This window comes from Salminus brasiliensis, chromosome 22 (assembly GCF_030463535.1).
Source record: "Salminus brasiliensis chromosome 22, fSalBra1.hap2, whole genome shotgun sequence".
Classification (NCBI taxonomy): domain Eukaryota; kingdom Metazoa; phylum Chordata; class Actinopteri; order Characiformes; family Bryconidae; genus Salminus; species Salminus brasiliensis.
In genome coordinates this window covers 1,050,611-1,115,000 of record NC_132899.1, presented here as the reverse complement: position 1 = coordinate 1,115,000, position 64,390 = coordinate 1,050,611, and the positions used below count along the sequence as shown (strand labels likewise).

At 43.4% G+C, this 64,390-nt stretch overlaps 3 protein-coding genes across 6 annotated transcripts; 1 reads left to right on the top strand and 2 right to left on the bottom strand.

The window, feature by feature from the left end:
• Positions 1–4,024: 4,024 nt before the first annotated feature.
• acadsb (acyl-CoA dehydrogenase short/branched chain) lies at positions 4,025–16,905 on the bottom strand. Of its 2 annotated transcripts, XM_072667789.1 has the most exons (11): positions 16,822–16,905; positions 15,912–16,068; positions 14,356–14,456; positions 13,653–13,859; positions 10,067–10,237; positions 9,729–9,854; positions 8,232–8,324; positions 7,412–7,501; positions 7,171–7,308; positions 5,659–5,758; positions 4,025–5,212 (listed from the first exon to the last, which is right to left on the bottom strand). In XM_072667789.1, the coding sequence occupies exons 1-11, from the start codon at positions 16,852–16,854 to the stop codon at positions 5,136–5,138; spliced, it is 1,293 nt and encodes a 430-aa protein (XP_072523890.1). In that variant the 5' UTR covers positions 16,855–16,905; the 3' UTR covers positions 4,025–5,135. The 2 variants fall into 2 exon arrangements, with proteins under 2 accessions (XP_072523890.1, XP_072523891.1); XM_072667790.1 differs by lacking the exons at positions 15,912–16,068; positions 16,822–16,905 and having other exon boundaries at positions 13,653–14,102; positions 14,356–14,419.
• Positions 16,906–17,079: 174 nt separating this feature from the next.
• Positions 17,080–24,953, top strand: LOC140543853 (zinc finger protein Pegasus-like). 3 transcript variants are annotated; one of them, XM_072667123.1, is made up of 4 exons: positions 17,080–17,304; positions 17,778–17,959; positions 18,588–18,764; positions 19,793–24,953. In XM_072667123.1, exons 2-4 carry the CDS (start codon positions 17,788–17,790, stop codon positions 20,659–20,661), a joined length of 1,218 nt encoding a protein of 405 aa, XP_072523224.1. In that variant the 5' UTR covers positions 17,080–17,304; positions 17,778–17,787; the 3' UTR covers positions 20,662–24,953. The 3 variants fall into 3 exon arrangements, with proteins under 3 accessions (XP_072523224.1, XP_072523222.1, XP_072523223.1); XM_072667121.1 differs by having other exon boundaries at positions 18,558–18,764; XM_072667122.1 differs by having other exon boundaries at positions 17,285–17,304; positions 17,677–17,959; positions 18,558–18,764.
• Positions 24,954–25,152: 199 nt separating this feature from the next.
• On the bottom strand, positions 25,153–30,163 carry LOC140543855 (L-seryl-tRNA(Sec) kinase). Its single transcript, XM_072667124.1, has 6 exons — positions 28,797–30,163; positions 28,050–28,302; positions 27,574–27,772; positions 26,840–26,915; positions 25,916–26,009; positions 25,153–25,774 (listed from the first exon to the last, which is right to left on the bottom strand). Exons 1-6 carry the CDS (start codon positions 28,989–28,991, stop codon positions 25,545–25,547), a joined length of 1,047 nt encoding a protein of 348 aa, XP_072523225.1. The 5' UTR covers positions 28,992–30,163; the 3' UTR covers positions 25,153–25,544.
• Positions 30,164–64,390: the final 34,227 nt, after the last annotated feature.

Here is a 64,390-nt window from a genome sequence, read left to right as displayed (position 1 = left end):
CCACATCATCCCCAAAGACCAAACACTCCCCACCAAACACCGAAACTCTTCAACAACCACTAACTCACTTTTCCCAAACACCAGAATCCTCCACCGGACACCTCAGTGTTCATCAGTAAACAGGAGACGCCAGTCAAAGCAGGTGGGTGTGACCTTCTTTAAGAGACCCGGGTTCAAATGAACAGGTAAAGGAGCTGAAACCTGTGACAGGCAACAGAGGCCAGTGAGAGAGAACGTCCTAGAGATTCCCAACAGCTACACACAGGGAGTGTGTGTGTGTGTGTGTGTGTGTGTGTGTGTATGGCCTCAGTGTTTCTGAGTGTAATGGATGGAGGTGTAGTGCTGCACCAGTCCCTGCTCCGCCTCTAATCAATAGTGAATGGCTGCATAGCTCTGCTGACCGGCTCCAGTGGCCACAGTGCATACACGCTCACCCGTGGAGACAGGATGGATCACAGGTCGGAGGTCAGGAGTCAGCAGCTATAACTCACTGCAGTAATGCGTGGAGGAGCGGAGATGAGGCCGGTCACTGTTCAGGGTTTTTAACGGCCTGTTTAATTAAATAATAACTAACAGCCACTCATTTTAACCACCAAAAGTATTGGGACACCTGCTCATTCACTGCTTCTTCTGAAATCAAGGGTATTAGAAGAGCTGATCCTGCTTCTGTTGGAGTAACTGTCTCTACTAGACTTTGGAGGAGCTCTTCTCTCTGTATTTTATTTTCATTTTTACATATATTTATATATTTATGTATATTTTATTTATTTAAGTACTGCTGTCTGGGTAAAACTGGGTCCTTGGGTACCACAATTTCGTTCCACCCCATGTACCACATGTGATGCGAATGACAATAAAGTCTCCTTGAATCCTTGAATCCTTGAGCATTGCTGTGAGAATTTGATTGCATGTAGCATTCAGATGTTGGATAATCACCAGTCCTTTTTATCCCAAAAGTACTGGATGGAGCTCCACCACCATCATTCCAGGGAACACAGTTCTTCCACTGCTCCACAGCTCCTCAATGCTGGGGGGCTTTATACCCCTCTAGCCCACGCCTGGCATTATTAGGCAGCATGGAGCCAATAGGGTCATGATGTTGATCTGCTCCAGAGAGTCCTATTCTATTGGCAGTACTTCTTCTCTACAGGGACTAGACAAGCTGTGTGACACATCTGTTAGCTGAATGCATCCATTGGAAGAGGTGTCCACAAACATTTGGACATACAGTGTATGTGTGTCTGTCCATACCTCTTACAAGGCCAGTGCTCTCCATGATGAACAGACACTTACTCCCTGCATAATCACAGGCCTCATAGACGTGCTGAGGACGGGTGTAGTAGGACGGGGGGCGGAGGCTGAGGGGCGGAGGCTGAGGGGGGGTGTTTGTCTGCTTAAAGTGTGATCTGGATAATAACGTTTTCATCAAAGGCAGCAATTACGCTCATTAAGCCTGGCTGTAGCGTGCTAGTTTAGGGAATCGAGTGGCAGGGGCCACTGAGAGGCCCTAATCCATGCTGTCCTTTATTCTCTCTCTCTCTCTCTCTCCTCAGTGGCTCGTGCAGGGGTGGAGACCAGGCCTCAGAATTAATGATGCTTCTCTACTGAAACCATGCAGCAGCTCCAGAAGAGCGTTACTATAGCTACACTTTCCAAGGAGTGATATCTCTCTGAAGCGGAGGCAGCGCCCCATGCTGTGTGAACCAAGAGCTCTCCACACACACACACACACACACACACACACACACACACACACACACACACACACACACACTCAGGGGCACAGACTGCGGTGGCCTCTAATAGGCGAGCGGACGGACTCTAAATTAATTCCTCGTTGCTTTTCAGATGCTAATGGTTTGTTTTGTGTGCTGCAGAAGTGCAAACAGGCCTCTGAATGAGGCGGTTTAGCGCAGACACGCTTCCCAGCCCCGCGTGTTTAAATGAGAATCAGATTAAGTGAATAAGCTCAGTGGCTCCTGCAGCAACAGGTGCATTCAGAGAACAAATAGGAAACTGGAGAACCGGACAGAGACAAAGAGAACCAGATTGCTAAAAGGAAACAGTTGGCTAGCTATGAACACATATGGCTTAGTGTTCAGCAGCTCACACTGCCCTGACTTCTAATGGCACATGACAATAATTCTAATTTATTTGTATAGCATTTATTTACTGGGAGAAGGTAAAGAGATAGAGTTAGATCTGAGAGGATTTTATAGAGATCAGAGAATGTTGAGCAGTATCAGAGTGTGTCTGACGACTCCGGCAGGTCTGACTGTAACAGTCTAATTAAAAGGAGAGAGCCAGAAGGTAACACAGACACGGGAGCTCCCTGAAACACTAGCGTCTATCTGCTCCACCGTCCACAAAGCTAAACTAAACATATAAGTTTTCAGTTTAGATTTAAAGATTGAGACTGTGTCTGAGTCCCGAACATTATCTGGAAGGTTATTCCAGAGCTGGGGGGCTTTATAGGAAAAGGCTCTTCCCCCTGCTGAGGTTTTCTGAATTTTGGGAACGAGTAAGAGGCCAGCACCCTGAGATCTAAGTAGTCTTGATGGTTCATAATCAGTAATAAGATCCCGCAGGTACTCAGGAGCGAGGCCATGTAGGGCTTTATATGTTAATATAAGAATTTTATAATCAGTGCTGAACTGAACTGGGAGCAGTGCAGTGCTGATAGAACTGGACTGATATGGTCAAATTTTCTAGTTTTAGTAAGAACCCTGGCTGCAGTGTTCTGAACCAGCTGAAGTTTATTGAGGTTCCTGCTGGAACAGCCTGACAGTAATGCATTACAGTAATCTAGCCTTGAGGTAATAAAAGCATGTACTAGCTTTTCTGCGTCCTGTAGAGATAAGGAGTTTCTTAGTTTGGAGATGTTCCTAAGCTGCATAAAGGCTGTTCTACTAATATTAGCTATATGTTGCTCAAATGATAAATCTGAGTCGAATGTGACGCCAAGATTTTTAGCTGCTAAACCAGGAATGATGGAAGAATCTGCCAAGTCTAACATTAAGTCTGATAGTTTATTTCTAGAGTCTTTTGGACCTAAAAGGAGAAGCTGGGTTTTGTCACTGTTGAGGAGAAGGAAGTCATGTGACATCCAGAGTTTTATATCCTTTACACAGTCCTCCATTTTCTGTAGTCTAAATTTATCGTCAGGTTTGGCTGATATATAGAGCTGAGTCCAGTGGGAACATGTAGAATATAAACTGTGCAACAGTTTTAATCTGTGTTCTCCAGAATGATGGTGGTGCTCCACCCAATACTTCTGGATGGGATGAGGCGGGTGGTGTAGAACTCTGGTAGAACCGTGTCTCAGACATCAGGCAGCGTCTTCATCACCATTAGGTGAAGAACTTTCTGTGAGGAGCTTTTATTAGAGCTTCAGACGTCTGCTTCCCTTCACCCCCACTGTAGAACTCCAGCTCTGACCGACATCACGATCCTAACTGCAGATTGCAGGGTTTCTCCACTACCCTGCTGCCCGCCTCTCTGCAGAGCTGTGCAGGTGACCCCTCACCTGCCTGGACTTTCACCGGTCACTCACATCCTCGCTTTTATCACAGCTCTTAATTCACTCTTGTGTTTTTGTCCATTTCTTTATTCTCGCTGTTTGGCTCTTCATCTAGCTCTCAGGAGGAGATCAGAGGAGGACGGGTTCCTCCTCTCTGTCTGAGGGAGCTTCTCCTGCCACTGGCACCACTGGCTTACTCAAAAGACGACCCTGTTGGCCCCGGATCTCTGTAAATAACCATGAATGAATCTGAATTCCTGTAGAATTGCTGTGTGTGAGCGAGTGTAAGGGAACAGGCACAGACTGCCCAGCCGACCTTTCGGCTTCAGCGGCAGAAGATCAGTTAAAACCTGAGCGCAGTGACCCAGACAGGCCATCACAAGCTGCAGTAACGGACTGCTCCTCCAGAGGCACTAGCCCAAGTACTGACCTATGGTCTGCTTCTGCCACCTAGTGGTCAGAGCTTGCTAACACAACCTGACCAAGAAAATAAAAAAGAGGGAATGTGTTGAAGAACCTTATTTATTCATTTATTTATTTATTGTCACACAGAACAGAGAACCTTCAGAGCCAATCACAGATCTGACAGGTTATTAGTGACTCTACAAATCCTGTTAAAAGGCACCAGCTTTTCATTTACTCTAGACTTACTCATCTTCACTGTAGATCAGCTTCCATCACCTCGTTAGTAATGAATTATGCTAATGTGGAACTCGTTATCAGTTTGACTACTGAAACACACACAGACTGTAGAAGACTCTCACACAGTGGACAACAGCCTCTACTCTACACACCCCAAACACAGCTCCCAGAACCAGGGCAGCGGGAAGCCCAGTCTGGAGAAACTTGCTGATCTAGGGTCAGATTTCTCTCTGACCCATCATAACTACACAGACAGGAACTGATCCTAGATCAGCCCTCCTACTCTAAGTTGCTTTGAGCAGGAAGGTCACCCATCTGCGCTAGACGATGCCCTTCAGGACCACCTCCATCGTATCCATGAAAAGTTCCATGAATTAGGACAGACCCATCTTCTCCGGGCTACATGAGGGGGCCGAGTGAGGGGGTGTGAGTGCAAGAACACACTCTTACGTTCGCTGAGGCTTCAGAAGAACACTGGGCATGGAGACTGAGAAATCACCTTCAATTTACTCCAATATTCAGATCTCTAATATTTCTCATTGTGAAGATTTTAAGATTATTTAATTTATTTCTAGATTTTAATAAAAAGTTGTAAGTAATTTAATTCAGATGAATTCAAACTTGTTGTTTTACTGGTTAAAAATCTAAATGATCTCCCAAAAGAAAACAGTATAATAAAGTGCAAAAGTGAAAAATGTCTAAAATAAGTTAAATAATCCCATAATTTTCAAAATAGGAAACATGACCTACTTCACCTGGATTTAAGATGAATTTACTTCCCAAAACATCGTCTCTGCAGCTCACTAACGCTGATCTGATCGTGACTGTCTAAGTGTGGACTGTAGTAATGAGGGGGTCAGTGTGGACACTCCAGGCTCTGACCCGGGAGAAGGCCTGAAGAGGGCAGCTATTGACCATCGTACAGAAGAGAGACCGGAGACGGATGGCAGCACGAGGAGACGGACTGACGGGTTTATGAATCGTACTCCTGGTCGATGAACTTGGCGATGGTGCTCAGCTGAATGTTGGTCGTTCCCTCGTAGATGGTGCCTGCAGGAGAACACAGCGTTCAACCCCCATTAGCACACAGTGACGCATGTACGGTCTCCGTCAGTCAGGAAGAGAGCTGCTCTAAACTCAGCAGTTGCTAAGGTATCCCAGGTGGTTGCAAGGTTGTTGCCAAATGGTTGCTATGGTACCACATGTGGTTGGTTGGGTGTTACTGCTGTATATGCATCATCATAATGCAGCCCATTCATGCCTATGGGGGAAATATTCCATCATACCTCACAGAGTCAGACCTGTCTGAGTTGGAAAGGTATCAATATCTCAAAAACCGCAGGATAAAACCAGATAAGAATAAAGCTGTGCAGAATTACCCGAGTTCATCTAACAAGCCGATCCTCACCCTGAGCTTAAACTCCAGGAGCTGGAGTCTGAACCTGCCCCGATTCAGCAACACACCCCGCCTGCACAGGTACTGCTCACACACTCACCTATCTTGCAGTCTCTGTAGTATTTCTCGATGGGGTAGTCCTTAGTGAAGCCCACTCCTCCCATCCATTCGATGCATTTAGACGTGGTTAAAGTAGCAACCTGAGGACAGCAGATTAACACATTAACACACGCTGCAGAGCAGGAGGAGCTCGACCTGTTATTAGGTCCTGGTTTTTTATTGGTTTGTCATGCAGAGATTTCTAGATTGTTAAGGAAAGCATTCTTAATCCTGCCTGTAATGAACTCACTCAGAGGTTACTGCGAGCACAGTTATCACTGATTCAACAGCTTAGAGGCTTTGTTTTACTCTGAAGGACAAACCAGAGATTAAGGGAATGTTGTTTATCCTTAGTTCAAGATTCAGGAGTGGATTGCCGTGTGCACAGCAGAAACCAGCAGTTCCACTATACAATGAAATTCTTACTGTGCAGTTCCTCCATTTACCCACATAATCTTTAAAAAAAAAATAATAAAAAAAATATATGTATATATATATATATTTAAAAAAATATTTATTTATTTGAGCAGTTTAAATTCTATTATATTGTCATATATTTTTTTATCTATATCTCTCTCTATATATATATCTATATCTATATATATATATATATAAAATACAAATATATATTTTATATTTTTTTTTCTTCTTTTTTTATTTACACACAAATTAAGTAAAGTAACGCTGAGTAAAAGAAAAACCCTGAGTAAAGAAAGTTAAAGAGTAACTTTAAGTGACTTCCATGAAACTCTATCACTGTTATCCCCAAAAGTTCTCAATTTCCAAGAGGTTCCCTGGTGTAAACTCCAATTCTTACAATGTTTCTTTGATTGATGCCATAGAAGAACCACTTCTGGTTCCATAAAGCAGCATGTTTGTGAAAGAGACGGCAGTGTGGAGAATCTTTCAAACATCTAAAAATAAGCATTCACTCTCAAAGATCTCCAAACACTTGTCACCTCTCCTAGAAGTTAAGATGATAATACTGTTTGCCCACTCACACCTGACCTTCGTCCCACTGACTGAAAACCCTGGACTCTAAATTCACCTTCAGTGATCTGCTGATCCTAAAGGTTCACACGTTTGTCGCTCACAGATCGTTTTCCTCAATAAATAAACGAACAGGTCTGATATTCGTGTCTCATTTGTTTGATCTGATTCTCCTGATCTAGTTTTAGGATTTTAGGAAACATTTTTGGTCAAATTTATGCAGAAATATAGAATATTTTCATCAAACTTTCAAGCACTCGTGTATCTGCCGGAACCCTGTAAATGCAGAGGCTTAGTTACGCTGTACAATAGCTAGAAAACTATGATCTGCTTCTAGGCCAACCAATCAACTCTGAACTCTAATAAATAAATAAATAAATAAACTTGTTTTAAAAAACATTCTGAAGCTTTTGTGAAGCTCAGCCCTGAACTGTCCCGCTTTTACAGGTCAGGTGTGTCACAGTGTAATGTGCAGTGTCCCTCTATGGACTGGTGTGGAAAGCCACATGGCATAGTCACTGACCTCTGCTGCAAAGTACTTGGCCATGCAGGCCTCTTTAATAAACGGCCGTCCCGCCTCCTTCAGCCGAGCTGCGTTATAGGTCAGGAGTCTGGCAGCCTCCAGCTGGGTGCCAACGGTGGCGATCTGATGCTGCATTCCCTGCCAGCCAATCAGCAAACAGTGACAGTGTCATTGGTCTATTATTACAGTACAGCACGCTTTCCAACTCTGCAAGAGCTTGTTCTTCTAAATCAGGAGTTACCTGAAAGTCAAAGATGCGTTTACCGAACTGGACCCTCTGTCTGGTGTAGGGGACTGCATGATCAAAGCAACCCTGAGCCAAGCCCAGCATCTAAAACACACAGGAAAAACACACAGGAAAAACACACAGGAAAAACACACTGCAGTGCCTGGCAGAGGTGGCAGTCTGGAAAAAGTCCATTAGTGCCTAGATAGATAGTCCAGTGTTCCACACATTTAAACATCTGGACATTTGATCTTCATGTGATCAGCACTGAGAGATGAAGGTGATCTAACTAAACTCACACACCTGAAGAAACGTCTATAATCATCATTAAGAAAATGGAATTAATAGAAATGCAGGACACCCTATGCCCCAACATAATCATCTATCAGCTGACATCGACTAGAAGAATGATTTTCCCACTCCTCTAAGCAGAAATCTCTCAGAATTGCTGGCCTCAGAGAGCTCTCTGGATCTGGCCATGATGATCTTCTTCACTCCTCACTTCAACCATCAATCAAGATCAGAACAGACTAAACGTCTGAGGTTTAAATCAGACTCCAGACTCCTCCAGAATAATCCTCTCCAACCATGATCTGATCATCTGCAGCTGATCTTCTGCTCCTGACTCTGATTCTACACATCTGAAGTGTGGGGAAATTACATTTCTATTAAATCCATTTTATAAATGATGATATAAAATTTATAACGTTTCTTCTGTTTTGTGTGTTTATCTTTGAATATGTACAAAAAGACAGAAGGTTTTAGGGTGTAATAATTCATTAAGTTCCTTATGCAGGACTTTTTTCGCTGGGCAGAAAACCTGGTAGCACCGTACCTGTGCTGCAATGCCGATCCTGCCCTCGTTCAGCATCCCAATGGCGTATTTGTAGCCCTGCCCCATTTTGCCCAAGATGTTCTTCTCGTGGACCTGTTTCAGATGAAAGAATTGACGTGAAGTCGCTCTGTGCATGACAAAGTCTCCACCTTAGCTCATACCGGCACCTTCACTCCCTGCCTTTTTAGTTTTTAGTGGCTATTTTAACGAGGTCTGCGAGGTCAGCTAGAACTGAACATGAGCATGTTTTTCCCAGAGGCGTGAAGGAGGAGCTTCAGAGCCCGGTTCACGATAGAACTCAGTAGTGAGTTTTCATTCTGTCCCTACATATGTGCTACACTGTTTGAAGGTTCTTAAGTTTAAAACTGTGGAGGAACCTCTTTAGGTGCTTTGAGGAACCTTCAAGAAAAGGTTTTAGAAGAAAAATGTTCCTCCACCGTTTCATACACCAGGACAACTTTTCTAAACCAGGACGCGACTCTTTGATGGAGAAAGTCAAATTCAGCGGTGAGGTGAAACAGATGCTTTGCTGCAATACAACAGGACAACACCTCAGCTCTGGGGTGCGGCTCCAGTCCTGGAGGGTTGGAGTCATGCACGGTTTCCCAAATTTACCAGTTGTGTTAACAGAAAAATCACCAAACAGTGTTTTCTAAACAAAAAACTAATGATGAGTATCTTCAGAAAGTCCTCAGAAGATAATTAAGAGAACATCTGAAGCGCTTTAGGAGAACTGCATTTCAGACCATTCTTCAGAATCAGAAACACTTTATTGATCCCAGGAGTAAAAACTGCAGAAAGCCTCTTAGTCTTCATCTTAAGATCATTCTTACGTTTTTTCTTAGGAAAGCTTTTGCGAATTCGGCCCCTGATTGGATGGACACGGCAGCAGGACCAGAGTTGGGGACGCTTCTCTAACTCACTTGTTGCAGTGCTGGATTAGATTATGACCCAGATCAAACAGCTCCCTACTCCCTAAGTAGTGCCCTAAACCAGGGTTTATACAATTTACCAATTTCAAATTTCCATTGGTAAATTGGAAGACTTTCCATGACTTTTCAGGACAAAAAATGTTCCCGTTACTTGTTTAGTCCACGCCAGCAGCTGAGAGACTGTCCAGGCTCACTAGTTAACAACATAATACATGGCCAAAACTGTGCATGGTCATATAAAATACAGGCAGCGACTGGACATGTGAAAATGATGCTGAAATAAAAGTTGTGTTTTATTGTATTATATAAAATGACGGCACCATATTTTCCTTTTTTCAATGTACTAATCAGTACTGGATTATAGCTTGTTTATTTTCCATGACTTTTAAGGTTTTCAAATTCTGAATGTAATGTAATGTAATGTCTTGCGAACACTGTGTGTAAAACGTCCTCTCTCAGCTAAGCGGAAATGAGAATGCCGGTAAAGGCGAGTGAGGCAGCGCTGCATGTGAATTATTTTAATTTTACCATCATATTCCAAGAGAAATATTTGGGATATTTGTACCTTCACATTGTCAAAGGAGAGTGTGCAGGTGGAGGAAGCTCTCAGGCCCAGCTTGTTCTCCTTCTTTCCGATCTGCAGCCCCTCCGTGTCCCGGTCCACAATAAAACAGGTGATGCCCCTGTAGCCCTGTCAATCAAACACAACACAACAGTCACATGTGTGACCCTCGACCCTCACTCTCACCCTCACAGCCGGATCTGTCTTTTACTACTCTGGACCTTCAGGACAGGACAGGTCACTTACAGACCAGGATTACAGTAGAACAGCTCCTGCTCAGGAGATTTTCACCGGTTCTCCTACGCTGTGTGTGCCGTGCTGTGTGTGTGTGTGTGACTCACTGCTGAGGTGTCAGCGTTGGCCATGACCAGGAAGACTCCTGCATGTTCTGCATTGCTGATCCACATCTTGGAGCCGTTGATGGTGTAATAGTCATTGTGCTTCTCTGCTTTGGTCTTCAGAGAGAAGGCGTCGCTGCCTGACCCCGCCTCCGACAGGCAAAAGCTTCCAATCTGCAGAAAAAACAAACAGATATTTTCAGATAAATATACATAATACTAGACTCCATGAGGAGAACTTTGGAGATGTTCTAATGATGAACACAGTGATGGAGAACCTCCACCACTTTCTGTAGGAGTAATATTATTAGTGATTATTCTGATATCAATGATTTACTGAGCAGATAAACACTAACTGATCTGATCAGCAGCTCTACTCTCTGATTTACACTCGGTGCTGAAACTTGTGCACAGTGTGTATTATATATATATATATATATATATATATACACACATACACACACACATACATACATACAGTGAGTCCAAGAAGTATTTGATCCCTTGCTGATTTTCTTCGTTGGCCCACTAATAAAGACATGATCATTCTATACTTTTAATGGTAGATGTATTCTTACATGGAGAGACAGAATATTAAAAAGAAAATCCAGAAAATAAATCTAAGGAATATATATTAATTGATTTGTATTTCATGGAGTGAAATAAGTATTTGATCCCTTAGTATTCATTAGCAGTTCTGGCTTTTACAGACCAGTTAGACACTCCCAATCAACTTGTTACCTGACCTGAAGCCACCTGTTCTCACTAATCACTTGTGTGAAAAACACCTGTCCACAGAATCAGACAGATCACACAGATTTCAAGTCTCCAACATGGGTAAAACCAAAGAGCTGTCACAGGACCTCAGAGTCAGAATTGTTGACCTTCACAAAGCTGGAATGGGCTACAAAAAGATTAGTAAGGTGTTGGATGTGAAAGTAACAACTATTGGTGCAATTATCAGAAAGTTTAAAGAGTATAACATGACAATCAACAGACCTCGGCCCGGTGCTCCAAAGAAGATTTCGCCTCGTGGGGTGGCAATGATGCTGAGAACAGTCAGAAATCGTCCTGCAACCACTCGGCAGGAGTTAGCAAATGACCTGAAGGCAGCTGGGACCACAGTTTGCAAGGAAACAATTGGCAACACTTTGCGCAACAATGGATTCACATCCTGCAGTGCCCGAAAGGTACCCCTGCTGAAGAGAGCACATGTGGAGGCGCGCCTCAAGTATGCCAATGATCATTTGAAAGATGAACCAAGTTATTGGGAGAAGGTTTTGTGGTCAGACGAGACCAAAATTGAACTTTTTGGCCTCAACTCCACCCGCCATGTGTGGAGGAAGAAAAATGCTGCCTATGACCCCAAGAACACTGTGCCCACCGTCAAGCATGGAGGTGGAAGCATAATGTTTTGGGGGTGTTTCTCTGCCAAGGGTACAGGGCTACTTCACCGCATCACTGGGAAGATGGATGGAGCCATGTACCGCACAATCCTGAGGGACAACCTCCTCCCCTCTGCCAGGGATCTGAAAATGGGCCGTGGTTGGGTCTTCCAACATGATAACGACCCTAAACATACAGCAAAGGCAACAATGGATTGGCTCAAGAAAAATCACATTAAGGTCATGGAGTGGCCCAGCCAGTCGCCAGACCTCAATCCGATCGAAAATCTATGGAGGGAGCTGAAGGTCAGAGTTGCCAAGCGACAGCCCACCAACCTTCATGATTTAGAGAGGATCTGCAAAGAAGAGTGGGCCAAAATTCCCCCTGGTGTGTGTGCTAAACTTGTGGTTAACTACAACAAACGTCTCACCGCTGTGCTTGCAAACAAAGGCTTTGCCACTAAGTATTGAGTGTGTTTGGCAAGAGGGATCAAATACTTATTTTCTTCATTGAAATACAAATTAATTAAAATATATTCTTTAAAATTATATTCTGGATTTTTGTCTTGATATTCTGTCTCTCCATGTTAGAATATATCTACCATTAAAAGTGCAGAAGGATAGTGTCTTTATTAGTGGGCAAACAAAGAAAATCAGCAAGGGATCAAATACTTCTTGGACTCACTGTACATACAGTCATTTGGAAGTGTACGGTTTAAATGCACCCTAGATACCTCAGGAGTTCCTATTATTAGGTAAATTCATCCTCAGATGAAGAGCAACACGCCTCAGATTCCACTGGATCATTATTTATTTAACACAAATGAAGCAGAAATGGAAAACTCATGTGTGAAAAACTAAATACACCCCATGAATCAATAGCTAGTAGATACACCTTTAGCGTCTGTACGACTTCTGGCCCACTCTTCTTCTCAGTGTTGCTTCAGTCCATTGAGGTTTGTGGGCATTTGTTTCTGTTTCAGTATATATATATATATATATATATATATATATATATATATATATATATATATATATATATATATATATATAAACAGCACTGTGTGAAGTTTTCAGTCCTGTGTGTAAATCAGAGAGTAGAGCTGCTGATACTAATAACACTACAGAAAGGGTTTCCTTTTTTCACACGCGTCCGGCAGGTCTTTTATTCCTGAAGTTCATCAAACAGAGCTGAATGAGCTGAATTTACAGACTATAAACGGCATAAAGTCCCAACAGCAGTGTGAAAGACTAGTGGAGAGCCGGCCGAGACATGACAGCTGCGATTGGCCGTTGAGGTTATTATTTCAGCATAGCGATTTCTGAATGCTCTCAAAGTTCAGATATTAGTACTGTGTTTAAATCTGAATAATAACTTCTTTACTTTATAATTATTATCATCATTTCACTGCATTATTTCAGCAGCTGTTTTGAGCAGACTGCCTAGAAATAGTAAAACCAGAGAAACTGATGATGTAGGGTGGCTCATGTTTTTCTGGGAATGTGTATATTACACACACACACACACACACACACACACACACACACACACACACACAAAGAAAACCCTTCCTGCCTCCACTCTGGTTCTGGGAATGGTAGACCCGAATAGCATGTTGTTCATGCTTAATTTTTGGGAATTTCCCCACTGCAGGACTAATAAAGGACTATCTTATCTTATCTTATCTTAATTTAATTTAATTTAATACTGTATACATATTTTTTTCTTGGCTGCTGCAGTTTCAACTCAGAAATGTGCGATACTCAGTGCAAGCCCTCAGATCTACACACACATTTAATATTTGATCATTTTTTGTTTTGTTTCTGTGTGACACTGCTCTAATATTTTTATTGTTATTTTTTGTGTGTGAATCACCAGCAGACATGTGACTCATTGTGCAACAAAATTCCAAAAAAGGAATTTCTATAGTAGCACTGATCTCGGCTCTCAGCTTCAAGATAATTAACCTAAACGTCCTGTAACGTGTTCACCTCAGCTCACTCCACTATACTGCACCATATCCCCACGGCCCCAAATCTGATCAACTCCCCATCAGCAGGTCCGCTGCTGCTCTTCTGCACATTCAGAGATGTCTCTATGAGTCTAGAACATAACGGTGTGATGGTTCTAGCCTGGGTCACAGTCTGAGGTTTAGGGTTAAGGGTTCTTTACAGTGATGCTGGGGAACAGGACAGTGTCTCACCATGTCCGTGGCGAGGTGGGGCAGGTACTTCTCCTTCTGCTCCTCCGTGCCCAGCTTGGACATCAGTGTGTTGATCAGTGTGTTCTGGATGTCGCACAGCACGGCCACGGACGGGTCCACCTTCGCCAGCTCCTCAATCACCAGGATGGACGAGAAGAAGGAGGAGCCAGTGCCTCCATATTCAGTACCTATCTCAATCCCCATCAACTGCAACACACACACACACACACACACACACACATACACATACACACACACACACACACACACACACACACACACACACACACACACACACACACACACACACACACAGAAAGGGTGAATAGTGAATCATGAAACTGCTGTCTCTGACCTTCACCCACAGCTCTGCTTCCTGTCTCAGAGACCACAGCGGGAGGTCTTGTGGAGTCCTTGCCTCGATGGGTCAGGGTGGTGGTCACTGTGCTTCTGGGACACACACACACACACACACACACTCTGAGACTTTGAGAAAGGCTGTGTGTATCAGGGTCACGGACAGAGCCTGAGCTCAGTGAGGACACTGCTGTGCTCTCTCACAGAATCATACAGATATTAAAATACATAAAATCAGCACTTTAATATTCTTCAGTATAGTCCAGCAGCGTACGTTTAAAGTGACGGCAGTGTAAAGCAATACTGATCATACGAGAGAGAGAGAGAGAGAGAGAGAGAGACAGACCCCCTGCTCAAAGAGAGAGCTGATCACTTCATCATCCATGGAAGAGTTCTCATCCATCTTGGAGACAAACGGAGCGATGCAGTCCTGAGCGTATTTCTTCACTGTGAAAACAAACAGACTGATGGTTACTAGGAGTGGGGCTCTCTAGAGGCCCTGTCTAACATCACAATACTTTAAAAAATAATAATGATTATAATAATAGTAATAATAACAACAACAATAATAATAATAATAATAATAATAATAGACGTGAGAGCATTCCTTAGAGCTCATCTTTTCCCTGTTGCTGTTATAACCACTGACTGGGCTCCTAACATTACTGACCTGCTACCCAGGATATTCAGGTGGAGAACAGCAGGACGGCTCTACTATCATTCACTGAAGATTAACTGAACTCAAAACTAAAAATCACAGACGGTTCAGGCTCTCAGTCTTTCCTCAGCGTGCAGAATTAAAGACAGTAGTCTGATTCCCGTTTGTCCTCCAAAATATTGCCAAACTGGCACTCTGGCACCGCCCTGCTGGACAGGCTTGTCTGTATTAGACAGCAGATCTAACAAACGAGCTGAAATGTGTCCTATATAATCTCCCCAGTGTTCAGACTGTCTGTGTGATTAAATATCACAGGCTTACAGTTTAAACTCTTTATCTGAACCATATGAGTGGATAAGAAGAGGAAAAGCAATGAAAGCCATCAGGCGTCATTTTAACAGAAAGAAATAACCACAGAGTGAGTAATCTCAGCTCGATCTGATGATGCGGATATCCTGGAATATTGATTATAGGTAGATTCTGTTGGGTACTGATTTGACTTTTTTAGGCCCAGCCTTGCAATTTACAATTATCTGTACATAAACTGTAAATACTATTGTTATTGTTTTTTACTTCTATTATTTATATTGTGTATCTATCCCTTTTCTGCTGTGACACTGTAAATTTCCCCACTGTGGGACTAATAAAGGATTATCCTGTCATCTTATGGACACTATACAGTTGCACTGTATCTGAATCCAAATGATTTTACAATATATCATTTATTGGATCCTATCATACTATATTATTATATTATTTTAATTTCTCTTAATTAAAATTAATTTAGTTTTATTATTGTTTTTATTCCTGTTTTGATTTGTATCATTATTATTCTGATCCGGTGTGGATCTGAGGAGGACGGGTTCCTATTTTGAGTCTTGGTTCCTCTCGACCCGAGGGAGTTTTTCCTTGCCCCTGTTGCCACTAGCTGCTCAAAAGAGGCTCGGACCCGGATCTCCTTGTGACAACGTTGTAAAAAGTCTAAATAAATCAAATAAAAAAAAACTGAATTGAAAATTGAACTGAATTTTTATGCAGATGAATTATGTCCAGTGTATGCAGGTCATGGTATACAGTATGGTGTGTACTAGTGAATGCTAGGTAAAAATAGGCCCAGGGTACGCAGTGTGGGGCCAGTGTGTGGGCAGTAGTGTGGACCCCACAGTTTGACTTCTACGTTTACTGCAGGACGTGCTTCACCAAAGGCTCTAGACATGTGTACAGTCCTGATCCCCTGAACTCACCCGCATCCCTCATCATGGTCTCCTCCTCCGAGAAGCTCTGGAGAGGAGGGAACCCTGCGCCTGTAGAAGCACCCTGCTCCACGGCCACCGTCCGCGACGAAATGGGCCGCAGTGATGCCTGGCAAGAAGCCCATGGCCTGGACAGCTGCCTGCCCACCTGTTAACATCAGACATCAGACATCTCCATCACCACATCAATACTCTCCCCGGCCACTTTATCAGAAACCTCTCTCTTGCTGGGGTTCGATTAGAGAATGGAGATCATCTGTGGACGCCTGGTTTGTGTTATTCATCATCCAGACCTTCATCAGTGGTCAGCTTCTGGGTGGTGGACCACTGGCTGTGAAGTGTGTACTCAAACACAGTGCCAGCATCACACACACACACACACACACACACACTACTCTGAGCCCCAGCCGGTCAGCGTTACTGCTACTGCAGTGATGATTGGGGTAGAAGGGCTGATAACCTCTCCAGCAACAGGGACTCAGTCTGTAACTGTGCACCTACACGGACGTGGACTTCACTAATAGGTGGACAATGAGTGGAAGCAGCAGGGAGGTGTTTCCAATAAAGTGGCCAAAACAGTGGAAGTAAAAGTATGAGCATTTGAAACAGTTCAGAACAAAAACACTTAATGCATGTAGAGGAGTTACCGGAACCAGCTGCGGCCTCAGTATGCATATCTGACAGTTTACAGGTTAATTTAGTTTGATTTAATCTGCAGGTGAGCAGGTAGCTACTGTTATTACACTGCACTAACTGGCCACACTGGCGACGTTCCGCAAATACCGCAAATACCGCCTTAGATAATAGTAATAATAATATATTAGCGCACGACGTTACCTTCTGCAGTGATATTATATCGCTTTATTTTCTGTTTCTAAAGAAAATAAACACCTTTATTCACCTTTCCAAAGATCCTGGTCAAGGGCGCCGCCATCACGGAGCTTGTTTACATACGGGCTCTTCGCTGTGGACTGGCTTAAACACCGCTGGACTGAAATTAATAATGCAATTTATAATTTATTTAAAATAAAAAAAAAATAAGAACATGGATTTATCGTGTATTATTTATTTATTTATTTAATTTCTAAAAAATTAAATATTCTACACTAGTTGTTTTAAGGTATTGCGGACTTTTATTTTGCTTTTTTCGCAACAGGAACCTGCGACCGCAGCACAACAGCAGCGCTGTGTTAGCTGTTAGCTTTCTGTGTGATTAATAAATGCTCATCCTATAAATTATATCATTAAAAAGAAAATATAAACATTTAAAAACCTCGACTATTTTATTCCGAACGTTTTACGGGACAGCCGCGCGCGGAGCCGTGCAGTCTGATGCTGGGGTGTGTGGCTCTGCTGCAGGTGAGGAGCAGAGGTGAGGGCGCAGGTAAGAGTCAGACCACCGGCAGAGGAGCAGTGTGTGTCCAAAAGTATCTAGACACCCTTTCTGATTAGTGCAGTCAGCTGCTTTGAGGGGCTCCGTTGCTGACACAGGGTGTAAAGCCCCCCAGCACTGAGCTTTGGGCTTCTCTGGGGTGATGGTGGAGCGCCTTCCAGGGCTGAGTGCAATCAAATCTCACTCAAACATCTAGATTAAAGTCTTCTCAGAAGAGTAGAGGCAGACACTGGGGGGCAAACTCCCTATAAACATCATTGATTTCAGAAGACGACTACGGGGCGTCTGCATACTTTTGGACAAAATAAAGACTATTTCTATATGTATTTGAGGAAATATAAAATGTAAGCTTAATGCGTGAAGATCAGACTCCAGGTTCCAGCATCCCGTTTAAGGTCCGATCATGTGATGTGAATGTGATGTACTGGACCCTGTTGATGATGATCATCTGATGCCCGCTGCAGTGCTGTGTAGATGCGGATAACCCACTCTGTGAGGCATCGCGGTCAGACCATGGACGAGAAGCAGCAGGAGCCGCTGGATCTAGTGAAGGACTTCCAGGAATACCTCAATCAGCAGACGCATCATGTTAACATGATCTCAGGTTCTGTTGACGAGGAGAAGGAGCCTGATGATCTGCAAGCAGGTAGGAGACCCTTACACCCCGTCACCAGCCTGATGTTTAAACCGAGAAGGTCCCCCTGAGCTGACCTGGACTCCGCAAGACCTCTGAAGGTGTCTTGTGGTATCCGGACTACAATTGGACCAGATAAACATGACCCTATTGGCTCCATGCTGCCTAATAATGCCAGGTGTGGGCTAGAGGGGTATAAAGCCCCCCAGCATTGAGGAGCTGTGGAGCAGTGGAGGAGCTGTGCTCTCTGGAATGATGGTGGAGGAGCTCCATCCAGCACTTTTGAATGGGATGAGTTGGGGATATATGAGGTGGGGTGAACATCCAACATCCAACATCTTGACCTCACTTACAATTTTCACTGAATGCAATCAAATCCTCACAGCAATTTCACTCCAGCATCTAGTAGAAAGTCTTCCTCTCTGGACAGTTGAGACAGTTACTCCAACAGAAGCAGGATCAGCTTTTTAAATCCCCTTGATTTCAGAAGAAACAATGAACGAGCAGGTGTCCCAATACTTATGTCACACAGCGTAGGTTGGAACAGCACTGTATACTGCATGTCTGCACACTGTGGTTGATTAGAGTGTCTGTGTTGGATGGTCTGTAGAGGAGAGTGAGTTTAATGTGTTCACTACAGCGGTGGGTGAAGATGAGCAGACCGGGCTGGAGCACGCCTCCATCGAGGTGTCCCTGGATGACGGAGCGCTGGCCAACAGCTTTGAGAGGACAGATGACGGGAAGCTGAAGTGCCGGTATTGTAATTATGGCAGCCGAGGAATCCAGAGGCTCATCGAACACATCCGCATTCACACAGGTAACACAAACCCCGGAGCGTGGAGATCTGCTCCCCTCTCCCAGCTTACTTACTTCAGTCACTTTGAGAGGGTAGAGGCGTTGACATACACTATATGTCCAGATGTTTGTGGACACCCCTTCTAATGAACACATTCAGCTACTTTAAGCTGCACCCATTGCTGACACAGATGTGCAAATGCACACACAGCTTGTCTAGTCCCTGTAGAGAAGAAGTACTGCCAATAGAATAGGACTCTCTGGAGCAGATCAACATCATGACCATATTGGCTCCATGCTGCCTAATAATGCCAGGTGTGGGCTAGAGGGGTATAAAGCCCCCCAGCATTGAGGAACTGTGTTCTCTGGAATGATGGTGGTGGAGCTCCATCCAGTACTTTTGGGATGAGTTGGGGATGATGAGGTGGGGTGGTGATCATCATCATCATCAACATCCAACATCCTGACCTCTCTAACACTCTTGTTGCTGAATGCAATCAAACCCTCAGGAAAGTCTTCTTCTCTGGACAGTAGAGACAGTTCCTCCAACAAAAGCAGGAGCAACTCTTTTTAATAGCCTTAATAGGCAAGTGTCCCAATACTTTTGTCAAATAGTGTATTTCTTCTGTTCTGTTTAAACATTTTTGTGGTCCACCCTCACCTCCTCCACCATCATCACCACCCTACTCCATTCATCAAAAATCAGAGTAGAGCCAGTGCCCCGTATATCAAGCATCTCGATGTCAGAATATTGATCAGGGATCAGCTGAAGCTTTTAATAACACAGACACGGCGTCCCAGACCCACTCCCCTTCAAGCTCCAACCGTACTACACCGTCAGTCACACTCTGAAGGTGAACTCTGAAGAGAATATTGAGGGTTTGGGTGGAATAATGTGGGAATGCTGGAATTCAGATTAGTTTTAGGTCAGAAGCTACAAATACAGACTAGATCTGAGACAGCCAGCAGCAGCAGCCCCCTCTGAATACACACTGATCCCCTATTAATTACTTAATCACCACTAATCGTCTTCTCTCGCTGTTTGTGAAGGTGAGAAACCCCACCGTTGCCACCTGTGTCCATTCGCCTCGGCTTATGAGCGCCACCTGGAGTCGCACATGCGCTCCCACACGGGCGAGAAGCCCTACAAGTGCGATCTGTGCTCCTTCCGCTGCAGCGACCGCAGCAACCTGTCGCACCACCGCCGGCGGCGGCACAAAGTTCTCTCCACCAGGGTGGCGCACCATTCCTCGCTGGCCAGTAAGAAGATCCTGAAGAGGTCCAGCTCTCTCGCCTACAGCCGCCGGCACCTCATCAGCCTCAGCCCTCCGTCCATGGTGGTGCAGAAACATCTGAACGGGTTCCCTTCTCTGCACGCTGACGTGTACGAGAACCTGGCCAAGGCCCACAGCGCTGCGGTGAACGCTAACGTTCAGCCGCTAATCCTGGACAACCCTTTAGACCAGCTGTCCACGCTGGCTGGTCAGTTGGCCAACCTGCCCTCTCAGGACCCTCACTGTTCAGCTCCTGAGGAGCAGGACGAAGAGCTGTCTTGCAGAGAGGAGAAGCCCATGCTGATCTCCCCTCTCCCAGGCCTTCCATCTGCCAGCAGCGCTCATCCTCCTTCGGCTTCTACTCCAGACCTCCACTCCCAGAGTACGAACAGCGTGAGCTACAGCCAGCCCGGCACGCCCGTGCCCGCCTCCACGTCCGCATCCGCCCAGACCTCCTCCAACCCCCCGGAGACGCTGTACTCCTGCATGCACTGCCAAATGTACTTCGCCGACAACATCCTCTACACCATCCACATGGGCTGCCACGGCTACGACAAGCCCTTCCAGTGTAACGTCTGCGGGTGCCAGTGCAGGGATCAGTACGACTTTGCGTGCCACTTCGCCCGAGGGCACAATCAGCCTTGACTACGGGGGTCTTCTTGAACTGCGTCTTTGATTTGGTACCCTCATAACCTCTACTGCTCTTCGGCAGCAGGACCCCGAGACTCAGGTTTGGCTGAGAGAGTCGTTCCGGAATCGAACCTCGGATCTACACTCTTCAAAATAAAGGTGCTACAGGGGTCCCCCTTCAGCCCGGAGCTTTGCCATCAGCAGCCGGAGGACGAGGGAGCACAACTGGCCGTGCTCTCTCTCTCCTCGTCACTCTGAAAACGATGTAGGTCGGCACAGGCGTCCGTTAGCTGGTGTGGTGTAGCTGGGGACCCCGCAGGAGGGGGGACTAAATTAGGGTAAAAGGGTTCTTCACCCTCACGCTCTCTGTTACGATCGTTGTTTCTTAGTGGACGAACCAAAAGGGGTTCCTCTCTGGCGTCGCTCGAGGAATCCTCTGTAGCACCTTCAGTTTAAAGAGCTTACCGGCGTCTTCCATCATTTCACTGAACTCTTCAAATGCCAACATGATTCACACATGAGAAATGAAGGAGGTGTTTTGGAGAAATGCTGCGTCCCGCGGGAATTTACCCGCTGACTGATCGGTACTGAGATACCGGTCAGAGATAGGAACCAGAATAGGAACCAAAATTAGTGCGGTGTGTGTGTGTGGTCAGAATGATGGTCATCTACTGTACTCTAATCAGACGGCTGAATTTATTCCCATTAGAACCGCTTGCCCCCCTGACCGCGGTCTGCGTGGCTTTTTAAACGAGGGGTTTCAGCTGATCATTTTACTGATTTTTACGACTCTGTAGCAGATTTGTATGGATGAAGCTTGTGAATAACATTAGTGTCCCAGAAAGACTACCTCCCTACCCACAGTTCCAGCGGCTCCTGCACAGGACTGGCTTTACACACGAACAGCTGGAGGAGGTTCTGTAGACTGTAAGATATTTTAATAATATTAATATTTGTAGAATTTTTCCTTTACATCTTTGATTTTTATTGGAATTCTGTTGAAAGTTTTAAGAAATGTAAAGCGACTCGTTTTCCTGCAGTTCAGAGGAGGATATGAATACTGTTGCAGTACCAACAGCGCCCCCTTGTGGACAGTCTAGCGATTGATCAAGTGAGTCATTGATTGATCGATTGAGTGAGTGATCATGTAAGTAAGCGATTGAGTGAGTGATGATCGATTGAGTGAGCGATGCAGCTGGAGGAATCGTACACGGTTGTTGAGTTTAGACAATAAGTCTTTAGTTCTGTTTGACAGGTGATAATTAGTGCACTAATTATTATTATAGTTAATTATAATAATTATTAAAAAAAGATTAATATAGATTAATATAGACTGTGATGTTCTGAATGGACACACCTGAGTAAACTCTCTCCACTCCCTCCCTCAGTGCTCCGGACTGGCGCTCGTGTTTCCTCAGCAAATAAAGCCCACCTCCCCGTTAAAGAGCTTTACCCAGAACGTTCTCAGGGGCCTGACGGGTTCTCACAGCACTGCTGCTGACCAGTTATTAATTATTCTTATTATAAACAGACTGAAGCGGAGTCTCGCTGTAGCCTGCCCCGGTTCTAAGCAGAGCGTTGAGTGATTATCTAGAACACGTGCACTTTTCTCAGTTTTATCAGCATTTCTAACTTTCACTTTTCTCATGGGTGACTCTGAAACAGCTATTCGCCTTGTATACACTACACACAGTGTTCAGACCCCCTACACACACACACACACACACACACACACACTCATCAGTTCAGGTTCTTTTGTTTTTGCCGTGTTTGGGGAACTGCCTTATTCTGATCATGTGTAAGTCTGTAAGAGATTTTATGATTGAGGATCTTTTTCTTTTATTAATATGCTATAATAATATTTATGCCACTGTTGATGATGTTGACTATTCTGCGGAAAGACTGTTTAGGTTAAAGTTCTGCTCAGTATTTCTACCCTCACACTCCACAGCTTCACTGGAGTACACGCTCATCTGACGAGGCCTTTACTTTTATTTATTATAATTAATATTTTATAGTATTATTTTGTATGATTTTGTCTTTATTGAATATTTTGTATCTGAAGTGTCATTTTGTAAAAGTATCTATTAGGGAAGTCGGTGTTGCCAACTTCACAGACTTCCTCACTTGTTCTGGTTTCAGAACTTTGCTTTAAAGATGACATATTGAACCTCTTTTCCACAAGTCCCGCCCTGCCCCCATCAGACCACGCCCCCCAACCAGACCCCGCCCCCAAATCCCATCCCGACTAACTTTAATTCATCTTTTCGGCTGCTCAGATATCTAACATTTACTTCGCCTTGAGTTCACACCACCCCGCAGCTGAATTCTGCTAAACCTGCATTTCTGTCTTTAGGTTTCCAGCTACTCAAATCAGGACTGATCATGTTCTACTGTCTGTCTGTGTCACGTTTTCACAACATCCCATAATAAAACACACCGCACAGTCTGATCAGCTTTGATCTGTAGCTGCTTCTTAAAACCTCACCAATGGTTCTTTGAGCAGTGCCATGTTAACTATCTTTATCTGTTTAAAGGTTCTTCACACAGACATCCCTTTGAAAAGTGGTTCTTTACGGAACTAAGTTGGCCGGTCAGGAGAATTACGTTATTGGCAATATATGGATATGACTTGAGTCATTTTTTGCTGACCTTAGTATTGCAGATTGTGTTGACTGAACGAGGAGAGCACCTTAACGTGATTGAGTCAGTATGTCGACACCGGTTTTATTTCTTTTACATTTTTTTTTTTATATATTCCAATATCTGAATATTATTAGTAATGGAAAGTTGCATTATTGCATGTATTGCATGTCATTGCATTATTATAATGGTAATAATAATAATAATAATAATAATAATAATAATAATCAATGACAGTAATATTGGTTATTGCAATTATTTCTGGGACAATCCATCACCAAAAAAATCATCATCATCATCATGACGAGTCTAGAACTTACCCAAAAGTGGTTCTTCTGTTGCATTGCTCAAAGAACCCTGTGCAGGACCTTTATTTTGAAGAGCGTTCCACTCCAGACACCCTCGAGTAACGGAGCTGGCGAGTCTTTGGAAATGTGTCATCTTTAAAGCTTCTTCTCCTCGGTTCTTAAGGCCGAGCTGAACGTCTGTGTTACGGTCAGAGGTGTAGATGTTAGAGTGATAGTAATAGAAGAACGTGCATTTAGGAAGGATCTCTATGTGGACTGGTGGAGCTACCTGGATATGACAGGTGCGCCCCGTCCCTTTTGTAACTCGTGTAATATTTAGAGGGAGCTGTTGTAGCCGAACTGTTGGGGGGTTGTTGTATATTGGGTGGATGGTGAGGTGGACGGTGAGGAGAGAGGCAGCACTTCTTGTACTCACCTTAATCTCAGCCAAGTCCTGATTTTGCCTTCACTAATAAAAACCAGATATTTAAACATTTCCTGGTGTTTTATCTTCAGAATCAGAGCACCCTTCATACACTGCATGTCCAAATGTTTGTGGACACCCCTTGTAACGAAAGCACCCATTGCTGATACTGATGGATTGCATTGAGCTGTGGAGCAGTGGAAGAGCTGTGTTCTCTGGAATGATGGTGGAGGAGCTCCATCCAGTACTTTTGGGTGGGAAGAGTTGGGGAGGTGGGGATGATGAGGTGTGGTGGTGATCATCATCCAACACCCATGGCCACATTAACTCTGTTGTAGCTGAATGCAATCAAATCCTCACAGCAATGCCTCGCCAAAATCTAGTCTTCTTCTCTGGACAGTAGAGACAGTTACTCCAACAGAAGCAGGACCAGCTCTTTTAATAGCCTTGATTTCAGAAGAAACAACGTCCAGAAAATGACTCAACATCTAACTCCACTACCAGCTGTGTGAGAGCTCACAGCTTCCACTCTTCTCAGCAGACTCACCTTAAATCTGCAGGAGATCTTCACACACCTCCAAACCTCAGTCCTAGAAGTGTTTTCTGCTTCTCACCGTCCTCCTCAAGTCCTCCCAAACACATTTAGTGATGTTGAGGTCTGGACTCTGGCTGTTGTTCTGAAAGCAGCAGCAGCTTCCTGGTGTGACGTGTCTGTTCGCTTTTCTCAGCAAGATCTTCTGCATCATCTCCAGCTTCTTTCAGACCCACAGCTGAGTCGTCTTCTCACAGTGGAGGGACGGCCACACACCTGTGGAGCTTCTCAGACCCTGAAGTGAGAGTGAGAGAGAGAGAGAGAGAGAGAGAGAGAGAGGAGCTGGACTTCTCCTCTCTCTGAGAGATGAACGTTTTAGGTGCTGTTTATCTGATGAGAAGGTGGTGGTGAGGGTGGTGGTGGTCTACCAGCTCTTGCAGGGGGTTGTTAGAGGTTCCGTTTCTTCTGTAGTTTTGACTCTCCAATTTTGAAACTTAATAAAAGTAATTAATTAATAGAAATTGAATAAGGGGTGCTCTGGTGTCTGCACAGCACAATCACATTTCACTGAAATAAAAAAATTAACATTTAATTAAGAATATACACAACTATAGTTGAATTGAGATACTGGAAGAACATTTTACATGAATTATTAAATAATTCAGTTCAATCCTGATGATTTCTGTTTAACATTAATTCAAAAAACAAAAATAATAAAACAGCCTTAATTTGATCAAAACTTCAGTCCATCTTCTGGATAACAAAGTTATGCAGTGTCAGAAACCATAATGAAGTCTATTAGAGATTCCCGAACTCCTCCACACACACTGTGATGATTTAGACATGCATTTAGCAGCATGCTAACTGGTATACATAGGCTCCCATTACTTATTAGCTTCATTAGCCTCAAAGCTCCAGTGCAGAAGTAAAGAGGAGAGCTTCAGATCCTGGAAGGTCCCGACTGGTCGACTACATCTGGTGTAGCTGTGTGAGTGCAGTGCAGGTCGGGCCCTCATGCTGTCTCGGTTCTGCTGCTAACGCCGTGTCTCTCCAGCACGTCCTCTCTCTGCTGCTGGAACGCGGTCAGGGCTCTACTGACCACTCGCTCCACGTCCACCGGCTCCCCCTCACACATAGGCAGCTCCTGGAGGACGTGTCTCCTCAGCTCCTGCAGGAAACGACCCTTCTGCTCGCTCAGATCCCGCGCCAGCACCCTCAGAACCTCAGAGGACACGTTCCTCTCTGACAGGAAGAGCAAGAAGTCAGAGCTGTAGAGTTTCTACTAATGCATTAACGTACCCCATATACCATATATACCTTATATGAACTTGAATTATTAACATATTAAAGTAATTATACTTATTATATATATTTATATAGTACCTCTAGCCGTCAGCATGGCCTGAGACACCAACCGCCGACAGGCCTGGTCTGCCTGGTGCACCACACTGGAGGCACAGCGCTCTCTGTCTGCCTCCTGAGAGCAGAGAGGAAAGATATTCATATTCAGACATATTATATACACATCATACATACACACACACAAACACTATACATATATATATGCACAATATGTGGACAAAAAAGTATTGGGACACCTGCTCATTCATTGTTACTTTAAGGGTATTAGCAAGAGTCTCCCCTGCTCTTGTTGGAGTAACTGTCTCTACTGTCCAGGGCAGACGACTTTCTACTAGATTCTGGAGGAACATTGTTGTGAGGATTTGATTGCATTCAGTGACAAGAGCATAAAAAAGTACTGGATGGAGCTCCATCACCATCATTCCAGAGAACACAGTTCCTCCACTGCTCCACAGCTCCTCAATGCTGGGGGGCTTTACACCCCTCTAGCCCACGCCTGACATTAGGCAGCATGGAGCCAATAGGCAAACAGATATTGGCAGTACTTCTTCAGAAAGGGTGTCCATAAACATTTGGACAGCTCAATTATTCCAGAGAACACAGTTCTTCCACTGCTCCACAGCTCAATGCTGGGGGGCTTTATACCATAAACCATTAAAGTAATGCTTTAAAGAAATTAGCCTCTTCTGATTTGTGCTGGAGCTACGAGGCTAATGTAGCTTAATAATAGAAATAACAGAATCAAGTCTATTAGAGATTACTGAACACCTCCACACTTTGAGGAGTGTGTGAGATAAGATGAGTCAGACATGCTAATTAGCACACTATACGCTTCCATTACTTGCAGCAGCACTGCTTTTCCTTCATTATAGGACACAGCTGTGTAAAAACAGTACGTGAAGCTGATGCAGATGTTTGGATAGGGGAAGTGTAAGACTAGCCTACCCTCTGCTCCGAGTCATCCTGAACCGGACTCAAGGGGTTCTGCAGTGCTGAGCACATCAGCTGGACGAGCTTCTGACTATAGAAACAGAATGAAGACTTTTAATGCAGCCGTCATGAACCTCCACACATCTCCACTTATACTGCCACACTCCGCTCCAGCCGTGTACAGCGGGACTGAGAGCAGCCACCGATGAGCCTAGTCCATCTGTAAGAGTCCGAAGGGTGCGGACACCGGCTTCTCCAGGGTTTCTGGAGTCTGTCCCTCTTTACTGCAGAAACAGCCTGTACTCTTCTTTAGATCACTATCAGAGATGATCACTCATTTCTCTTATTTTACTGTATATTAAATACCCTGATGGATGTAAAGTTATTATTGTGCATTGTTTTAATATACTGTATCAGGAAACATTTTTCAGGACTTCTGTAGACTGAAAGCTACTCAGTATAAACTGCTTTTCCACACACAGTTATTAGATGCACTTTTTAACACCTAGTACTAAAGCCATATATATATATATAGTTCTATAAGTAAATCATTTGGTGTTTTTAATAAATAGGCCATTGGTGGCTAAAGCATTTAATTTCCATTACACGTCCTCAAGTGTCCATTACACGGCTCAATAGCTGAACATTCCCAGCCAACCTTTTTTACAGAGTTTCCATGGCTGGAAATGTAGGAACCCTAAACACAAACAGGACAGGACAGTGCAGGGGTCTCTAGAATATAAACATACACGTGTGAGTCTGTGATATCAGTACTGTCCAGCGTCAGACTGCTTTCCTCCCAGTGGTTTCTGGCTGGATTAGGAGACTCCATGCGTTTGGACATCTCTACAATCACCTCGTCCGACACTGGTCTCCCTCGGCCCTGATTTCTACAGACGCACACCTCCACTGGACAGTGCAGGTATACCTGACAGAAACCAGTGGAATCTGTGTCCAATGAGAGAGAGAAAGAGTGAGAGTGAGAGAGAGAGAGAGACAGAGAGAGAGAGAGAGAGAGAGAGAGAGAGAGAGAGACAGAGAGAGAGAGAGAGAGAGAGAGAGAGAGAGACAGAGAGACAGAGAGACAGAGAGAGAGAGAGAGAGATTTTGGATCAGAACAATTCCTTGTTTACCACAAACACACACGCGCGCGCACACACACACACACACACACACACACACACACACACACACACACACACACACACACACACGTTTCACCTACACTTTCTGGCGAGCTGATAAACCTCGTATCTCATGCTCTGGTAGTAGAAGTTGTCATCGAGCAGCACTGCAATGCGTGGAGGTCGGGAGGCGGAGCTCTGCAGGACAGGGAAGGTGTTCTGCTGCACTACTGCCTGGCTGAAGCGCTCCCCCACACCTCCCGCAGTCCGACTGGGACCGGGAGCATCAGGATCCTGCAGGAAACTCTCCAGACAGGACAACACGGCCTGCCTGTGCTGCCTCCACCTGGTCTGCTGCAGGACAACAGTAATGAAAGAACAGCAGGCGAGTGATTGAGCAGTTAGGTTCCTGCGTCCAGCGTACGCGTGTACACTTACACACAACGTCCCGTACTATTACTGAGTTCACACACACACACGCACACACACGCACACACACACACACACACAACCTCTACAGAAAATCACTGACCAAAAGGACAGGACTACATAGAATACATATAATAAACTACATAAATAACAGATATAGTTATATAGTATATAATTATATACTAGAACATAACCCTGTTTTACACAATATAGCATGTAGACCAGGTCACCAGGTCATCAGTTCCAGATGTGGAGGGTCGAACACCATAACCCTCCTAATTCTACTCATCAGCTAGTCAAACTGGGACGGACTCTGACCCTCCTGGACCAGAACTGACAACTTCTGCAGTGGACCACCATCATCATCATCATCATCATCATTACCATCATCACCAGTGTGTTATATGTAATGTTCTCACCCCTCTGGACAGGCAGTCCTCGTCCCCCACAGCCGTACTGACATCAAAGGCATCCTCTGATATGAGCAGGTCATAGGACACGGTAAGGGTCCTCCAGCCCTGCCTGTGGAGTTCAGCAGAGACTACCTGGGCAAGGCTGGACTTCCCAGAAGCAGGTAAACCACACAGCACACACACACTGACCGCAGCAGCCATGCCGGCGTCCTGAAGACTCTCCACACCTGTTCTCCAGTATAGATGATTCCTCCCAGAGCATCAGTTACACTGCAGAGCAGAGCAGTGTTTAACCCAGTCTAACCCAGTTTAACCCAGTCTAACTCAGTTTAACTCAGTCTAACCCAGTATAATACAGTCTAACCCAGTATAATACAGTCTAACTCAGTCTAACTCAGTCTAACCCAGTTTAACCCAGTCTAACTCAGTTTAACTCAGTCTAACCCAGTATAATACAGTCTAACCCAGTATAATACAGTCTAACTCAGTCTAACCCAGTCTATCTCAGTTTAACCCAGTCTAACTCAGTCTATCTCAGTTTAACTCAGTCTAACCCAGTTTAATTCAGTCTAACTCAGTCTAACCCAGTTTAATTCAGTCTAACCCATTTTAACCCAGTTTAATTCAGTCTCAGTTTAACCCAGTCTATCTGTTTAATCCAGTCTATCTCAGTTTAATTCAGTCTATCTCAGTCTCTCAGTTTAACCCAGTCTATCTCAGTCTCAGATTAATTCAGTCTATCTCAGTCTCAGTTTAATTCAGTCTATCTCAGTCTAACCCAGTCTATCTCAGTTTAACTCAGTCTATCTCAGTCTCAGTCTAACCCAGTCTATCTCAGTTTAATTCAGTCTAACCCAGTATAATACAGTCTAACTCAGTCTAACCCAGTCTATCTCAGTTTAACTCAGTCTATCTCAGTCTCAGTCTAACCCAGTCTATCTCAGTTTAACTCAGTCTATCTCAGTTTAACCCAGTCTATCTCAGTCTCAGTTTAATCCAGTCTATCTCAGTCTAACCCAGTATAACCCAGTCTATCTCAGTCTCAGTTTAATTCAGTCTATCTCAGTCTCAGTCTAACCCAGTCTATCTCAGTTTAATTCAGTCTAACCCAGTATAATACAGTCTAACTCAGTCTAACCCAGTATAATACAGTCTAACTCAGTCTAACCCAGTCTATCTCAGTTTAACTCAGTCTAACTCAGTCTAACCCAGTCTATCTCAGTCTATCTCAGTCTCACTGAAGCTCCTCTTTCTTCAGTCTCTCTGAGCTCGGTTGTAAAGTCGTTTCTGACTCTCTGCGATGTTAATGATGTGAACCAGCCGGAGATCAGACTTCCACCCCCGAACTGACCCAAACCTCCTGCCGTCTCTCAGCTCCGTCCTCCTGCTCTGTCGCCACCGGCTGAGACGCACCTCATTGGCGAAGACACAGCACGTGACTGCTGACGTCATCAGAACGCTAACACTGTGGAATGCTGGGATATGTAGTTGAGTTGATTAATCAGTTTCGTTTCCCTGCAGCACTGACAGAACTTTATACTTACAATAACAAAAAGACTAAGAATAAAGTAATTATTCAGATTAATAACACAGAGCTCCAGGGGAGGCCTCTGACTGGACTACACTCTTCTGTAGGAAATCTGAATGTTGTCAATAATAAAAGTATGACAGCAGTGTTAATCTGATGTGTGTGTGTGTGTGTGTGTGTGTGTGTGTGTGTGTGTGTGTGTAGGGGGGGGGTAAATTCATTGATTACCTTTAAACGTTAAAAGACTGGTGTCTAATGTTTAGAGACAGACTTTTATTTTGTGTTTTTCTGAAATCAAGAATTAGGTGCTAATAATATCAAAATATTAATCTGAGAAAATGAGAAATGGCAGAAGACAGAAGATGATATTATATATAGAAATATCACAGTGATTGTACAGGAGCTGTGGATCACTCAGTGTCTGTGCTGGACATGTCCTCAGCTGCTGTCAGGCTGAGACTCAGAGGACTATGTCTCATTAATGCTGCGCCTCTTCTCTGCTCTCCAGCTTCTCTGCCGTGTGTAGGTTCTGCAGTGTGTAGGGTCTGCAGTGTGTAGGTTCTGCAGTGTGTAGGTTCTGCCGTGTGTAGGTTCTGCAGTGTGTAGGGTCTGCAGTGTGTAGGTTCTGCAGTGTGTAGGTTCTGCAGTGTGTAGGTTCTGCCGTGTGTAGGTTCTGCAGTGTGTAGGTTCTGCAGTGTGTAGGTTCTGCCGTGTGTAGGTTCTGCAGTGTGTAGGTTCTGCAGTGTGTAGGTTCTGCCGTGTGTAGGTTCTGCAGTGTGTAGGTTCTGCAGTGTGTAGGTTCTGCCATGTGTAGGTTCTGCAGTGTGTAGGTTCTGCCGTGTGTAGGTTCTGCAGTGTGTAGGTTCTGCAGTGTGTAGGTTCTGCCATGTGTAGGTTCTGCCGTGTGTAGGTTCTGCAGTGTGTAGGTTCTGCAGTGTGTAGGTTCTGCCATGTGTAGGTTCTGCAGTGTGTAGGTTCTGCAGTGTGTTCTGGAAAACACTTCAGGCTTTTAAATCAGAGATGAATGAGTCTGCAGGTCCAGTGTTAGCCATGGGATGGCGCCATTACTCCACACTGACTCTCAGACTCACCTGTTAATCTATACGAGACAAGACACCCATGCAGTTTGGCTTGGGCAGGGGAGCAGGGAGGGTGAAGGGCCTCGCTCTAGGGCCCAACAGCGACAGCTTGCCGAGGCAACATCAGCTCTGAGCTCTGACTGCTGAGCACCACTACCCCTTATCTGTAGTTATGATGCATCAGAGCTGGGAAATATGAGGGTATTTCATCATATGGTGATAAATGTTGTTATGGTGATAATAATATGCTTTGTTAATAAACGCTGATCAGCTGCAGCAGTCATCACTAACAGTGTGATTAGACTGGGTTCATTAGATGAAGAGCAGCAGATGTTATAGAGTATAAATCACTGTATTCAGTACAGAGAGGATCTGATAGTAGATTATGAGAACCTGATACTGATGGATCGTGATAAATATTGTGATGCAGTATTGTAATATCGCCCAGCCCTGTAATACATGCACTAATATTCTGCGGTGGACCCAGCACGGTGCAGAATTCCTGCATGTCAGTGAGATAAAGCTGTTTATCTGTGCTCCCAGTGCTCCCAGTTCCCACCCAGCAGCTAGTTTATCTATTCAGCTAGTGACACTAAAGTAATATTAATCTGTATATTCACTATTATATCCTGCGTTCTTTACTGTATTGATGTTTGTGTGTGTTTATTCTGGTGCTATTGGGTGTTTTACATGCGGATACACACTTTCTGCTGTATAAACCTTTACTTCTGCACAGAACTGAATATTGTATGCAGGCTACTGTTATTATGGGCCATAGGAGAGATTCTTATTGTTCAGTATTAATGTTGATTTATGTGTTTTTGTTCTTTTAGGATGGAGATATCATGAATATAGAACATCATCAGAATCTTACGGTTAGCCGATTTAAGGCACTGCAGAAAATAAGCTATAATGAACTATAATAAACAGTGTGAATGCGGCTGTTCTGCACACACACTCTCTCAGGCCCACCCTCTTAACGTTTGTGAGGTCCAGGGTTTAAAGGGCCAGTATTGATCAATATAACAGAGCATGACTACAACACAGATACAGCCCATAATTTATCTCCTATCCAAACCCACCAGTGCAGCTACACGAGTCTTCTGAGTTTTATATGGATGATGATGATGATGATGATGATGATGATGAAGGTAAACCAGTGAATAGAGAATCTCAACTAATGCAGTTCTCTTTAGGGACTACTTTCTGTAGCCGCACTACACCCTGCAGCATGTATCCCTCCACCATTTTAATGATCTGGTTCTAAAAGCAGGTTCTAGAGCCGAGCTCTTCTCAGAACTCTGGTAGAACAGTGTCTCAGGCATCAGGCAGCGTCTTCATCACCATTAGGTGAAGAACTTTCTGTGAGGAGCTTTTATTAGAGCTTCAGACGTCTGCTTCCCTTCACCTCCACTGTAGAACCACAGCTCTGACTGGAGGAGCTTATCTAGAACCTCCACTGTAGAACCACAGCTCTGACTGGAGGAGCTTATCTAGAACCTCCACTGTAGAACAGCTCTGACTGGGGGAGCTTATCTAGAACCTCCACTGTAGAACTCCAGCTCTGACTGGGGGAGCTTATCTAGAACCTCCACTGTAGAACTCCAGGTCTGACTGGGGGAGCTTATCTAGAACCTCCAATGTAGAACTCCAGCTCTGACTGGGGGAGCTTATCTAGAACCTCCTCTGTAGAACAGCTCTGACTGGGGGAGCGTATCTAGAACCTCCACTGTAGAACAGTTCTGACTGGGGGAGGTTATCTAGAACTGATTGTTTCACACCAAACCCCCCAAACCCAATTCTGTACCACTCTTTTTGTAATGTAAGCACGCTCGGACAGCTCTGGGGTTCTGAAAGCTTGTGGGACTTCAACCCACACTAGTCGATTGGGCCTAATCAGCCATTCAGTTCTGTCCAATTACTTCTGTCAGCTATGACACTGTGCTGTGGTTCTGTTTACGCTCTGAGTTTATGGGAGTTTATGGTACCGGGTCTGTTTCGTTTACATCCCAGCTGTCGTTTTTCATCTCCCTTGACGCTGGTCTGGAACCAGTCATTAATTAGAAGGTTTTCCCTGGAGAGATCCTGAGTCGTTCCTGGTGATGTTCTTAATGAATGATCTCAGCGCTCGCTGCAGTTCATTTACACTGCTTTATGGCACCTGAGTGCCAAATAGGAGCAGCTTGGGGTATACACCCATCAGCCATAACATTAAAACCCCCCTCCCCCCTCGTGCCACCCAGACAGCTCTGAGCCGTGGAGGCATGGACTCCACAAGACCTCTGAAGGTGTCCTGCTGTGGTCTCTGAAGCACCAAGACTAACATCAGCAGCAGATCCTGTAAGTCCTGTAAGTTGTGAGGTGGGCGGGGCCTCCATGAGCATCAGTGAGCCTAGGTGTCCATTACCCTGTCGCAGGTTCACCGGTTGTCCTTCCTTGGGGCAATTTTGGTAGGTACTGACCCCTGCACTGGTGGAAACCCTTCATTAGATTTTTGTTTGTGGAAACTTTTAAATAATGGTTCTGTAAGGTTCTTTAGGGTTCTGTAAAGGTTCCACTATCAGAGTGTCAGTGATTTGCATTGAAAGAGGAAGAACTGCGTTGCTTAGAGACTGGGGGCCAGTTTTCAGACCTGGGTTATCCCAAACCACGACTTTCAAAGGTGAACCGTGATTGATGATGCTTTAGTCCCTAAATTACACTTCACACTAGCTGTTGGAACATTGCTGTGAGGAGGATTTGATTGCATTCAGCCCAGTATGAGAGCATCAGTGAGGTCAGTTATGATGAATTAGTTCTGCTACTCCACCTGATCCCAAAAGTACTGGATGGAGCTCCTCCACCATCATTCCAGAGAGCACAGCTCCTCCACTGCTCCACAGCTCCTCAATGCTGGGGGGCTTTATACCCCTCTAGCCCACACCTGGCATTAGGCAGCATGGTGCTGCAGTTAGAATAGTTCTATTCTGTTTGGGCTTCAGGGTTAATGGATTTGAACCCGACGCTGGAGGTCGATGGCGTGTCTTCAGTGAAGCCTGCATAGGTGTGTGCAGCTCAGGTCTGGATGAGTAATGCTGCGGCCTGGCTGAACAGATCAGTCGTTTCGGATGTCTCGGGTCCAGTCTGCGGTCAGCCCCACTGGCAGCGGTTCTGAGGGGTCCTGGGATCATTCCTAACTGAATTTAGGGACAGGAGCCGGTGTGTCTGAGTGTGCTGCCTTTTAATAATCACTGATCCATTCATTATAAAACCACCACTGCAGGAACCTGCTGTAGGCTGGAGCCCTCCTCCCATTCTGGCCTGTGGATGGCGCTATGGTTGTGGAAATGCTGAGGAACGGGACAGATGTAGAAAAGGCACTGAAGGCTGGATTCTCGGTTGTGCTGCAGCTGAAAAGAACCCGTAGACGAACAGATTTCTCAAGATAATGGATAGAGTGATAAAGTCCAGTTTTTGGAGATGTGAGGTCTTCACACCAACATATGGAAGCCCTGACCACTGGAGTTTGCCCCTTCTGATGTGGACATGAATGAAAATCTAATAAACACTTTTAAGTAAACACATTTTATACATATCTGTACTGATCAGAGTAATGTAGGAGTAATCAGATGGTACCTTTGGGGTAATCTGGGGGAAACATCTCATATTAATTCAAAATTAGACAATATTATTATTAACAATAATAATATTAATAATAATTACAACAACAATAATAAGTCTAATAATCTAATAATGTTCTGACCAACATGGCAACTATTATTTGTTATATCATATTTTATATTCTGTGCTCAAAATTACTGTACTACCAATCTCTGTAATCTGTAATGCCTGTATATGTATTTAAAAAAAAAAAAAAAAAAAATATATATATATATATATATATATATATATATATAAAGAGAGAGAGAGAGAGAGATTTTTAATACTTGACTTTATTTTTGTAAAAAATAAATCTCTCTATTTTATTTTATATTTAAAAATAAATCTCTACTTATCTATTTCAGTGATTATTTCTAAAATATAATAACTGATTAATTGATCAGCACTGACTGACCGAGCCTGAAGTATGACCTTATTTTAGTTAAAAAACCCAGTTTATTCTATAAACAGATATAAAATACACAGTAGATTTGCCAGTTTATTTTTTTATTAATTTCACACTGTGTTGATTTATCACTGACAAATTTACTGTGTAAATCTCTCTGTGGGCATCAGTGTTAATATGAATAATATTGTAATCTTGTTATCTGTTATATTATCCACACCTACAGTTTATCAATCCATCATCTTAATGGATTAAATCAGTTTAAATATGAACAAATTCCCAGAAGAAACACACACACTAAAATAAATCATTACAGTTCTATATAATACATTTATATTAAATAGAGTAGAAATAAGTTGAGCAGAACAGAAGTAAAGATGAATTATGGGAAATAAGAGCGGTTGTGTAATGGTGATGCTCAGCTTCTGTGAGTGTACTGAGCAGATCGTCAGTGCTGAGAGACGCCGTGTGATCAGTGCTGCTCTGATTGCAGTGGTTAAATATCGTGGGTAATGTTGCGTATCGTAGAAACGTCTTCAATATCCTGATATAACAGCTTTACTAAAGCGCTCAGCCCTGATTATACCTGTACGTATAAGGAATGAGCTCAGCCGGGTGAGCTGGAGGAGTGCTGGTCAAGCAGGCCTCGTTATTCAGACAGAGGGGGGCCGGGTGTTTAGTGTCCTGTCAGAGAGGGGACGAGCCTCCTCAGCTCCATCAGGGTGTTCTTCTACTGAAGCCCAGCGGCTCAGAGCAGCAGCACAGACGTGTGGAGACTGGGTGTCTCTCTCTCACTGAGCTCCACACCACTCTCTCAGAGCTGCACTTTTACTCCGATCAATTACAGCCTCGGACACTCCTCCTGTCTGCCTTTATCCAATTAATACCATTCAAGGAAACCAGTAAATCCATAGATTAGCTCATTTCAGCTCTCTCTCTCTCTCTCTCTCTCTCTCTATCTCTCTCCCTATCTCTGTCTGTCTTTCTTTTTGTCTCTCTCTCTCTCTCTCTCTCTCTCTCTCTCTCTCTTGCTCAGTGTCTGTTGCGTATTCTCTACCTTCCCTCTTGCTCAGTATTCTCCACCCATATCTCCTCTGAGATCAGTCATATTCAGCCAGGAAGCTCTGGGAGAACCAGGAGAACCAGCAGAACCAGGAGAACCTGAACTCTTTTTCTTTTTGCACGTTCAGTAAATCTGTTAATTAAGACTTTTCAGATACAGAACGTTAAAGTTTTAGAATTTCTATATTTCTGCAGAAATGTGTCCAAGTCCTAAAAGTAGATCAGACACAAATATCAGACCTGCTCGTTTACTCCTGAGCCAGCATGACAGTGTTACAGATCTGTGAGTGCTAAAGTGTGTGAACCTTCAGGATGAAATTAGCGTCAGGTGTTTTCAGTCAATGGAGCGATGAGCAGCTCTACTCTGATGGGCGCGGTGGTCTCGAGATGAGGGGTGATCAGGTCAGTTTCTGGAGTACTGCTGTGTATCTCAGCAGTGGAAACACAGCAGGAGCTCCACTGAGTGATAACAGTCTAGACAGACGTTCGGCAACAGTCAGACGCTCGCTGCTATCTTAGCAGTGGATTGTCAACACAGGCGCGTGCAGCCCGACGCTCATAACCCCCCCGCTTTACACCACTGAAATAAATCCTTCAATAAATAGGCCTGACTGCTCCTAATGACTCTCCTGGGTCTCCTCTATAAAGATTTCTATGACCTTCACTGAGCGCTGTGAGGCTCGCTGTGTCCGGCTGCACTGTCAGTGAGATAGTGATGTGTTTGGCACTGGCTGGACAGAGAGGAGCATCCTACAGGGATCAGAACTGCTGAACCACCCAGATCTTTCTCCCTGCCCTTTGTTCCCGTCGTCACTCGCTTCTGCAGGACCGTCTGTCTCTGAATTTATAAGCTGTGTAAAAGCAGCAGCCGGTGTGTCTCAGTGTAACTAATATTACTGTTTTCAACAGAAACGATTTATCCTAATGTTATATAGAGTTAATTACAGGTAGACGCTCTCACTGACCACTGACTTTATGTTTATTTGGGTTTATTCTAATGTTATATAGAGTTAATTACAGGTAGACACTCTCACTGACCACTGACTTTATGTTTATTTGGGTTTATTCTAATGTTATATAGAGTTAATTACAGGTAGACACTCTCACTGATCACTGACTTTATGTTTATTAGGGTTTATTCTAATGTTATATAGAGTTAATTACAGGTAGACGCTCTCACTGACCACTGACTTTATGTTTATTGGGGTTTATTCTAATGTTATATAGAGTTAATTACAGGTAGACACTCTCACTGACCACTGACTTTATGTTTATTTGGGTTTATTCTGATGTTATATAGAGTTCATTACAGGTAGACACTCTCACTGACCACTGACTTTATGTTTATTTGGGTTTATCCTAATGTTATATAGAGTTAATTACAGGTAGACTCTCTCACTGATCACTGACTTTATGTTTATTTGGGTTTATTCTAATGTTATATAGAGTTAATTACAGGTAGACTCTCTCACTGACCACTAACTTTCTGTTTATTTGGGTTTATTCTAATGTTATATAGAGTTAATTACAGGTAGACTCTCTCACTGACCACTGACTTTATGTTTATTTGGGTTTATTCTAATGTTATATAGAGTTAATTACAGGTAGACACTCTCACTGACCACTGACTTTATGTTTATTTGGGTTTATTCTAATGTTATATAGAGTTAATTACAGGTAGACTCTCTCACTGACCACTGACTTTATGTTTATTTGGGTTTATTCTAATGTTATATAGAGTTAATTACAGGTAGACTCTCTCACTGACCACTGACTTTATGTTTATTTGGGTTTATTCTAATGTTATATAGAGTTAATTACAGGTAGACACTCTCACTGACCACTGACTTTATGTTTATTTGGGTTTATTCTAATGTTATATAGAGTTAATTACAGGTAGACACTCTGACCACTGCCTTTATGTTTATTTGGGTTTATTCTAATGTTATATAGAGTTAATTACAGGTAGACGCTCTCACTGACCACTGCCTTTATGTTTATTTGGGTTTATTCTAATGTTATATAGAGTTAATTACAGGTAGACACTCTCACTGACCACTGACTTTATGTTTATTTGGGTTTATTCTAATGTTATATAGAGTTAATTACAGGTAGACTCTCTCACTGACCACTGACTTTATGTTTATTTGGGTTTATTCTAATGTTATATAGAGTTAAATACAGGTAGACGCTCTCACTGACCACTGACTTTATGTTTATTTGGGTTTATTCTAATGTTATATAGAGTTAATTACAGGTAGACTCTCTCACTGATCACTGACTTTATGTTTATTTGGGTTTATTCTAATGTTATATAGAGTTAAATACAGGTAGACGCTCTCACTGATCACTGACTTTATGTTTATTTGGGTTTATTCTAATGTTATATAGAGTTAATTACAGGTAGACACTCTCACTGACCACTGACTTTATGTTTATTTGGGTTTATTCTAATGTTATATAGAGTTAATTACAGGTAGACACTCTGACCACTGCCTTTATGTTTATTTGGGTTTATTCTAATGTTATATAGAGTTAATTACAGGTAGACACTCTCACTGACCACTGCCTTTATGTTTATTTGGGTTTATTCTAATGTTATATAGAGTTAATTACAGGTAGACACTCTCACTGACCACTGACTTTATGTTTATTTGGGTTTATTCTAATGTTATATAGAGTTAATTACAGGTAGACTCTCTCACTGACCACTGACTTTATGTTTATTTGGGTTTATTCTAATGTTATATAGAGTTAAATACAGGTAGACGCTCTCACTGACCACTGACGTTATGTTTATTTGGGTTTATTCTAATGTTATATAGAGTTCATTACAGGTAGACTCTCTCACTGACCACTGACTTTATGTTTATATGGGTTTATCCTAATGTTATATAGAGTTAATTACAGGTAGACACTCTCACTGACCACTGACTTTATGTTTATTTGGGTTTATTCTAATGTTATATAGAGTTAATTACAGGTAGACTCTCTCACTGACCACTGACTTTATGTTTATATGGGTTTATCCTAATGTTATATAGAGTTAATTACAGGTAGACACTCTCACTGACCACTGACTTTATGTTTATTTGGGTTTATTCTAATGTTATATAGAGTTAATTACAGGTAGACACTCTCACTGACCACTGACTTTATGTTTATTTGGGTTTACTCTAATGTTATATAGAGTTCATTACAGGTAGACTCTCTCACTGACCACTGACTTTATGTTTATTTGGGTTTATTCTAATGTTATATAGAGTTAATTACAGGTAGACTCTCTCACTGATCACTGACTTTATGTTTATTTGGGTTTATTCTAATGTTATATAGAGTTAAGTACAGGTAGACGCTCTCACTGATCACTGACTTTATGTTTATTTGGGTTTATTCTAATGTTATATAGAGTTCATTACAGGTAGACACTCTCACTGACCACTGACTTTATGTTTATTTGGGTTTATTCTAATGTTATATAGAGTTAATTACAGGTAGACACTCTCACTGATCGCTGACTTTATGTTTATTTGGGTTTATTTTAATGTTATATAGAGTTCATTACAGGTAGACACTCTCACTGACCGCTGACGTTATGTTTATTTGGGTTTATTCTAATGTTATATAGAGTTCATTACAGGTAGACACTCTCACTGGCTGTTTATGAGGGCTGATTACTGTGTGTTTGGCGGCAGGTGGAGGTCATCTCAGGCTCAGTTGAACTGTGTTCTGAAGGTTTTGCTGTAATTGGACTCTGAAGATCAGCAGATGTGTCCTCTCTGTTAAACAGCTGCACTGCTGGGATGTAAATAGGTCTAAAATAAACAGTATTATTTTGCAGGGATGTTTATGAATCTCGACTGAGAGCAGGACGAGTGTGTGTGTGTGTGAGCTGACAGGCAGGAGTGTTCAGAGTGTATGAGTGTAATTAGACGCAGCAGAGGCACGGCCATGCTAAACCAGTGGCTGTAATTGGCAGAGCAGAGCTGGTGATGGACAGAGCTGCTGTGGAGGAGCTGTAAAAACACAAACACTCGTTTAGACTGCTCTCATAAACCGCCCCCCCCCCCCCACTCGCTCAAATAGAAGCGTCAGTGTGTGTGTGTGTGTGTGTGTGTGTGTGTGTCAGTGAGTGTGTCAGTGAGTGTTTTCTGATAAATGTCACAGAGACAGTGTGTGTGAGACCTGAATGGGCTGGCTGGTGTATAATTCTGTGTGTGTGTGTGTGTGTGTGTGTGTGTGTGTGTGTGTGTGTGTGTGTTGTCCCACAGGAACCATTCATTTAGTGTTTCTATGGGCTGGTTTAACTGACGTCTCCACCCTCACTCACTCCACGTTAACAGAGAGGATGGATCATCACTCATACTGTAATAATGGTTCATATCATTATTATTATTATTATTATTATTATTATTATTATTATTGTCATATTTATTAATCAGTGAAAAAATATGATACAAACAATAGTCACCTGAAAACCCTGTATCTCCAGTTCTGCTCTTTCTCACTTTTCTCCATAAAGAGAATCTGCAGCTGTTCTTTAAACTGGATCAGAGGTTCAGGATGAACAGACCAATAGAAACGCTCCAACACCCTGAATTATATCTTATACTCTGACTTCCAGAGAAAGTTCAGAAGAATTCTCCTCCTCCTGTAAAGCTGCTGTTGCTGCTGCTGTTCTGGAGATACAGGCTTTTGTGTTGTGTAGAATAGAAGCTGAGAGACTGGTGAGGTTTGGTTTGGGTGAACTGATCTAGTCTGGAGGAGAGAGTTCTTCAGGCGGTTGGTTAACTGGTTTCTGTTCACAGCCACTTTTATTCCAACATCACCTGAAATCCATCATTTCTACACTGATGTTCCTATGAGGAGGTTTTCTCCTGTAAAGCTGCTGTTTTAGAGAGACCTGGACAGTTATTATGATATGACTGTACTTACAGTGACGCTGAGATCAGTCAGATCTGATGAGTTTATGCTAATTCCACCAACAGTAACGAATCAGTACCATTATACATACTGTACTGCTCTGTACTGTACTGCTCTGTAATGTACTGCTCTGTACTGTACTGCTCTGTAATGTACTGCTCTGTACTGTACTGCTCTGTAATGTACTGCTCTGTACTGTACTGCTCTGTAATGTACTGCTTTGTACTGTACTGCTCTGTAATGTACTGCTTTGTACTGCTCTGTAATGTACTGCTTTGTACTGTACTGCTCTGTACTGTACTGTACTGCTCTGTAATGTAATGTTCTGTACTGTACTGCTCTGTAATGTAATGTTCTGTACTGTACTGCTCTGTAATGTACTGCTTTGTACTGCTCTGTAATGTACTGCTTTGTACTGTACTGCTCTGTACTGTACTGTACTGCTCTGTAATGTACTGCTCTGTACTGTAATGTACTGCTTTGTACTGTACTGCTCTGTACTGTACTGTACTGCTCTGTAATGTACTGCTCTGTACTGTAATGTACTGCTCTGTACTGTACTTTTCTGTACTGTACTGCTCTGTACTGTAATGTATTGCTCTGTACTGTAATGTACTGCTTTGTACTGTACTGCTCTGTAATGTACTGCTTTGTACTGTACTGCTCTGTACTGTAATGCACTGCTCTGTACTGTACTGCTCTGTACTGTACTGCTCTGTAATGTCCTGCTCTGTACTGCTCTGTACTGTACTGCTCTGTAATGTACGGCTCTTTAATGTACTGCTTTGTACTGCTCTGTAATGTACTGCTCTGTAATGTACTGCTCTGTACTGCTCTGTAATGTACTGCTTTGTACTGCTCTGTACTGTTCTGTACTGTACTGCTCTGTAATGTACTGCTCTGTAATGTACGGCTCTTTAATGTACTGCTTTGTACTGCTCTGTACTGTACTGCTTTGTACTGTACTGCTCTGTAATGTACTGCTCTGTAATGTACTGCTTTGTACTGCTCTGTAATGTACTGCTTTGTACTGCTCTGTAATGTACTGCTCTGTACTGTTCTGTACTGTACTGCTCTGTAATGTACTGCTCTGTAATGTACGGCTCTTTAATGTACTGCTTTGTACTGCTCTGTACTGTACTGCTTTGTACTGTACTGCTCTGTAATGTACTGCTCTGTACTGTACTGCTCTGTAATGTACTGGTCTGTAATGTACTGCTCTGTACTGTAATGCACTGCTCTGTAATGTACTGCTCTGTACTGTACTGCTCTGTAATGTACTGGTCTGTAATGTACTGCTCTGTACTGTACTGCTCTGTAATGTACTGGTCTGTAATGTACTGCTCTGTACTGTAATGCACTGCTCTGTAATGTACTGCTTTGTACTGTAATGCACTGCTCTGTAATGTACTGCTTTGTACTGTAATGTACTGCTCTGTAATGTACTGTGCTGTACTGTACTGCTCTGTAATGTACTGCTCTGTACTGTACTGTACTGCTCTGTACTGTAATGTACTGCTCTGTAATGTACTGCTTTGTACTGCTTTGTACTGTACTGCTCTGTAATGTACTGCTCTGTACTGTAATGTACTGCTCTGTAATGTACTGCTTTGTACTGTACTGCTCTGTAATGTACTTCTCTGTAATGTACTGCTCTGTAATGTACTGCTTTGTACTGTACTGCTCTGTACTGTACTGCTCTGTACTGTACTTCTCTGTAATGTACTGCTTTGTACTGCTTTGTACTGTAATGTACTGCTCTGTACTGTACTGTACTGCTCTGTACTGTAATGTACTGCTCTGTACTGTACTGTTCTGTTCTGTACTGCTCTGTAATGTACTGCACTGTACTGTAATGTACTGCTTTGTACTGTACTGTTCTGTTCTGTACTGCTCTGTAATGCACTGTTCTGTTCTGTACTGCTCTGTACTGTACTGTGCTGTAATGTACTGCACTGTTCTGTTCTGTACTGCTCTGTAGTAGATGGGCAATTCTGTAATTAGCAGTAACTGCAGGAAGGGGGTGATTGCTCACTGGCCTCTGGACGAGCCCTAAACGCTGGACACAGACCACCTTTCAGAAGTCAAGGCTGACTGACTTCCCTTTGACTCCCAGTCTGATGTGTCTGATCTGAGATCAGCTGGGTGACAGTAAAGAGGGGGAGTGGAGGCCTGTGATTCTCTTTGACTGACAGGTCTGGATTCACTTTGACAGGCAGGTGAGGACAGGGCAGGCCCTGCTGTAGGATATGCATCTCCAGTTCTACCTGCTCTGAATGAAGCAGCTGTGTTTGATGGACAGCACCTGCTGTTTGTGTTTACTGCTGTGTTTTTTTGCTCAGAGCGTTTGTAATTTCTAACTCTGCAATTCAGCATTTCAAAATCCCAAAACCAGACCCTGAAATACGATCCTCTTAAACCAAGCCTCTAATAATGAGCACGATTCTTTTAGTTTGACTCGGATTAATGAATCATTTATATTCAGTTCAAATCAATGAACCATTTGTTTCAGTCCTAATGAAGCCTATGATTTGGTTTAGGTCAATGTAATTAATTATTTGGTATAGTTTAGATCAATGAATCACTGACTGAAGTCTTGATGAATTAAATTATTTAGTTAAATAATTAAGAATTCATTCCAGTTTTGGAGAAAAAAAAACACTTGGTTTCCTTTAAGTGAATAAAATATTTGATTCAGTTTAGGTCAAATGAATCATTTGTCTTACTCAAGATAACTGAAAATATTAATCTAGTTCAGGTAACTGAATCATATGATTTAGTTCAAAATGAACAATTTACGACTCCTTTGTTTATTCTCTGTAAATTAATAATTGGTTCTAGATCTGAATTTGGACATTTATTTCGTTTAGATGAATTAATCATTTGATTTAGCTCAACTGCATGAATCATCTGATTCAATTCAAATGCCGTGGTTTACAGTGTTGAATCATTTGGTTTAGTTCAGCTAAATGAATCATCTGGACTGGTTATAAACAGCTCCATTGTTTTAATTTTGTGAAATTAATCACTTGATGAAGGTCTGGAGACTGGTTCAATGAATCGTTTGCTGTGGTTCAGGTGAACACAAACGGGTGCATAAATCTGAAGTGTCCCGCTGTGGCGGCGTCCTGTCAGGCCTGTTGTACTTGATTAGTTTGTCAGTTAGTGGTGATGTATTGACCTGCTGTGAGTGTTAGTCTTTCTCTCTGTGCGTGTGTGTTTATGTGAGCGCTTGTAACACACACACTCACACACACACACACACACACACACACTCACGCACACACACACACACACACACACACACACAGGCAGTGTTTGATTTAGCGCTGTGACGTCCACTCCAGCCGCCTCAGCCGTCTCTTCAGGGCCCATCCTTCTCCGGGTTTACGGCGTCGGGGAGGTCGTTACTTATAGCAGCGTTTTGTCAGGAGCTCTTTAAGTGGCCGTCGTTCATAAATGAAGAGCCTGGCGTTAAATTGCCTGTTGAAACAGGACCCGATTGGGAACACCCCGTCCTATCACTCACGTTCTCTCATTTGCATGTGTTCCGGGCAGTGGTTTAATCAGAGGAAGAGGCCTTGGCTGAATTACCCGGCTGATGGATCGATCTGACAGCTGCCGGCCCTTGCAGCCGTAAATAAGGCCACAGTAACTATCCGCCATGATAGACTCACTGTGTGCGTCTGTTTGTGTGTGTGTGTGTGTGTGTGTGTGTGTGTGTGTTTTATGGACAGCCATCTAGGTGTGTATTCATTTGTGTTGTATATCTGATGCACAGGACTGTCACGGGGCGTGAAACACCCGGATAGCCGTCCAGAAAGCACACACACACACACACACACACACACACACACACACACACACACACACAACTGTCTGTTCATTTGTTAGGCTTGTTAGTGTTAGAATCAGACAGAACACCTGGTGAAGTAATGCTTCACACTCTGACTGCCGACACCTGAACACTCCTCTCTACAATACACTGCAGACCGAGAAGAAAGGTTTTGTTCCCATTCAGGAGGGGAATTTCAGGAGGTATCACTCTCTCCACCAGCCAGAGACCTGAAAACACAGACATCCACTGAAAAGTAAAAAGTTAATTCAATAAAATTTAATTCAAACTTGTGTAAAAGTTACCTAAGCCACATGCTAGACCTTTTTGTGATTAAATTGCTGTAATAAAACTCAGAAAAAAACCCATCTTCAGCTGTTTGGCCTTATTCCCCTCATTGAATACAGTGTCTAATGCTGATTGTATCCACTGGGTGGACTGGGTCCACTGTCTGAAAGCTAAGAAAAAAGAAATTGGCGTATTGGCATAATATGATTCCTCAGACATTTGCTTTAAACTACACAGAAAGTTGCTGTGACAATAAAATGTGTCTCTATGTAACCCTAAAAAACGTGTGTGACCGCCCGGTTGAGTTGCCCAGTTAGGGTAAACAGAATTGGACGCTAATGTTAACTTAGCGTAAACACTGCACAAGATCATATCTGCAGTTTCCTCACTAGACTACTACAGTTGGTTGTGTTTTATCTTCAGGTTGGCAGATCTTTACAGAATCAGATACGATATGAGTAATGCTCATTATTTCTGCCACAGCCATCATAGCTGAATCTTCCTGATGAACACATTGAATAGCTACAGCTAAAGCTATCTAGATACTGTCTCTAGATAGCTTTACTGTAGAACTGTGGTTAGCTATAAACATCACATTTCTCCAACATGTAGGTGAGGCTGTAACTGAAGGGATGAAGCAAGGTGGATGTCAGTGAGCTATCACGCCATGTAGGAGACTGGGGTTCAATTCCTGGTTTCACTATGCTGCGCTACACCAATAAGAGTCATTGGGCAAGACTCCTAATGCTGCATTGGCCCGTCTCTGTAATACGAGTAACCTGGTAAGTCGCTCTGGAGAGGAACGTCAGCTAAAAGTAAGGGATGGGCATATTTCTCCAGGTTTTATTTAGTAAACTTGATTGTATTCTAGTTCTATTGTATTTCACTGACTCTTCTGTAATGCCACCTGGTTGCATATCTGCTTTCTGAGGGTCATCTGAAAAAACCCCCACAAAAACTAGAAGATCAGATCTAAATAAAGATCAGAGAAAACAATTTTACTAATAAGTATTTTTTGGCAAAAAAAAAACACTACACACTCCTACACAGTACAACTAACAGTGCATTTCTCTGAAGACTGTTTGATCACATGATAAACAAGATAAATAGACATCCATCGTCCAAACCTTCAGCCTCCTGACCAGGGTCCTGGTGGGTCCACAGCCCCTACAGAGAGCAGAGAGTGTGGAGCAGGAATGATAAGAGCATAAATAAGACCAGGATGATGGATGATGATGATCTCCACCCACCTCATCATCCCCAACTCTCCAACTCATCCCAAACTTCCTGGATGGAGCTCCACCACCATCATTCCAGAGAACACAGTTCCTCCACTGCTCCACAGCTCCTCAATACTGGGAGGCTTTATACCCCTCTAGCTCACGCCTGGCATTAGGCAGCATGGAGCCAATAGGGTCATGATGTTGATCTGCTCCAGAGGGTCCTATTCTATTGGCAGTTCTTCTTCTCTACAGGGACTAGACAAGCTGTGTGTGTGTGTGTGTGTGTGTGTATGTGTGTGTGTGTGTGTGTGTGCGAATTTGCTGGAGCTGTAGAGCTGAGGTGAGGGGACTGGAGCTGTAGAGCTGAGGTGAGGTGAGGGACTGGAGCTGTAGAGCTGAGGTGAGGTGAGGGGACTGGAGCTGTAGGTGAGGGGACTGGAGCTGTAGAGCTGAGGTGAGGGACTGGAGCTGTAGAGCTGAGGTGAGGTGAGGGGACTGGAGCTGTAGAGCTGAGCTGAGGTGAGGGGACTGGAACTGTAGGTGAGGGGACTGGAGCTGTAGAGCTGAGGTGAGGTGAGGGACTGGAGCTGTAGGTGAGGGGACTGGAGCTGTGGAGCTGAGGTGAGGTGAGGGACTGGAGCTGTAGGTGAGGGGACTGGAGCTGTAGAGCTGAGGTGAGGTGAGGGACTGGAGCTGTAGAGCTGAGGTGAGGGGACTGGAGCTGTAGGTGAGGGGACTGGAGCTGTAGAGCTGAGCTGAGGTGAGGGGACTGGAGCTGTAGAGCTGAGGTGAGGAGACTGGAGCTGTAGAGCTGAGGTGAGGTGAGGGACTGGAGCTGTAGGTGTTTCAGATGCTGCGTCTCCAGCCAGCTGTGGTGCTGCTGTTGCTGATGAAGTTAATGATCAGTGGTGTGCGCTCTCTGTGTCCTATCCATCTGGCTCTGAAACCCACCGCAACAGCTGGGTGTGAACGCAGTCGCAGCAAATAGTCTCTTTAGGGACCAAATAAACCAACCCCCTCCCCAAACACACACACACCCCTCCACACACACACACACACACACACACCAAACACACACACACACACCCCAAACACAAACACACACACCCCTCTCTCCATCTCTCTCTCTCTCCCCCATCTATCTCTCTCGCCCGCTCTCTCTCTCTCTCTCTCTCTCTCTCTCTCTCTAGACTCTGGACTCTACTGAAACAGAGAGCGTCTTCCAGGCTCTGTTAGCGCTGTGTGCCTTAGCTGTTGATGCAGGTATCAGCCCTCACACACACACACACACACACACACACACACACACACACACACACACACACACTCACACACACACACACTCACTCAGACTCTGAAGGCCTCTGAGGAGCAGACTGTCAGGCTTCACTGTGCCAACAAACAGAAGAAACAGAAGGTACTGACTTGGCATCCTGGCATCTCAGTTTCTCCTCTTTTCTTCACCATTCAGCCAGATTTCAGCCCACTGGACTGTTCTGGGGTCAGTTTGGGGTCAGTCTGATCAAATATGATGTTGTGGTGGAGCTCAGTGAGGTGGTGTTTAGGTCTACTACACATGTTAGGGTCCAGCACTTTTACACAGCTGTATCAGCTCCACCTTAACTCAGCAGCTTCAGGATCATGCTGATGCTCCACTGTCTGGATCAGGGAGAAGGGCGTCTCCGTCATTCCCACTCCAGGCCGGAGCGCTGCTGCTGCTACTGCACTATGGAGGTTTGGTGGTGGAGCTGCAGGAGGAGAACCTCTCTCCAGAACTGCTGTGTAACGCTGCAGAACCCATAGAGTCATATTAGTGTAAAATCCTGTAGTATTACTCTACCACCTCAGCCCACATGCTGCTCCACCTTCAGATCAAGCTTCTGCAGCTCTCACACTGTCCAGAAATGCACGTGTACAGATGTCCATGAGGGGCGCGATTTGTATTTACTGCAGTGAAGTAAAGTTGACTAGCTCTGGAGAGGGGTTCTCCTCCTGTGTAGAGTGTAGAGAAGATGAGGTGAGGGGATTCAGCTGGGAGGGGGCAGTAGTGAGTTAATAAGGGGATAATGAGAGGGTAAATCGGGCAGATATTCGGCCTGCTGGTTAAACGTGGCAGCCGGCTGGACCCTCGCAGCTGTCTAACGCCTGTAGGGAGATTAATGATGGAAAGCGGAGAAGCTTGGCTCCCTCTCTTCTACCTGGATCTACCTGCACCTCCAGCCACACCAGCGAAGCCTGAATCTGTTCTACACTGATCACTGTGATTGATGAAGCAGGTTCTTCTCTCCACGCTCATGGTGTACAGTGCTATAATACATACTCTACATGGCATTCAGCCACTTTAGGTTGCAGCCATTGCTGACACAAATGTGCAAATCTGGAGCAGATAGTAAACATGACCCTATTGGCTCCATGCTGCCTAATGTCAGGCGTGGGCTAGAGGGGTATAAAGACCCCCAGCATTGAGGAGCTGTGGAGCAGTGGAAGAGCTGTGTTCTCTGGAATGATGGTGGTGGAGCTCCATCCAGTACGTTTGGTTGGGATGGTTGGGATGAGGTGGGGTGGTGATCATCCTCATCATACAACATTCAGACCTTATTTATGCTCTAGTCGATTGATGCAATCAAATCCTCACAGCAATGCTCCTTCTCCCAAATCTAGTAGAAAGTCTTCTTCTCTGGACAGTAGAGACAGTTACTCCAACAGAAGCTGGACAATCTCTTAATACCCTTAATTTCAGAAGAAACAACAGACAAATTTTAAACAGCCAAATATGCTTATTTACATATTCATGCACATTTACATATTTTATTCTTGAAGTGATTTCAATTTAAAAAAAATATAAAAAAAATTATATATTAGTATATTTAGTAAAATTAGATATTAGTAATATATTGCTGGCATTGCTCCAGTCCTAGATGAAATTCACTTCCACCCCTAATTTTATTGCAGAGTAATAATGGGGTTTGTTGCCACTGAGGTCAGGTGGGCCACAGGGGGCGGAGTCCGGCAGAGTTTGCCATATCCCTGCTTTATCAGACCTACTAAACCTGGCAATGAACAGGTGAGCTGAATCAGGTGAGCTGAATCAGATGAGCTGAATCAGGTGAGCTGAATCAGGTGAGTTGAATCAGGTGAGTTGAATCAAGTGTGTTGAATCAGGTGTGTTGAATCAGGTGAGCTGAATCAGGGGAGCTGAATCAGGTGAGTTGAATCAGGTGAGTTGAATCAGGTGTGTTGAATCACGTGAGCTGAATCAGGTGAGCTGAATCAGGTGAGCTGAATCAGGTAAGCTGAATCAGGGGAGCTGAATCAGGTGAGTTGAATCAGATGAGTTGAATCAGGTGTGTTGAATCACGTGAGCTGAATCAGGTGAGCTGAATCAGGTGAGCTGAATCAGGTGAGCTGAATCAGGTGAGTTGAATCAGGTGAGCTGAATCAGGTGAGCTGAATCAGGTGTGCTGAATCAGGTGAGTTTGAGCAGGAAAAGCTGAGTTCCAGTCCGGCAGCACTGGGATTGCCCACCCTTGCTATAGAGGGTCAGGAAGAGCCTCAACCAGCAGGACATCACTCAGACTCCTCCTCCAGCTTCATCCACACCCGTCTGTACTCAGCCCAACATCTCTAATCTTCAAGAACAGATGCAGTGTGTGTGTGTGTGTGTGTGTGTGTGTGGTAAACACTGTAATGTCATTAGGCCTCTTGCTTGTTTGTAATAATCTATTATATTTAACTGTATTAATATTAAATTTCCCTCTTAACTACGCATGAGGAAAAATCAGCCTCTCCTAACTCTGAGTGGACATCATCATCATCATCATCATCATCATCATCTTCACTCCCTCTCTCTGGAGGGTTGGGTCTCCTCAGATCCTCCTGGGTAATAATCCTGTCTGATTGGAGCGGCCCTCAGAGGGCCCTACATTACTCCTGCTAATTGAGTCAGTGTAATTAAGCTCTCTTGTTTAACAAGCGGCTAAACTGATTACTTTGACCTGCGGCTGTGTCACTGAGGGTTTAATGGAGGAAGGCCGCTGCAGTGGCACCAAACAATAGCTTAGCAGCACAGCTCCCCTGCTTCTCCAGCCCACTCAGGTCCTGGAGGAGCTCTACGCAGCACTGGTGAAGCGCCTGCTCTCCGCCCTCAGGGCTCAGTGGTTGGAGGGCTTGGTGATTAACTGCTGCTGCTGCTGTTTACTGGGTCATTTAGGGCTGGGCTGGAGTTGGAGTTACTCGATTGGCTGCGGTGTCCGGAGTGGATCTTCTGATAGGATTTAATAGAAATACACCCATTATTACAATGCACACACAGCTTGTCTAGTCCCTGTAGAGAAGAAGTACTGCCAACTGACTCTCTGGAGCAGATCAACATCATGACCCTATTGGCTCCATGCTGCCTAATAATGCCAGGCATGGGCTAGAGGGGTGTAAAGCCCCCCAGCATTGAGGAGCTGTGGAGCAGTGGAAGAGCTGTGTTCTCTGGAATGATACTTTTGGGACGAGTTGAGGTTTTATTGATTATACAGATATATACTGATTAGTATTATTGATTATTCAGGTATATACTGATTAGTATTATTGATTATGCAGATATATACTGATTAGTATTATTGATTATTCAGGTATATACTGATTAGTATTATTGATTATGCAGATATACACTGATTAGTATTATTGATTATTCAGGTATATACTGATTAGTATTATTGATTATGCAGATATACACTGATTAGTATTATTGATTATTCAGGTATATACTGATTAGTATTATTGATTATGCAGATATACACTGATTAGTATTATTGAATACTGTATGGAAACAGAATTCGGAGCAGATCCAGTCTGCCCCACCCAAGCCAGTGAGGTCCCAGGGACTTGATGTAGAGTTGCTGGTAATGTATTCAGCTGAATGTCTGTACACAGGACATACAGTTAACAAGATTAATCTCTCTCTCTCTCTCTCTCTCTCTCTCTCTCTCTCCCCCCCTCTCTCTCTCATATCTGAAAGCGGGGCGTAGGCTGGTCTATCTCTGACGGCATGGCGGTGTGATTAGCTAAATGGAGGGAGACACAATTAGATTAGCGTTGATTTAAAGGAGCAGCTCTGATGGTGGGGCGGAGGCGGTGGGCTTGGGGTGGGGTGGGGTGGAGCAGAGCTGGTCTTTGACAGAGAGCACAGCGTTTGTTCATCATGGTCAGATATCTGAGATAGGACCAAATGAGACAAAGCAGGTTTCTCCAGGTTGTGCAGTGGAGCACCTGCAGGAGAATTTCACAGCAGTGCAAAGTTCTAGATCATGAAGAATATTACCATGCTTGACCTAATCTCCCCACCTATATATATATTATATTTATGTTTAAGGCATTTAGCAGACGCTCTTATCCAGAGCGACTTACAAAAGTGCTTTACTATTTACTTACAAAAAGTTATATATATATATATGTATTCAAAATGTATGTAATCAAACATATTTTGCATTGAATGGAAATAGCAAAAATATGCTATATATGTTAAATATATTTACAAAATACATAAACATATTTATGTGTTTTAAAATAAAGGTGTTTTAACGTGCAAATATGCTTTAAATGCATAACATTAACATGTCCACATATTTCTCCATATGGGTCGGCTCAGTTTTTAGCAGCATGTACAATAGAATCTAATTCTAATGAGCAGAAAGGTATATAAAGATGGAGGTCAAATTCCAGCTGTGTCCAGCACTGTGTCCTGTGGCGTCTGGCACCAGTTTAAAATCTGTTAGATTCAGTAAATAAACAAAAACCGTCTAAAATTTGCAGAAAAGTAGAGAAATCTCCCAGTAGAGACCAAAGCAGAGTCCGGAGACTCCCATGAGTCTGAGAAGATGTCCAGCCAGGAGGTTCTGAACCAATATTAACCTGGATATAAGCCAGAACTGCAGTCATCTCAGTTTTAAACAACAGCAACGTTGACCAGTCTAGTTTTAGACAGGACCAAGACAGAAGACCAGAGGTTCTAGCAAATGTAGCATGGACTCCACAAGACCTCTGAAGGTGTGCTGCTGTGGTTTCTGGAACCAAGACTAACATTACCAGCAGATCCTTTAAGTCCTGTAAGGTGTGAGGTGGGCGGAGCCTCCATGAGCATCAATGAGCCTTGGGCTTGCTGATGTTCTGGAGATGTTTTGACCCAGTCAATATCTAGAACATCACAGTTTGGTTCTTATCAAAGTGTCTCAGATTCTTACGCTTGTCTATTTTTCCTGCTTCTTCACCTTCATCACCTTCAAGAACTGACTGTTCTTCACTCACTGACTGATCTGTAGATCCACTCACTGGACAGGAGCCACTGGACCCAGATCATCAGCGTCCTTCGCTTCAGTGGTACTAATGTTTTGGCTGATTGGTGTGATGATACACTGCAGTAGTTAAGGCCAGCAGTAATAAATGTGGGGATAAAATTTTCAAAACCACATCGACTCCCTTCTGTTTCTGGCAGAGTCGGCTTGTTTCCAGTGTGTGTGTGTGTGTGTGTGTGTGTGTGTGTGTGTGTACACATATACAGTACATGTGTGAATGGCATAGGATGAGGTCAAACCCTGCCCCTCTTACCACCAGACACCCACCCTTACCACTACTGAACCCTCTAAACCCCCAAACACACTCCCAACACACACACACACACACACACACACACGGGTGCGGATGTGGCCACACACCATGTTGCTGTGGTGATGTGACAGCTGACACGTCGCCCCTAGTGACCCCGGCCTGCAGCACAGTGCTGACGGACACTTCAGTGGAGGAGAAGGCCTTACTGACACACTGTCAAACACACACACACACACACACACACACTCTTTCAGTGCAAATGAGCTAACTTTCTCAGTGTCAGAAGAAAAAATCAGTGTGTGCCCTACAGAGATTGTTTTCCTTTTGAAAAATTTATTTTTGTGTGTGTGTGTGTGTGTGTGTGCTAACCGCAGCCTGAAGGACAGAAGCCTGGTGAAGATGGTCAGCATTATGTTCCACCTCATTATGGAGGACAATAAGGGCCTGCTCATCAGCACCACCATAACCGTGTGCACACCCAAACAATAACTGATAACCAATCACTTCAGTAATCAATCACTCAGTTATGAAGCTCAATCTGACCACAGAGACACTTTTGTCCAGATATTGATGTTGTAGAGGAGTGTGGTAAGGGGTTTAAACAGATCTCAGATCAGTTAGAGATCAGCCGCTGTTCCACCATCCACTAAATCATCTACAAGGGACAAGCTGACCAACATGACCAGATCAGACCGTCCTACAGCAGAACCTCAGGATGAGTAAAGAAGGCTCCAACAATCCTAAAATCTCCTCACTGGATCTACAGCTGGATCTCTCTCACCACAGCTGATTAGTGTATGGATCCACTTGGCTACCAGATTAGGCAGGATCTAGGAGAGGACATTTCAGGAAAGCATTTGGACGCACATGATGTAAAACACACTGGGTCAGTGTTGTCCCATCTATGCTTTTTTGGAACTATTAAAGTGCTGGATGTGAATGTGTGTACTCAAAGACACACACACACACACATACACACATACACACACACTACATTATTAAAACATGCAATCAGCCAATTCTTCCCATCAGCCCAGCACAGTGGGGACAATCACCACTATGAGTCTCTTGCTCTCTCTCTGGTCGGTAGGGGTTCCCCTGATTGCTAACTGTAGATTGTGATGTCTCTTGACAGGAGGACCAGACAATCCAATTATTCAATCAGTCCAATAGCCTCGCTTCTGAACTCTGAACTCTGCTCCACAGCTCCAACATACACTGTATGTCCAAATGTTTGTGGACACCCCTTTTAATGAATGCCCCCCCCCCAGCATTGAGCTGTGGAGCAGTGGAAGAACTGTGTTCTATGGATTGATGGTGGTGGAGCCCCATCCAGTACTTCTGGGATGAGATGGGGTGGTGATCATCCAAAATCCTGACCTCACTAATGTTCTTGCCACTGAATGCAATCAAATCCTCACAGCAATGCTCATTCTCCAGCATCTACTAGAAAGTCTTCTTCTCTGGACAGTAGAGACAGTTACTCCAACAGAAGTAGGAGACATTAATTTCAGAAGAGACAATGCATGAGTAGGTGTCCCAATACTTTTGTCCACGTGTCAGAGATGGGGAGGGGCCTGAAGGTGACTCCATGGAGACATTGTGACAGACAAGCATGAGGAGAATGGGGATTAACTCTTAAAAGTAACTCCTAAAACAGTCCACTGTTCCCTGGAGGTCGCTGGTCGATGTTTCAGGAGAAGATTCCAGGAGGACGTTTTCCTGGCTTTCCTAACTGCAGGTTCCTCACTGTTCACGGCCTACCTCCAAGACCCTCACTCTGCCCCCCCCCTTCAGGAAGGAACTAGACCAAATACCTTAGAAATAGCTTTTATATATTCAGATTAAACCACTACTGTAACAGTAAAACCTCAGATTTCCCAAAACAGGATAAAAACCCTCTGAACCTTGAAGAACCTTCAATGAAAGGCAAGGTAAAGATTGCTTTCTATTGGTCCATTCATCATGAAATTCTGGTGTTGTCTTCTGGAGCCTGATCAACTGTAGCACTCAATATTGTAATAATTTCCCAAAAATGTAATGATGGCAGAAATTGTGCTCTCAAATCAGAAATGTCATAAACCCCAATTCTGACACGGGTTCTACCTCATACAGATTAGACCAGTTTCTAAGGAGGTGTCTGTCAAAGCATTCCTCCACGACTACTGGATGATCAATCTCTCGCACCCGGACGGCAAGTGAAGGACCCGAATGTTAATTAGGTCAAACGAGTTGAAGGACTTTTGCATTGGGTTCTGTGGAAGTCACATTTAACTTTAGGGAAATCTTCCCTCTGTGCGCTCCCACACGCCACGGTCTGGGCTTGATAGTGCAGACGATTCCCAGTAAACATTTCCCATGAAAAGCAGAATATGGATTCTAAAAATTCTGATTCTCAACATTCTCTGCACTCCATAAAATTCCTCTTAGAACTAACTTTTCTCTTTTTACCTTCTTCGAGTAAATGGCCACCCAGCCCGACCTGCTGGAAGACTGCCCGCTGAGGTCCCCTCTACCTGCATCTAACCAGCTGCCACCTACCAGTCCGGCCAGCGGGTCCCCCCCCAACCCGCCACCACCCATGGCTCACCCGCCTGCTGCTGCTGCCTGTTTGGTGGCCGTGCTGAAACCTAGATGGACTCGTGCCTGTCTGACACTATTAATATCACCACTATTAACTTTCTGTTGTATCTGGTTTGGTCATTTTTATCATTAATGTTTAAAACAGTCTGGCCAGAGGAGGATGGGTCCCCCTTGTGAGCCTTGGTTCCTCCCAAGGTTTCTTCCTCCAGCTCTGAGGGAGTTTTTCCTTGCCACTGTCGCCGTTGGGGCTCACTGGGGGTCTTTGACCCTTCATGTTATTCCTTCTTTCTTCTCTGTCTCTGTTCTTTATTAAGTACTAATTATGTAAAGCTGCTTTGTGACGACAACAGTTGTAAAAAGCTACACAAATAAATTTGACTTGACTTGACTAAAAAGGAAATGACCTGATAAACAAACCTTTAATACAACGAGATCAAACTAAACCCACAGCTTTATCTGAGAGAACTTTACAGTCTGTTCCACTTGTCTAGATCCTTCCTGAAGTGGAAACAGAGGGGTGTGGTTCCCCAGCACAGGACTCGGTCAGGTCTTACTGCTGTCATTCTGCTGCTACATTTATCTTCTCAGAATCTTCTGCAGCACCAAGTCCAGATCTGGAGATGTGAACGGGTTCTGAGGGAACATCTCCTTAAAGTCGACTGTGACCTCTACAGAAGCCAATCCAGAGAATGAGTTCTTCAGGTTCTGGAACCCGTTTGGTTGATCTGAGTCTGAGCTCTGTACTGATAGACCCCTCGCACCGTCTGATAGGGGTAATTGTCTGAACAGTGAACTCCTGCAGTTAGGAAAGCCTCCTGAAACATCGAGCAGTGACCTCCAGGGAACAGTGGACTGTTTAAGGGTTAAAGCTGTTCAGTGACCTCCCGATGTCTCCTTTCTCATCACCATTCTCCCCATGCCTGTCCGTCACCATGTCTCCATGGAGTCACCTTCAGGCCCCTCCCTATCTCTCTGGGCCGTCCACTTAGGGGCACTTAACTTTATTAGAGGCGGGCAGAATTAATTACAGCAGTAAGACCTGCCCGAGCCCTGTGCCGCTAATGCACATCTCCCATATTACAAACAACCTTCCTCCACAATCCCTCTCTCTCCCTCTCCCCGCCTCCCTCGCTCTTCCTCGCTCAGGCTGCCTCTCCACCTCCCTCTGAGGTATAATACTCGCTGTGTAAATCATATTGCTCATGGAGCTTCTTGACATGTCGCTTTAATGGATCTCGCAGTGGCCTTACTGAAACATGCTTAATTGAATTCCTGCTGCTTGCGGAGAATCTGCCCACTGTCAGGACGGTCAGAAGAAGGAACGGGAGAGAGCGGACGCTGGGTGACTCACCACTGGCCACGCTGACCTGGAAACATGACGTAAGGAGGCTGGTTCTCCTTATCCAAGTCTTCCATCAGCGCTGATGTTGGTGAGCATGACTACAGTAGAGAAGTCCAGACTGTCCAGACTGCAGAGAAGTCCAGACTGCCTTAAGAATCAAACGTTCCCAAACATCCTAAATGTGGTTAATCAACCAGGACCTGGATGGATGGATCACTTTATTAATCCCAGAGGGAAATAGCAGAGACTACTAACAGTCTGATATTCTAGATATTTTTTTTATAGAAGCTATATAGCTATGAGCTATATAGAATATAGTAATAAGTTAATAAGTACATAAGTAAATACAAATAAATGAAAATGATAAATAATATGTATATAAAAAATAAAGACGTGTTTGGTTTCTGAAGTCTGCTTCTTCAGTTTGGCGTTTATGTAGGTTATGTATGTAGGTTAATGCACTGCTACAGACTGGAAGCTTAAGCCCACAAACCTCCTATAACACCGTATCCTCCTAGCAGAGAATATATATAATAAAGGTTCCACTATTTTCAGTTTTATATGGAACCTTTTTTGCTAAGAGTGTAGAGGATCAGTCATCAGTTCCTTTGAAACAGGAAGAACTTTAAAGTCTTAAATATTTATTTAGTCTAAGTTTAAATTGAGCCAGGCGTGGGCTAGAGGGGTATAAAGCCCCCCAGCATTGAGGAGCTGTGGAGCAGTGGAGGAACTGTGTTCTCTGGAATGATGGTGGAGGAGCTCCATCCAGTACTTTTGGGACATCAATCAGTCTTGTCAGGCTGAATGCAATCAAATTGGCCTCACAACAAATGTTCCAACATCTAGTGCAAAGCTTTCCAAGAAGAGCAGTACTGTTACTGCAGTAAACGGAGGTTATTAACTCCTGGCTAATAGAGTTCCAGATTTGGTGTAAAACGAGAATGTTGCATTAGCAGTTATTCTGAGCTTCATCCTGAGAACATCAGTTAAGCTCTAAAATCTAGTTAAGTAAAGTTCTCTCGGGTTCTGATCTATTAAGAGATGAACCAGTAAAGGAGGAGTCAGACAGCAGTGTAAGAACTCAGTGTTCTGTATGTGTTAGAGCTCTTACTGAACAAGTCTGTAGACACTTGTGGTTCTAGGTATCCCAGTGAATAACATTACAGTGGCCTAGCCATGAAGTGACTAGACTACTTCTGAACATTTTGGGTCGGGTTCTTGGGCAGAATTAAGTCCAGTTATGATTGAACACAGAGGCAGTGCCAGAACAACCCTGTGCTAATACAAGAGTGAATGCTGGCACACAGCCAGCACAGAGTCACTCTCACCAACACAGGAAACGGTAATCTGCTCTTACAGCCGACAGCACTGAGACCAGACAACCTTCACACAAAACACAAGTCCATCTAAGAGAAGGCAGCCCTGGGGAAACGACAACACGCTGGCGTGTGTTTTACTAAACAAACAGAACAGACATGCTACAAACCAAACACTTCAACATGAAACCAGAAAGAAACAGAACCAACCTGAAAAGCAAACAAGCCCTCAAACTAAACACAGGCCAAGCCAACAAACCATAAACTAACATAAATACAGGACCCAACAACTACCCAACTAGGGGTCCCGGAAGGTGGGTCAGTCTAAGGGCACATCTGGCCCAGGAATTATCTGCTACATCCATTTGTGGGTCTTCTGTCATGGTTTGTCACTGGAGACGGACGTACTCGCAGGATCTTTAATAAACAAAAACAAACAGAACAGACATGCTACAAACCAAACACTTCAACATGAAACCAGACAAAACAGAAACAGAACCAACCTGAAAAGCAAACAAGCCCTCAAACTAAACACAGGCCCAGGAACAGGAACAGGACCACAAACAGGACCAGGACCAGGAACAGGACCACAAACAGGACAAGAAACAGGACCAGGACTACAAACAGGAACAGGACCAGGAACAGGAACAGGACCAGGACCACAAACAGGAACAGGAACAGGACCAATACCACAAACAGGAACAGGACCAGGAACAGGAACAGGACCAGGACCACAAACAGGAACAGGAACAGGACCAATACCACAAACAGGAACAGGACCATTTGCACACACTCAAGACCAGACAAGGGACTGAAACAAAGGGGTACTTATACAGACACTAACAACGGAGTCACACGGAACACAACTGGGACTAACAAGGGGGCGTGGCTGCAGAGGGCAGGCATGACAAAAATAACATCTGTATTTTTCCAAGGTATTGTATACAATTCTAAGAAGTTTCTAAAATAAACTAATAACACACACACACACACACACACACTGTACTTTAGTTTGGTTTAGGGAAGCACTCATTAATTAACCATCTTAATTACTAGTTAACGAAGAATGATGTGTAACAAAGCTTTAGGAAAACTTGCCTCAGTTCACTGTAACGCAACACTGAGCTCATCTGGGCGTCTTTCAGAGGTTTGAGTGTGAGGATGAAGGATGCAGGTGTTTCAGCTTCTTCAGGCATTTCATCTTGGAGCTCCAGACAGTAAATGTAGCCTCAGCTCTCAACATCTCAAATGTCAGCATCGGTTCGAGACTCTAAAGAAACGGCCATGGTGGCGCTGGCTGAATGGAGGGTTTTGGGTTAGAAGACAAAAGCCTTCAGACGATGATGACATTAAGATTATGGTAATGCTTTTCTCAGGAGGCTCCTATTCACCCGGTCACTTTAGCGCTGATGAGATGTGCTCCTGACCTTTAACTGTGTTTTTCAACAGTGCGAGCTCTCGCAAATAGCTTCACCATTCAGAACACATTCAGAGGACATCTCTCCTCCTGAGCTCCAGCATAAACAGCCATTAATGAGGGCACTGTTCAGAAGAATTCGCTCAGAACGTCCAAAGTCCAGTTCTGCGCCCTCTTATCAGGTGCAGGTACTTTAATACTGCTTATACAGAAACCAGACATAATTTAAGTTCACAATTCCAGACTGAAAAGCTGTGTGGAATGAAGAATAGATTCTAATAGATTCTACTAATAATAATAAAAAAAAAACATAAATTAAATATTTTGAATGAGTGCTGTGTTAATAAAGCACTGAATCCTGAAGCACACATCTTGAGATACGTTAATTTACTTTATCATTACTAGAATAACTGAATAATTACTAAACTATAGTTATTATTAAATATAATAATTTTTGGACATCTGTATGAGCATCTAATAAAAGGCTTGGCTTGATTTGGTATCTGTAGCACTGAAACTCTTCAATATTTACAGTAGCTCATCAGTCCACATATATATCTGGATTAGGACGCTGATGCAGACCCACTGCACACACTCCAAAATCTATATAATCTATATAATCTATGTAATCCAATAATGTCACATTAAGGGTAATTTAAGTAATTTAAGTTCCCTAAAATTAATGGTTTCAGTTCAACCTAGAAAAATTAGTCATGTAATATTAAAACAATGTAACTTGTTTTATTACTCAGATAAATACACTGAATTAAATGCATGACAAAATGTTCATTTATAGAAGCAAAAGCAATATTTAATATCAAATCAATCAACTCAACCCCAGTTCTACTTTCTACAGTGCTGAGATGAGCCAGCCTGCAGTAAAACCTCATTTTTAGTGATTATAATATTTAACACAGGTTTAACACTTTAAAACAAAAACACTGTTTAAAGGAACTTGTCGTTGGTTTGGCTGCAGTGTCCGATCCTACACCTCATTTTCACTGATTATAATGTTAAACACACCTTTTTGGCCAACTATCTGGGGCGATTCCGAGCCACCGCCCACAGGCTGACAGAAGGACTTTTGCTGCGTGTCCGTTCTTGTTTTGATTCATTGACTCGGTTCTTGTTCATTTACATTCATGTGTGTTTGATTCAGTTCTTTTGTTTTTATGTGTTTCTAGTTTTCCATGTTCATCATAACGTCTTGTTTAGTTAATGTGTTTCACCTGAGACTGGGGGTACTTAAGGAGCTCTGACACTGAGCTCCTCTCCGAGAATTGCTAGTTTGCCAGGTTTGTTCGGCCTAGCTGTTTTTGGCTCTGCGGCTGGTTCCCCAGCTCTCTTCTCCCCTTTCTGAGCAGTCTACCATTTTTACCTGTAAGCAATCAGCAATTCTTTTGCAGATCTGTAGAACCTTTACTGCAGTCCTTAATAAGATTTCATCCATTATTTAAATTGACAAGTAATTCATAATGTTTAGCTCTTTAAGATGTAAATAATGATATGTACACTAATAAGCCATCGCCATTCTCTGGTTAGCCTAGCATTAGCTTTTAGTGTTATTTAGCCTGTTAAACAACTCTTATTATTCAACTATGTAAAGTTTTAAAATAAAGTTTTAGATTGTAGGACATTTTTGTATCCGACTCTTTATGATCTGGGTCAGATCTCTCAGAAGACAAAAAGATGTTGGGTTTGTGGACAGAGACAGGGACAGAGACAGGGACAGGGACAGGGACTGGAAAACCATTGGACCGTCTCATAGTCATCGCCAGATTTCTGTCTATTTTCTGCAGCGTTTAAATGGAAGACTCAGAGCTTGTGTCTGAATGACCCCCAGTCCAGTGTACTTCCTCTCCTAGAAGGTCATCAGTAGGGGAATCTGCTACGTCACGCAGCTTCTAATAAACTCAATGAGCTTATCTATAAAAGCACTCTGGCTATTGTGAGTTTTCTTTTTTTCCTTTTTTACAGCGAGTCGATGCATCTCACAATGCCACTGCCAGGACTCCCAAATGAGATTAGCTTAAGCTCTCTCTGCTGTTTATCCATCTCCTCCATCTCCCAGGACAGAGCTGCATTCCTCTGATGTTGACACTGGCCACTGAAAGGAAAGGGGGTCAGTATTAAGAGACGGACAGAGCTGTTGTGATGTGATTAACACAGGCTGCAGGGTGTGCTAACACACATATACTGTACTATCAGAATGGAATGGATGGCAAACATCAAAGCATGAATAATAATAATAATAATAATAATAATAATAATAATAGTATAGTGATTCTAATTGAGAAAGTGACAAGTAATAGTATATGTAATAATATATGTAATCAATATGTAATAATATGTAATAAACATTTTTGTGAGATATCTATTTATACATCATGTGCTCATCACTTTGTGCATAAACTATTTTAACCACTGTTTAAACAAGTTTAATGAATGTAATCTAGAAGGTACTACTGTGAAATCTTAAAACTTTTAGGAAGATCCAGAATGTATTGACAATTCCAAACTGAAAAGCTGTGTGGAATCAAGAATAGATTCTAATAGGTAATAAAAAATTAAGAAAAAAATATAAATTAAATCTTGCAATGGATACATTAATTTACTTTATCATAACTAGAATAACTAAATAATTACTAAACTATAGTTATTATTAAATATAATATTTTTTGGACATCTGTATGAGCATCTAATAAAAGGCTTGGCTTGATTTGGTATCTGTAGCACTGAAACTCTTCAATATTTACAGTAGCTCATCAGTCCACATATATATCTGGATTAGGACGCTGATGCAGACCCACTGCTCACACTCTAACACAGGGAATTGTAGTACACCGAGATGCTGGAGCTGTCGTCTCACTGCTTACACACGTTTACTCATGGTTTGTGGATGGTGGAGCAGATGGACGCTAGTGTTTCAGGGAGTCGTCAGACACACTCTGATACTGATCAATATTCTCTGATCTCCCTCTCTTTACCTTCTCCCAGTAAATGGTCACACAGCCCGACCTGCTGGAAGACTGACCGCTGAGGTCCCCTCTACCTGCATCAGACCGGCTGCCACCTACCAGTCCAACCACCAGCTGCACACCCTCTTCCACTGCTACCTGCCTAATGACCATGTTAAACCTAAATGGACTCTTAACTATCTGCACTATTAATATCACCACTATTAACTATCTACACCATGATTATTATATTATGATTATGATCAGAGCAGTTCAACAGTTTAGATGGTTTGGTAACTTATCAATAATTTATCAATAGTTCTGATCAGAGGAGGATGGGTCGGGTCCCTCTTGTGAGTCTTCCTTCCTTGCTTTCAAGCAAGTTTCTTCCTCCAGCTCTGAGGGAGGTTCTCCTTGCCACTGTCGCCGTTGGGGCTCACTGGGGGTCTTTGATCCTTCATGTCTTTTTTATGTTATTTCTTTTTTCTGTCTTTTACTAATTACTGATTATATAAAGCTGCTTTGTGTTGTAAAAAGCTTGACTCTTATCTAAAATCAATATAATAAAATAATGTCAATGTTAAAATGGGGTGTGGGGGGAGGGGTTCTCCTGTAGGACATAGATTTATATAGAAGCTGTTTGGAGATTTGTGACAGAGAACATAAAAGTATTTGGAGGATCCTGCTGGTGTGGGTTTATGCCAGTTTCCTCCCTTTCAGTGGTGCACTCTGGGAAGCTAATAGTTTCACCTTGTAAAGAAAGTGTACATTAAAAGAGGCTGTTGATCTGGTAACAGTAACTGATTTATAGAGTAATGCATTATTATTCTACAGTTTTCTTCTAGCACTAAACTGTTCATGTACGCTGTTAACCTGTTTACCCCAGAGCTCCGGCTAACCCTCTTATCAGCTGCTGTATTCTCCAATATCCCACTGAATAAGCTCTCTACAATCAAAGCTCTTCCATTCATGAAGCCTTTAATGCTGAACTTGGATCTAATCTTGATGTTGTTGCTCCAGAGGAAACTATGAGAAGGGTTATGTGAGGGTGATTCCATAGAAAACGAACACACAGCTTCTGTAGAGGGACTGCTGTAGGGCGAAACCACGGAGAGGAAAAGCAGATTAATGATTCATTGGAAGGTTTTCTTTCAGAGCTAATTAACGACAGCTGAGGATGTTATTCTCTATAATCGACAAGCCATTAAATCCTTCCCTGTTAGTTTGCTGCGATCCCACCCTTCCCTTTTTAATGTAACCTGCATTTAAATGAAATAGAATTACTTTATTACTTTATTACCTCATTAATTCCATGTTAACATTTTGAAAGACTGACCCTGTGGTTTGAGGGTTTGGGTCAGTAGTGAACTGGTTTAAAGAATTGTTTTTTTTTTTTTTTTTAGATTTT

Bases quoted from the DNA above. Each gene is read 5' to 3' on its own strand.
- LOC140543853 (XM_072667121.1), top strand. From the start codon at position 17,788: ATGCGGATAACCCACTCTGTGAGGCATCGCGGTCAGACCATGGACGAG. The intron at 17,960-18,557 runs GTAGGAGACCCT...GATGGTCTGTAG, and splicing joins GCCTGATGATCTGCAAGCAG to AGGAGAGTGAGTTTAATGTG. The intron at 18,765-19,792 runs GTAACACAAACC...CTGTTTGTGAAG, and splicing joins ACACATCCGCATTCACACAG to GTGAGAAACCCCACCGTTGC.
- acadsb (XM_072667789.1), bottom strand. From the start codon at position 16,854: ATGGCGGCGCCCTTGACCAGGATCTTTGGAAAG. The intron at 14,457-15,911 runs GTGAGTTCAGGG...TTGTTTTCACAG, and splicing joins GACCATGATGAGGGATGCGG to TGAAGAAATACGCTCAGGAC. The intron at 7,309-7,411 runs GTAACTCCTGAT...ATTGGCTGGCAG, and splicing joins AACGCATCTTTGACTTTCAG to GGAATGCAGCATCAGATCGC.
- LOC140543855 (XM_072667124.1), bottom strand. From the start codon at position 28,991: ATGGCTGCTGCGGTCAGTGTGTGTGTGCTGTGTGGTTTACCTGCTTCT. The intron at 27,773-28,049 runs GTAGGTGAAACG...CATTGGACACAG, and splicing joins TTATCAGCTCGCCAGAAAGT to ATTCCACTGGTTTCTGTCAG. The intron at 25,775-25,915 runs GTACTATATAAA...TCTTCCTGTCAG, and splicing joins GGCCATGCTGACGGCTAGAG to AGAGGAACGTGTCCTCTGAG.